The sequence below is a fragment of the Chenopodium album genome, chromosome 23, assembly GCF_948465745.1.
Source record: "Chenopodium album chromosome 23, dcCheAlbu1.1, whole genome shotgun sequence".
NCBI lineage: Eukaryota > Viridiplantae > Streptophyta > Magnoliopsida > Caryophyllales > Amaranthaceae > Chenopodium > Chenopodium album.
Window position 1 is genome coordinate 38,299,393 of NC_137856.1, and position 67,746 is coordinate 38,367,138.

General features: G+C 34.7%; 6 protein-coding genes and 1 long non-coding RNA gene across 7 annotated transcripts; 1 reads left to right on the forward strand and 6 right to left on the reverse strand.

Moving 5' to 3' along the window:
* Window positions 1–2,079: 2,079 nt before the first annotated feature.
* Window positions 2,080–7,579, reverse strand: LOC145608045 (disease resistance protein RGA2-like). Its single transcript, XM_081663648.1, has 4 exons — window positions 3,574–7,579; window positions 3,257–3,381; window positions 2,660–2,814; window positions 2,080–2,515 (listed from the first exon to the last, which is right to left on the reverse strand). The coding sequence occupies exons 1-3, from the start codon at window positions 6,722–6,724 to the stop codon at window positions 2,806–2,808; spliced, it is 3,285 nt and encodes a 1,094-aa protein (XP_081519774.1). The 5' UTR covers window positions 6,725–7,579; the 3' UTR covers window positions 2,080–2,515; window positions 2,660–2,805.
* Window positions 7,580–8,797: 1,218 nt separating this feature from the next.
* Window positions 8,798–15,428, reverse strand: LOC145609080 (putative disease resistance protein RGA1). Its single transcript, XM_081664644.1, has 7 exons — window positions 15,268–15,428; window positions 11,026–14,223; window positions 10,153–10,228; window positions 10,028–10,062; window positions 9,531–9,603; window positions 9,297–9,438; window positions 8,798–9,137 (listed from the first exon to the last, which is right to left on the reverse strand). The coding sequence occupies exons 2-3, from the start codon at window positions 14,198–14,200 to the stop codon at window positions 10,215–10,217; spliced, it is 3,189 nt and encodes a 1,062-aa protein (XP_081520770.1). The 5' UTR covers window positions 14,201–14,223; window positions 15,268–15,428; the 3' UTR covers window positions 8,798–9,137; window positions 9,297–9,438; window positions 9,531–9,603; window positions 10,028–10,062; window positions 10,153–10,214.
* Window positions 15,429–46,093: 30,665 nt separating this feature from the next.
* LOC145608788 (uncharacterized) lies at window positions 46,094–48,795 on the reverse strand. Its single transcript, XR_014105895.1, has 3 exons — window positions 47,927–48,795; window positions 46,967–47,080; window positions 46,094–46,512 (listed from the first exon to the last, which is right to left on the reverse strand). It is a non-coding gene; the product is annotated as an uncharacterized LOC145608788 (long non-coding RNA).
* Window positions 48,796–48,826: 31 nt separating this feature from the next.
* On the reverse strand, window positions 48,827–50,717 carry LOC145607587 (disease resistance protein RGA2-like). The gene is made up of 2 exons (XM_081663191.1): window positions 48,931–50,717; window positions 48,827–48,848 (listed from the first exon to the last, which is right to left on the reverse strand). The coding sequence occupies exons 1-2, from the start codon at window positions 50,715–50,717 to the stop codon at window positions 48,827–48,829; spliced, it is 1,809 nt and encodes a 602-aa protein (XP_081519317.1).
* Window positions 50,718–57,106: 6,389 nt separating this feature from the next.
* Window positions 57,107–59,323, reverse strand: LOC145607588 (uncharacterized). Its single transcript, XM_081663192.1, has one exon. The coding sequence runs from the start codon at window positions 59,321–59,323 to the stop codon at window positions 57,107–57,109; it is 2,217 nt and encodes a 738-aa protein (XP_081519318.1).
* Window positions 59,324–60,904: 1,581 nt separating this feature from the next.
* Window positions 60,905–62,752, forward strand: LOC145607589 (uncharacterized). The gene has a single exon (XM_081663193.1). The coding sequence runs from the start codon at window positions 60,905–60,907 to the stop codon at window positions 62,750–62,752; it is 1,848 nt and encodes a 615-aa protein (XP_081519319.1).
* A 499-nt stretch (window positions 62,753–63,251) lies between these two features.
* Window positions 63,252–66,923, reverse strand: LOC145606781 (putative disease resistance protein RGA1). The gene is made up of 3 exons (XM_081662612.1): window positions 64,156–66,923; window positions 63,986–64,050; window positions 63,252–63,715 (listed from the first exon to the last, which is right to left on the reverse strand). Exon 1 carries the CDS (start codon window positions 66,893–66,895, stop codon window positions 64,157–64,159), a length of 2,739 nt encoding a protein of 912 aa, XP_081518738.1. The 5' UTR covers window positions 66,896–66,923; the 3' UTR covers window positions 63,252–63,715; window positions 63,986–64,050; window position 64,156.
* Between the last annotated feature and the right edge of the window lie 823 nt (window positions 66,924–67,746).

The window sequence follows — 67,746 nt, forward strand, 5'->3', positions numbered from 1 at the left end:
CTACAACGATTACTTTGAGGTTAGAGGTATGAGGAATTTTTTAGTATTTATTTTTTTATTCTTTTTTTAAAAAAAAATATAATTTGAAATCTTGATTCTTAAGTTGCAAAATGGAGGGACTATTTGGTGCAAATTAGTCAACATATATGAAAGTTTTAGAAAAAAGTAATGGAAAATAATTACATTAAGGGTATCTCCACTAATTAATTGGAATCTATAAAATGATTAGTGCTCTCTAAAAGTCAAAAAGTATAACAGTGAAGTATCTAGCTATTAGTGCTACATAATATACATAAAAACTTTAGGTTATAAATAATTTTGATAGGTCTAAGCAAGCTAAGGTCACATATATTGAATAGTATACTTTCGGCTACAAAAAACAGTTAGTTCAAGTTTTGCTTTTAGCCGTTTTATTAATTTGAGGTTAGTTAAGTAGATGCTAATTTTTAGTCAAAAAAAAAAAAAAAAAAAAGTAGATGCTAATTTTGTAGGATACGAATATAATTTACTGGTCTTCTTGTTCTAGCTTTGCGAGAAGACTAGTCTTCATGCATGTTTAATAGTTAAAATTGATTAGTAAACATGTGACTGAAATACTAGATATGGGGTTAAGATTCCTTATTCCCTTAGGTTGATGTTATCGTATAGAATAAGAAGATTAGGCCAAATTAGGAAAGATTATTTAATGTCATATCTATTGTTCATGATGATGTCTTTTATTTGAATTTCACTAAAGACTATCTTAATTTCGACGAGTTTAAAAGGTTATGATGTGACATATAATAGAGAAGCATTTAATTTATCTAAATTAGTAAAGGATGAAAATTTTGTTATTCACCTAAACTACTCTTTATACATTATCAGTAAAATAAAGATGATTCAATTATGGATTATTGATTTATGTTCCGTACATCAAGAGCTATACAACTTGTGTGTCACTTGATAAAGCAAAGACACATGCATAAACACTTAACTTACCTCATTAGCGAATTCTGATCCAAAAGCCCATAACAAATAACTCGCTGCTTGCTAGTTTTTGGCCCAAAAGGCCTGATGCAAAGGCCACTTATAAGCTGCTGCATATATTTTCTACCTGTTCCAAAGTAGCATGCCTAATTATTTTCTTGCATTCTAAAGTATAAACCTTGCAGAAAATTTGTCCTGCTTTCTGTAAGTGTGTTTAAATTGCTGAGTATTTAGATTTAATTACCATTCACAGGAGTTAATTACCACTAATCAGATCCATAGATGGCAAAAAATCGAAATCAAGAACAAAGTGCCTTATTATGAAAAATGCTCTCTTATATGGCACTTCTTTAACATTTTGATATGTCATTAGCTGTTCTCGACCTTATGTCGCGTTCTTGGCTAGACAAGGCATACATCAATCTAGCCTATACACTAATGTCCTTATTTCTCAGATTGCTTAACATAATTATTTGCACCCACTGACCCACATTATATATATCTTGAGAGTTTCTTCAAGTTTATATCATATTCACTGCATTCTGCCCTTCTTGTGTGATCAAAACTTTCTAAGCAAAATCCTTTTATTATAATTTTGTGATTTTAAATCACTGTTTATTGTACAGGCAACTGATATGAAAAATCATGTATTGTTCTTATGTTACATTACTTGAGCATTCAATTAAGAGCTCATACAGGTCACGACTCACAAGAGCGAATCTTGTAACTTGCAGTTCACCGGAGATTTGGATGTCAATTTGTCACCTCATTTTGTTATTTTGATGCATCAAATTTGTTATAATTTATTCCATTAGACAGAAATCAATTCAGGTCACCCCAATTCCTGCTCTAATATTCTAATTTCATCAGCATTTACAAAGTCTATCTCCAGATATTTGAAGATACAGAATTTATACTTACTGTGACTTGGCGATAGTAAAAATTGAAAGTAAATATCTCTTGCAGCCACTAATACAGTTTCCCTGCTGTCATGGAATGTTTAAAAGTTTTTCATTGTTTAAGCACTTATATACCAAAAAACCACTAATACAGGAGCATACAACAAAGTAGAAATCGAACTATACAAGACAGACAGAACCATTATATCAGGAATTACATGGAAAATCATAATAAAGAGCATATCTACACAAGTAGGAATTCAGCCACACATAATTTATGCAAGAGTTTGTTGAGAACATCATCTTAAGCTGTTTTTTCTATCAAATCAAAATAAAGAGAAATAAGTAGTTTGCAAGAATCTAAAATTACATTGGCATTTGGTAAGAGAGTCGACATGGTTCCATCATGAGGAAGAGCAGCTCATCGTTAAGTGACTTCTGTCACATGTTATTGCCCATTCACAATTCAGAGTATTGAGCTCTGGACACTTTTCACCAGGGCGATGGCCTGCAGCATGAGCACCATAACTAAAATGCAGTTAGGTCCAGAGTAAGCACTTTTAGCGGTTTTGGAAAAGGTGATGAGTTTTTACATGCACCAAGTTCACAAAACTTTGCCTACTAACTTTTAGTGCAGGAATCTGCCATACCTGAAAATAAAGTTAGGACGAAAATGTTACATTAAGAGCAGAACAGCAGAAATAGCTTTGTTTAAACGGTTATTTGAACAAATGCAGTCAGGTGGATGAGGCAAGTAACCCAAAAACTAGTTCAGACAGTTGTAGCTATCTTGCCTTGAAAATTAGGAGACAGGAGCAGTGGTTATAGGAGTAATGGACTTCACAACAGATGGAAAAAAATCACAAACAACTTGTGCTAGCTCAAAAGTTTGAGGAGCACCATATCAGTCATCAGGTTGAGTAGGCAACCTGCACCAAGTTCAGGAATTCTGCATGATAATGAGCAGACAAATTAATATACGAGTTCAATAGCCTCAAAAAGAAACACGTAAGAGAGGAAAAGTTAAGCAATCACTCATAAATAAATTACAAGACAAAGTGTAGCGAGGTAGATGACACAACATTAAGTCAATATCAAATATAAATGACAATCATCTGCAAACTTGTAAATATAATTTTCTTGATCAACTGTTTTTTTTTTCACAATCTACTCAGGCTCAATAATATTCAATAGCTAACATGAGTAATAGACTAATAATTAAAAGGTCATAATTCTTAATAAGAAAATTGAAAGCATGGAAAAGAAATTGAAATAAATCCTACAGTAGTAAATCAAAGAGCATTTAAAAGTATATATATATATATATATATATATATATATATATATATATATATATATATATATATATATTCAAGGAAAGAAATGTGCACCCCTTCGGGATAGGTAACTCCTGAGGCCTGAGCATCAATGTCTGGACATACAAGGGATGTACTTCTACTTCCTCCGTTTAATAATACAGTGCCTACTTCCATTTTGAAGGTCTTCGAGAGGGTATCTATGACCATCAATATTTAAGTTACGTAAGATTATTAAAACACTGAGACGAAACTACACCATATATCACAAAGGCAATTATTGTGGCATAAAAATTCGGAGGCACTAAATGCATTAATTGTATAAATCAAAGAACAATGAAAACAATTGGAAATTTAGTTAACTGGAAAAATCTGAGGGAAAGAAGACTTACTTCCAACGCAAATAAAGGGGATGTGTTGAACGTAAGACCAATCCTCCCCTGGAGGATCTAATTGAAATCTTCTGTCCAGACTTTCTGAACACCGGAAAACCTCAAGTTGCCTGAGAGAGGTGAGTTTGGGCAACCAATTTGGTATTGCTTTTAGTTGTCCGCAATTAAAGATTTCTAGGATTTTGAGGTCAGTCAAGAATTGCATCCGGTCAGGCAGATTTAACACCTCATTGTCACCATCTATGTTCAGTCTCTCAAGACACTGTAAAGCCTCCATAGGAAGCAAATTTAGCCATCTCACATTGTCTGTTCCTACCTTCCTTAATTTGGGAACTGGAAAAACATTACGATTTGAAGTAGTTGCAGCTGAGGGACACAGAGGAACACAAGTCAGCTCAGGGCAGCCCCTTATTTTTAAAGTCTTCAGTGCAGAAAGACATGGTATAAGTTGTGAGTTACTGCTGCTATCTTCCACCCCTCTCCTCCATCCTTTCAACTTCGGCAGATTGGATAGCCTAAGTTTTTCAAGGGAAGGAAAGAATGATACTTGTTCTTCAGAATAACTTCCCAGCCTAGACAAAGTGGAATCAACACATAAAAGACTTTCTTCTTCTATGTACTCCAAACTTACCATATCAAAAAGACTGAGTGATTTCAAATGAGGCAAATTTCGCAAGCATGGCAAGTATTTTAACCCCTCACAATATTCAACATGAAGCAATTCAAGATTTGTGAGGCGGGAAACCCAACCAGGCAATATCACACCATGGTATCCCCACACATCTAACAGCTTCAGATTTGAATGTGGCTGGAGATCTTCCATTAAATTTAATATTGCCTCTTCATCCATTCTTCTATCAACTTCCGAGTTATCTCTGAAATCTTCCTCCTCCTCCTCCTCCTCCTCATAATCCTCATCAAAGGTGAAAATAAATTCGATGGCAGTAAGATGTTTCATACAACTCAGGTATAATCCTTCCCTTCTACTGTCATCTTTAACAACTTCCACAGCATTTTCAGGCCACCTGATGCATATTCGTAGAAAATATTTGAGATTTCTGAGAGACTTTAGGTCCTCAAGCCCATAAAACCATTGCTTCCAACTTAAACAACTGCCTTTACCGCCCACTACAAAATCACTAAGCCTCTGAAGACCAGTCAATTTACTCATGCCCTTAGGCATATATTCTAGCCTGTCGCATTCTTGTATATCCAAGAACCTAAGCTTAACCAGCCTGCTCAAATCTTTTGGCAACTCTTTCAAACTCTTACAACCAGCTAATATCAAGGTTTGTAGATTATAAAGTTTAGTAATAGACTTAGGAAGCTCTACCAAATTTGAGTTAGAAAGATCTAAGTACCTCAAATGCAACAGCTTACCAATGGAGTCGGGCAATCTTTTTATATTTGACCCACTCAGCTCCAATGCCCTTAGGCGCCTACAACTTGCTAGAGACTCTTCTAATGCCTTCACAGGATATGGATGAACTTCTTTGAAATAAGACCCAGCAAAAAGAGAACGAATATGAGTCTTACCCCAAGAGTATTTTCCATATTCCCCCACACAGGCAACTGATAGATGACGGACTTTTTTATCTAGATTGCTACTAATGGTATCCGTTACATAGACTTCCTTCCCTGAGACACTTTGAGCGATATCATGCATGAGATCATGTATTTTACATGAGGTGATCTCACCGGATTTATCTTTATTAACGTCTTGGAAGAAACATCTCCTTAACAAAATCGAAAAATATTCCTTGCCAGCATCCTCAATGCTTTGACCTTCATCCAATGGAACAATAAAACCCTGTGCCATCCATAGGCTTATCAAGTCCTCCTTACAAAACACAAAATCCTTCGGAAACAAAGCACAATAGCTGAAGCAGCTCTTTAATGGAGATTCAAGATGATGAAAGCTCAGCTTCAATATGGGGATAATGCCATTTTCACTCTCCCTGATGTTGGCTAATCCAATCTCCTGAACTGATTGCCACTTATTCGCGTCTTGACCATACAAAAGACTTCCTACAATTTTTATTGCAAGAGGAACTTGAGCACATTTATCAACAATCTCTAGCCCAATCTCAACCAAGTTATCAGGGGGGTTGTACTTATCTGGTCCAAAGGCTGTCCTTTCAAACAAGTGCCATGAATTTTCCTTTGACAAGCCTTGTAGCTCATACATTTGACCACCACCTATAACAGTTGCAGTTTTCTGCGAGCGTGTAGTTACCACAATCCAACTTCCCTTTTGACCTCCAATCAAATATTTTACCAGTTCACACCATTGATCACGACTCTCAGTCCATACATCGTCTAAAACAAGCAAGAATCTTTGGCTTGCTAGTTGTTCTCGAAGTTGGCTTTGCACTTGATCCATGGCGGTACCCTCGTGCTTTTGGCCAGTGACTAATGCCAAAATCTTTTGAAGAATCCCAGCAATGTCCAACTGTTTCTGTACTTCATCAGAGACACAAGTCCATAACCTCAATGGAAATGCAGTTATTACCCTTGGATCATTAAACACAAGTTGGGCTAGAGTAGTTTTGCCCAACCCTCCAATTCCCACAATAGAAAGGAAACTAACATCACCCTGAACATCAGAAGCAAAAAGCATACTAACAATTTTCTCCAAGTCATCCTCTCTTCCAATGATTTCAGCCGCATCCACATAAGAACAGGTCTCAAGCCTTCTCTTCCTGATAGGTTCAGGATCATGCTTAAAGTAAAAACGAGTGTTTAAAGCAATAGCATCCAACTTCATCTTGATCTCCTTAACCCCATGAGACATCCTGTAAGCAACTACTAGTGGGTTGGAATCAGAAAAGAAGCGACGAACTTTTTCAGATACTCTACCATCAGCCTCCAGGAGTTGCTTCTGCTGAGCCAGAGTAGCAAATTCATCCAACAGATCATCGGCTTCAAAGACTGCATCCTTGAGCTCCTCAATCTGAACCTTTTCTTGATGGGATAACTCCTGCTTATTCTCTGCATCACAGAGCACAGCAGTGATGGCTTCAATACTGCGTTGAAGCTCATCAACTCCAAGTTGTGATTTGGAGCTTGAGAGAATCTCTTTGAGCTGCGAGCATTGCAGTGCTGCAAACAGTGTTTGAGCAGCAGATAGGGCCGTGCCTACGATATCCATTATTCGATACAACACAATCACAATGGTGTTTGGAATGAATGAATGAATGAATGGTGATTAGCTAATGAAGTACACAAAATTACAATACGATTACGATTACGATTACAATGTAATGCTAGTTAGCAATTACCAACTGTAAAGACAAAGGGTATAAGTCAATTAAAGATGTTTCAAAGTATTCAATACAAAACTTTAAAAAGCAAAAGTACTCATTGCATATTTCATACAACAATCAGTAAAAGTTATATTCCAATTTCCTTGAACTTGCTTGTTTCTTTCTTAGATGTTTCCCTTGTCAATTATTACCACTTTAACAAAATTCGTTTGTTTGAAGACTAATTACAAATTAAAGTTACTGTCTTTGTAATTGTTCGGTGGAATATCTAAACAGTATGCTTTAATCTATACGCAAAACAGGTACTCCATACTTTAATTTATAAAAATAATAATACCCAATTCTTTGTAATAACAATAACAAGAAAAAGAAAATTAAAGGGAAATATGAGATAATTTAGAAAGAAAGAATTAGGAAAATATGAATCTAACCTCCATCAATGTTAATCTGAGGACACAATAAAGGCAAATCATAATCTTTGACGGCATTAGACACTGCTCCTTCATCATAATCTTCATGAGTACATAAGTACATTAAATGAATTGGGGAAAATTAAGGAAATTATTTGCATATTGTTGCAGACTTGAGGCGTTGTGGTCTGTGGGTACACGGCTACACGAACTCTTTTCAATTTCTTGAGTAAATTGAATCCTCTATTTTGTTTATAATTCATATTCATTGTCTAACCCTCTAAAAATTATGTTTGGTTTAAGTTGTTTTGGGTGAAAATACTTTTTTTTTTTTTTAATTGTAATACATTTTTAATAAGTTGTTTTTATAGTAGCAATAATTGCTGAAATGAAATATTCTACAGTGTACACTATTTTATGATACTACTCTATTAGTCGGATATCTCACCTTACATGGTATTAGTCTAACCCAATCACATTCTCTTAATCTTTCTCTTCTCATATCTCTTACTTGTACATAAACTATTTACCCAACATTTTTTTTATTCCGTTTAATTTTATAACTCTCTAACAAACCAAATTTACACAAAATTTTAACAAATTCAATGGTTCGTGCCGGTCAAACTTATATTACAATGCATGAAGTTCACAAAAATTTACCTACTAACTTTCTAATGCAGAAATTTACCTTATCTGAAGTCTGAAACTCAATTTTTAGACAAAAATGACAAACAACTTGTGGTAGCTCAAAAGTTTTAGGAACACCACATATCAATAGGCAACCTGCGCCAAGTTCATGTAATTATTGCAAGTAACTCATGTAATGTAACCAACCTTCCTTGTAAAATGTGATCCACAAACCCATGACTAAAACATAAGCAGCTGCAAGGCCCTCATGGATTATATGATTATATCACATGAGATGAAATTATTTGCTGGCCCATGATTATACAAAGGAGGCCATAAAGGATCGCCTTTTTCAGTCTAATTTAATCTACCACAGAACATCCTGTAGTATCAGCTAAATGCCTAAAGTACATTTGCACCAACTTATACAGAATTTCTAAAAATTAGAACCATCTGAAGAATCCTTTTATCATTATATTTAGCTATTACCTAGATATATTTAGTTAAGAGATCATACATGTCACGACTCATGAAAGTGAATCTAGCAATTTGTAGTTCACCGGAGATTCGGATTTCAATTCGTCACCTTATTCAGTTGTTGTGATGCATCAATTTTGTTATGGCCAATTCCATTTGACAGCAATACAGTCAGGTCAGTCCAATTCTTACTCAAATATTCTAAGTTCATCAGCATTCAGAAAATTTCTCCAGAATTTTGAAGATACACAGAATTTGTACTTGGTCATAATAGAAATGGAAAGTAGGATATAACTTGCATCCTCTAAAATCATTTCAAATTTCTTAATTGTTCATAAATACAATTACTACCAATACAGTTGGTCCTCCAACAGAATGTCTCAAGCAAAAGTTCATATACGAAGTATATATATATATATATATATATATATATATATATATATATATATATATATATATATATACAAAAAAATACTTCAAAGACGAAATTGAAGTATATAAAAAAATATATAAAAAAGAGCATTTTCTACACAAGTAGGAATTCAATTACACATAATTTATGCAAGTGTTTGTCAAGAACAGACCATCCTAAGCTGCTTTTCAAAATCAAAATGAAAAAATAAAAAATAATAAAAAAATAAAAAAAAGTAGTGTTTACATTGGCATTTGGCTAGAGAGGTTCCACGGTTCCACCATAAGGAAGAGTAGCTCATCTTTCTGTCACTCATTGCTGCCCATTCACAGTTCAGTATTGAGTCTGGACACTTTTCAAGAGGACAATGGCCTGCATCCATTATTTCATGAGCACCATGACTAAATGCAGGTAATAATCAGAAGTTCATAGTAAATCATTTGAGTGGATTTAGAAAAGATAATTTAATGAATTTTACATGCATTAAGTTCACAAAACTTAACCTACTAAATTTCTAGTGCAGAAATTTACCTTATTTGAAACTGTAAGACAAAAACGTTGCATTAAGAGCAGAAATCAGCTTTGTTTAAAGGCTTTTTCGATTCAAATGCAGTCAGGCAGGTGCCACCAGGAGCCCAAAACTTCAGAGGATTTAACACTTGTAGCTCCTTGCCTTGAAAATTAGGAGGCAGGAATTCCAGCAGTGCTCATTAGAGTAATGGACTTCACAGTAGACGGCAAAAAATCAAAATCAACTAGTGCTACCTCAAAGGTTTTAAAGAACCATATCAGTTATCAGGTCGAGTAGGCATGCAAAATGCACCAAGTTTCTGGAATTCTGCATGATAATGAGCAAACAAATTAACATACGAGTTCAAGAGCCTCAAATAAACAGAATCCAAAAGACATAAAAGAGGAAGAATAAAGTACTCATAAATTTATTACAAGACAAAATAGCATGCCCATTATATATTGTGTTTAGATGTTTATATTATTGAGAACTTGGATATAATTACCATTAATACAGTAAGTTAATTATCTTGCCTTAACCTACCACACAATATCTTAATTATCTGCTCAAGTACATTTGCACCAGCTGGATACAGAAATTCTAAACACTACATAGAACCATCTGCAGACTGCAGGTCAAGTTCGCTTATCAGTATATCACTACTACTATATTAGTCCCTTAAAATTGCATTTTTATCTCAAGTTCTGTTCCAGATACACATATATTTATACAGCATAGTAGAAGTGCGCACCTGCCTGTTCATCCGAAACTACAAAGCTAGATTTCCTGAATGTACAACAATTAATCAGAAACTTGATTGAAAAACAACAATGACTTAAAATTCATAGCTGACAAGCTTAGTTGAGAGGTGAGAACCTTGATTCCTCCAGCTAAGATAATTTGAAGTATATGCTCCTTTTGGATGTATCCAAGGCAAATTATGGTATTGCAGCTGTCATGCATGAACGTGGTTAAGAATTTTAAGATATGTTCTTGATCGATATACTACCTCCGGTTCAATTTACTCGCAACAAAGGGGTATTATTTGTGAGACATAAAATATTCGTTTGTTGCGAGTAAATTGAACCGGAGGTAGTAAATCAAAAGCAGCTAAAAAGAATCAAATGACAGCAACTTCACTCATTGGATTATCATCAGAGCATTCAATACTACCTTTTTGAACAAGTGTCTATCATCAATCATCCAAAATTCATTACTGAAATTTAATCAGCCTTTAATTTTTGAACAAGAAGAATTACATCAAATCAAAAAAATAAATAGGATTACAGGGAAGAAGGGCACATCTAGATCAAAAAAAAAAAGGGGGGATACAGCAGTACAGTGAAAAAATAATTAAACAAAATCGTTAATTTCTTCATATCAAGTAATATAATACGGGGTTTTAAAAACTCAGTTAAATTTTAATAACTTGAAAACTAAATTTAAATAATGAAGCAAGATTAAAGATTTACAATTTACAATTTCGAAATTGCAATTTAAACCCATAATTTTTGTAAAATAATGAACATTCAGGGTTATATTGCAGTTTCAATGTTGCAATATAATGTTTGAACATCAAAAATAACTAATTAATTCAATGTTTTTTGGGAACTAATTCAATTTTGCAATTTAATGTTTGAACATAGCCCTTGATTAATTAGATAAATCTGGGAAGGAAGGAAAGAAAGCATTATATTCCATGAATTTGATTAATTTAGTAAAATCACAAAGCGGAAGAGATAGACTCACCATGTAATCTAACGTCGGGGATGTGTTGAATGTAGGGCCAGTCCTCTCCAGGTGGATCCTTTTGGCATCTTCTCTTCACGCTTTCTGAACAGCCCCAAAGGCTAAGTAATTTGAGTGAAGTGAGTTTGGGCATCCACTTTGGGATTTCTTTGCAGTCGTTAATAAATAGGGTTTGGAGGGCGGGCAAGAACTGCATCCAATTGGGCATATCCACCTCCTCCTCGACCTTCCATACATTCAAGCTACTAACACGATGAAGATACCCTGACGGCAGCGAATTTGGCCATGCCATGTTGTCTATGTTAAGACTCTGTAATGTGGGATTTACAATCTCATAACCGGATGTAGATGCGGAGGAGGATGCTGGAGCAACTTCATCTCTTTTCTTATTCATTATTTGCAGCCCTTGGTTAAAAATTATTAAATCTAGGAATTGCAAACCGGGACATGACGGAATGCATGTCAGCTCCGGGCATTTGTATATTCTCAATATACGCAATTGGGAAAGACATGGTAGTAATTGCTGTGATTGGAGGTTGTTGCCACTGTTGCTGTCGTCCACTTGGCCTACTACCCCTCTCGTCCATCCTTTCAACTTTGGCAGATTCCATAAGGTAACTTCTTCAAGGGAGGGAAAGAATGATAGTTCCTTGTCACAGCTTGGCATCGTTGTATTGGAATTTGCCCATGAAGAATCATCTACTCCTATGTACTCCAGCTTTTCTAATTCATGAAGTTTGATGGATTTCAAATTACGCAAGTTTCCCAGGCATGGCAGGTACTCTAACTCCCTACAACAAATAACCTGAAGACTAACCATATTTTTAATAAGGGTTAACCAACCTGGCATTTTTACACCATTGTAACCCCACACAGATAAACGCTTTAGATTAGAATGTGGCTGCATATCTTCCATCAAACTTAATTCTTCATCCTTTCCTCCATCATCTCCCTCCTCATGTTTGAAATCAAACCTTATTGCATTCAGATGTTCTTTATTTCTCATGTATAATCCACCATCTTCCTTGACAATATTCTTATCCCTTTTAGGCCACGTGATGCTAATGTCAAGCCTACCGTTGAGCTTATTAAGAGCCTTCAGGTCTTCCAGGCTATCAAACCATTGTTTCCAACTTGGACTACTCCCTCCTCCACCCACCTTAAAATCACTTAGCCAATGAAGGCAACTCAACTTACCTATGCCCTTAGGCATATATGTAAGTTTATTACACCACTCTACATCCAAGAGCCTGAGCTTAACTAGTCTACTAAAATCTTTTGGCAACTCTGTCAAATTCTCACACCTCCTTAACTTTAAGGTCTGCAAATTATAGAGTTTTGTGAATGACTTGGGAAACACTTGCAAACCTTTATTATCTGAGAGATCTAAATACCTCAAATGCAACAATTCACCTATGCTGTCCGGCAAACTTTTGATTCCTAACGAGCTCAAATCCAATGCCCTTAGGAACCTATAATTTGTTACTATTGCATCCACCGGAAACTGGGTATCTTCTTCAAAATAAGTATCAATATGAAGATAAGAACGAATACAAGACTTACCAAACAAAGAGTAATTGCCACGTTCCCTCATAGTCTTAAGTCTCTCAACTAATAGATGGCGAACTTTTTTGTCTAGGTTGCCTCCAATGGTATATGTTGCACATAAAATCTCCTTCCCCGAGACATCTAGAGCAATATCATGCATGAGATCATGTATCTTACATGAGGTGATCTCACCATAATCATTTTTCTTGATATCCTGAAAAAAACATCTTCTCAACAAAATCGAAAAATATTCCTCACAAGCATCTTCTATACTTTGACCTTCATCCAATGGAACAACATAGCCTTGTGCCATCCAAAGGCTTTTCAACATCACTGTGTCCATCTCTAAATCCTTCGGAAACAGTGCGCAATAAGCGAAGCAACTCTTCAATGGAGTTTCAAGATGATGAAAGCTCAACTTCAATATGGGCAGAATGTCATTGTCACTCTGCCTAATGTTGGCTAATCCCGTGTCTTGAACTAACTTCCACTTGCCCCTGTCTTGACCATACAAGAAACTCCCTACCACTTTTATAGCAAGCGGAACTCCAGCACATTTGTCAACAATCTTTCTGCCAATCTTGACCAGCTCGTCAGGAGGATTTGATGTAAAAGCTGATTGTTGAAACAAGCTCCATGAATTTTCCTCGGATAAGCCTTGTAGCTTATGCACTTGACCACCTACAATTTCTGCAGTTTTATGTGAGCGTGTAGTCACCACGATCCAACTTCCCTTTTGACCTCCACTCAAGTATGTTACCAATTCACGCCATTGAATTTGCTTCTCAGTCCATACATCATCTAAAACAAGCAAGTATCTCTCGCCTGCTAGTTTCTCTCGAAGTTGGCTTTGCGCCTGCTCCAAGGTGAAACCTTCGCGTTCAAGAATCTTGCAAAGCACTTGTTTTATATCAAGCACTTTCTGATCTTGATCAGCAACACAAGTCCAATTTCTCCGCGAAAATGCATTTGTAACCCTTGGATCGTTGAACACAAGCTGAGCAAGTGCTGTTTTTCCCAACCCTCCAATACCCACAACAGAAAGGAAAGACACGTCGCCACGTTGAACAATAGAAGGATCAAGCAACACTCCAACGATCTTCTCCAAGTCATCCCCTCTTCCAATGATATCGACTTGATTCACATAAGAGCAAGTATCAGGCCTTCTGTTCCTAATAGGCTGAGGATCATGCTTAAAGCTAAACTGCTTGTTATAAGCAATAGCATCTAACTTTTTCTTGATCTTAATAACCCCTCGATTCATTCTGTAAGCAACGGTAAGTGGGTTGTTGGAAAACGAAAAGAACCTCCGAACTTTTTCGGAGACTCTACCATCAGCCTTCAGTTGTTTCTGGCGAGCGAGAGTGACAAACTCATCCAACAGATCATCAGCTTTAAAGACAGCATCCTTGAGCTCGTCGATAAAATGTTTTTCTTGATGTGAGAGGATCTCCTGCTTGATCTCAGCAGCATCACGGAGCACAGAATCTATGGTTTCGACAGTGCGTTGGAGGTCATCAAGTTGGGATTTGTAGTCGGTCATTGAGCGGATCTCTTTCAGCTCTTGACATTGCAGCGCAGCTAAAATAGATTGAACAGCAGAAAGAGTAGTACCTGAAATCTCCATTTTTTTTGGTTTCTAGTCTGAATCTGTATTGCAATTATGTGTGTTTCAGTAATTGTGTGAGAGTGTACAATGGAGACTGGAGAGTGATAATATAATAGGGTATAAGCAGATCGCATGTAACCTCACGTGCATTGGATTGGGTATCATCAAATTCTAGGAAACCTCACATGCATTGGAAGGGAATCAATACACAACACTTCTAGGATACCCAAAAAATTTTGTCAACAAAGACTACATAAGTTAAAATTAATAATGGTTAGTGGGCATCCAAATATTATAATGGAAATGGGAATATGTAGAGCACACTTCACACTTATTTCTAGCCTTAAATAGTGCAAATTTGTCTGAATACTCCATGATGAAGCCATTTGTAACGCGTTTTCCTAGTCTTTTAGCAAACTGTACTGCATTGTTATTGCTAAAAAAATCACTACAAAGCTTGATTGGTTAGGATTAAAGATAATGGACTAATATAGTATTATAATTCCATAACCTGCAATGGTATCAGGTTCAACTTCTCCAGTATGGAGTGCAACAATAATTTTCAACACAATTTAGCAGAAGAAAATGGGCTAATATCTACAATATTTTGATCATGGTTCTTAACTATGTACCTAGAATGACACCAAAGCTAAACAAAGGTGTTTTAAGAGAAAGTACCAGGTACTCTGGCATAAAATTAAACACCTTTGCTTCTAAATTCCTCAACATGTTGCATCTTACACAACTAGCTCATAAATTGGTTCTTTTACTCAAAAACTGATCTTTACAAGCACATCTCCAAGTAGCTCTTCATTGAGCATTCAATAGCAATTCCCAATTTCAATTTAAGCTTGTTTAAATTACCATGAAACTAGGATTTCACACCAAATTTCTTACTATTCAAGCACAAATTTCAAAAATAATTGTTTCAAGCATGTAAACATACAAGTATTTGTTTATACCACAATTGCAGTTGTAGTGTTTCGCAACTAGATTTATACTTTGTAAAAATTAAAAAATCGAATGCAATTAATGTTTAATAAGTTGTAAATAACAATTAAAATTGTAAAAAAGTAATTATATACCTGAGTTTGGTGAGAGAGAGAGAGATGGTGAAATAAACATTCACAATTACAAATCATGAATAATCTATACCCGGAGCTAATTGCCCAGATTAACGAAACCTGTAGAATAGAAATAATAGTGAATAAAAACCGAAAAAAATTAAAATTTAAAGACAATAGAATTGATTGAATTAAAGAAAATTAAAATGTAAGAAGAGAAGATACCAACAGTGAAAATTAAATTGAAAAGGAGAAAATACCAATTGTCATAATTTTGTTGATTTAATTAGTACAATTCATAATTGAAATCCACTATTGTCAGAACTGAAGTATATTCATCACAATTAGACTATCAAATTAACACAATAATTGAATCCTTGCATAAAAAACCTACGGAATTGTGGGACATGAGGTATTAAGTGGAGAAAAAAGGTGGGAAAATTTGAGTAGAAAAAAAGAAAAATCTCGGAATAAAAGAATTTGGAGATTGAATGAGAATACTCCCTCAGTACATTTCTTGTATGAGTTTGCAGAAGCAGGAGGAGAGAGCACATTGTAGAGAGCTAGAGATCTTGAAAATTGAAAAGAACCCAAAAAAAAAAAAAAAAAAAAAAATTGCAGATAGGTAGCCTAATTGGATGTTTTTCTTAGTGATATCATACAAATTAGTTGATTATGGCGGACATTTTTTTAGTTATGGTAAGACAAGTTAAAATTATTGTAAAAGTTTACCACGTATTTCGTATATTACTTTTTTCCTGTTTTAATAAGTGTTACACTTTGATTTTTTTAAAATTATTTTTACTATTCATATGATTGTTTTGTCTAAATTAATTTACTAATAATATATAAAAAAGCAAATGTTATTGAATAATAAATGGTTGGATTCGTTATAATGTATACTTTCATAATATTAATTTTCCGTACTTCGTAAATAATTGAAATACTTATAGAGCAAATAAATAGACGGATAGTACATAAAAACTGATACTACATATTTTAACATTTCTTTTAAACGGAGTAAAAGATGAGTCCACTTTGACTTTCTATTAACATAATAAGGGATTAATATTACCCCATTTGATCCTAAATGTAGTTCCAATTTGGCTTATTTGGGTCAAACTTTGAAAACCTTGATCATAAATTCCCATCAATTATAAGAGATTATATGTTCATATGGAATGTTATTGGATTTGTTACCTTGTTTGTACATTTTATTAATATCAAGTTATTATAATTTTTATACATATAAAAACAGAGATATAGACGTTTTAAAACATGTCTTGGAGACCGTGAAAAGTCAAGCATGTCGGGGAAACCTAAGCTTCTTGCTCAACTGATATCCTCCGTATTAATTAGGGTTAAATCGGGAATATTTATAATTCATTATTAAATTATGCTAGTGGAATAACTATGCTTAATTGCTTATCAATGACATAAAATTGGGAATGACATTTCCTGCTCTAATAATCAAAGTTCAAGAGCGCTTAGACATTTGAAGATTACCACAGTTAGAAACCTAGAATATTTACTATGACTTGAAATTTGAAAATAAAAGAAAAGGAAAGTAGGAAATCTTTTCACAGTTGCTGCTTACGGAGTACATTTCAACTTACAGAACTGAGCACAAATACAATTCCCTTGCTGTCATGGAGATGGTGCTCCAAAGAATGCCTCGAGCAAAAGTTTAAATATTATTCTTTGCTTAACTACTTAAATACAAAGTAAAACTAATACAAGAGCATACAATTAAGACAAATTGAAGTATACAAGCTGGACGGCTCCATGTCAGAAATTACATAACAAATTACCAAAAAAGAGCATTTTCTACACAAGTAGGAATTCAATGACACAAAACTTATGCACGTGTTTGTCATGAACAAGATCATCCTAAGCTGCTTTACTTTCAAAATCAAAATGAAAAGATCCATATAAGTTGAAGAAATATGTAGTGTTTACATTGGCATTTGGCAAGAGAGTTGACATGGTTCCACCACGAGGAAGAGTAGCTCATCGTTCTGTCACTTATTGCTGCACATTCATAGTTCAGAGTATTGAGTCTAGACACTTCTCATGAGGACAGTGGCCTGCATTCATGAGCACCATTAGGAGAAAGAAATTCCGGCAGTGCTCATTATTAGAGTAATGGCTTCACAATAGATCGATGTCAAAAAATACAAACAACTTGTGCTAGCTCAAAAGTTGGAGGAGCACCATATCAGTCATCAGGTTGAGTAGGCAACCTCTGCCAAGTTCAGGAATAATCTGCATGACAATTAGCAGACAAATTAATATACGAGTTCTGAGTTCAAGAGCCTCAAATAAACAGAATAACAATCACATAATGAGGAAGAATTAAGTAATCACTTGTAAATAAATTACAGGACAAAGAATAGCATGCCCGATATACAAGTATTGTGTTCAGTTGTTTATATTGTTGAGAACTTGGATTAATACAGTAAGTTAATCGCCATTAAACAGATAAATTATCTTAATTATCTTGCCTTAATCTTCCACAGAAGGTCTATCTTAATTATTCTGCTCAAGTACATTTGCACCAACTCATACAGAATTTCTAAACACTAGATAGAACCATCTGCAGGTCAGGTTCGCTTATCATTACTACTGTACTACAGTATTAGTCCCTTTAAATTGCATTTCTGTCTCGAGTTCTGTTCCAACTGCGTATAGATTTATATAGTGTAGTAGAAGTGCTCACCAAAACCTTTTTTTTTATAATTATTATTTGGAAAGTTAAAATCATTGAACAATCAAGTAAGATAATATGAGGTAATAAAAACGCATTCAAATTCAAATAAATGTAAAGCTAAATTTTAAATAATCAAGCAAGATTAAAGATATCTAATTGAGGTTTATAAAAATCACTTGACAATTTCAAAATTGTAATTCAAATTCAAAAAAATTTTAAAATAGGGAAAAATTCAGGGTTACATTACACTTTCAAATGAAGGGATTGAATGAAGATGCATACACGACATACAGACTTGACTAAATTAGATAAATCCAGGGAGGAAGGTAGCAAAGCGTTCACCAAGTTAAAAATGACAAAGGGGAAGAAATATACGCACTTAAAAATTGAATGTCAGGGATGTGTTGAATATAGGGCCAGTCCTCTCCAGGTGGATCCTTTTTGCATCTTCTCTTCAGGCTTTTTGGACAGCCCCAAAGGCAAAGTGTTGTGAGTGAAGTGAGTTTGGGCATCCACTTTGGGATTGATTTCAGTTCTCTGCAATTGCCAATTGTTAGGTTTTGGAGACCGGTCAAGAAGTGCATCCAATTGGGCATATCCACCTCCTCATTGATATTCTTTAGAGTCAGGGTTTTAACACAATGAAAATACTCCGACGGTAGCGAATTTGGCCATGCCATGTTGTCTATCTTAAACCGCTGTAATTTGGGATTTACAATCTCATAACAGGATGTAGATGCGGAGGAGGATGCTGGAGCAACTTCATCTCTTTTCTTATTCATTATTTGCAGCCCTTGGTTGGATTCAAATAAAGACAGCTCTTCCAAACCGGGACATGACGGAAGACTTGTCAACTCCGGGCAATTGTATATTGTCAATTTCTGCAATTTGGAAAAACATGGTAGTAATTGCTGTGATTGGAGGTTGTTATCTTCCACCCGGCCTACTACCCCTCTCTTCCATCCTTTCAACTTTGGCAGATTATATAACCAAACTTCAATAAGGGATGGAAAGAATGATAGTTCCTTGTCACTGCTTCCCAACCCAGACATTGGCGTCGTTGTATTGGAATTTGCCCATGAAGAATCATCTACTCCTATGTACTCCAGCTTTTCTAAAAAAGAAAGGTAAATGGATTTCAGATGACACAAGTTTCCCAGGCATGGCAGGTACTCTAACTCCCTACAACAACTAACATGAAGACTAACCATATTTTTAATAAGGGTTAACCAACCTGGCATTTTTACACCATTGTAACCCTCCACACTTAAACGCTCCAGATTAGAATGTGGGTGCAAATCTTCCATCAAACTTAACTCTTTATCCTTTCCTCCATCATCTCCCTTCTTCTGTATGAATTTAACACTTAATACATTGAGATGTTCTTTATTCCTCATGTATAATCCTTCTCTCTTATCACCATCTTCCTTAACAATATTCCTATCTCTTTTGGGCCTCCTGATCGTAATATCAAGATTACCTTTGAGTTTATTAAGAGTCTTCAGGTCTTCCAGGCTATCAAACAATTGTTTCCAACTTGAACTGCTCCCTCCTCCACCCACCATAAAATCACTTAGCCAATGAAGGCAACTCAACTTACCTATGCCCTTAGGCATATACCTCAAACTGTGACAATCCCTTACATCCAAGAGCCTGATGTTAACTAGTCTACTCAAATCTTTTGGCAACTTTCTCAAACTCTTACAGTCCTTTAACTTTAAGGTTTGCAGATTATATAGTTTTGTGAATGACTTGGGAAGCATTTGCAAACCTCGATTACGTGAGAGATCTAAATACCTCAAATGCAACAATTCACCTATGCTGTCCGGCAAACTTTTGATTCCTAACTTGCTCAAATCCAATGCCCTTAGGAACCTATAATTTGTTACTATTGCATCCACCGGAAACTGGGTATCTTTATTAATATAAGTATCAATATGAAGATAAGAACGAATACAAGACTTACCAAACAAAGAGTAATTGCCACGTTCCCTCATAGTCTTAAGTCTCTCAACTAATAGATGGCGAACTTTTTTGTCTAGGTTGCCTCCAATGGTATCTGTTGCATAGAAAATTTCCTTCCCCGAGACATCTAGAGCAATATCATGCATGAGATCATGTATCTTACATGAGGTGATCTCACCATAATGATTTTTCTTGATATCCTGAAAAAAACATCTTCTCAACAAAATCGAAAAATATTCCTCACAAGCATCTTCTATACTTTGACCTTCATCCAATGGTACAACATAGCCTTGTGCCATCCAAAGGCTTTTCAACATCACTGTGTCCATTTCAAAATCCTTTGGAAACAGTGCGCAATAAGCGAAGCAACTCTTCAACGGAGTTTCAAGATGATGAAAGCTCAACTTCAATATGGGCAGAATGTCATTGTCGCTCTGCCTTATGTTGGCTAATCCCATCTCTTGAACTAAGTTCCACCTGCCCCTGTCTTGACCATACAAGAAACTCCCTACCACTTTTATAGCAAGCGGAACTCCAGCACATTTGTCAACAATCTTTCTGCCAATCTTGACCAGCTCGTCAGGAGGATTTGATGTAAAAGCTGATTGTTGAAACAAGCTCCATGAATTTTCCTTGGATAAGCCTTGTAGCTTATGCACTTGACCACCTACAATTTCTGCAGTTTTATGTGAGCGTGTAGTCACCACGATCCAGCTTCCCTTTTGACCTCCACTCAAGTATGTTACCAATTCACGCCATTGAAATTGCTTCTCAGTCCATACATCATCTAAAACAAGCAAGTATCTCTGGCCTGCTAGTTTCTCTCGAAGTTGGCTTTGCGCCTGCTCCAAGGTGGAACCTTCGCGTTCAAGAATCTTGCAAAGCACTTGTTTTACATCAAACTCTTTCTGATCTTGATCAGCAACACAAGTCCAATTCCTCCATGAAAATGCACTTGTAACCCTTGGATCGTTAAACACAAGCTGAGCAAGAGCGGTTTTTCCCAACCCTCCAAGACCCACAACAGAAAGGAAGGACACGTTGTGACGTTGATCATCAGAAGGTTGAAGCAACATTCCAACGATCTTCTCCAAGTTTTTTTTTCTTCCAACGATATGGACTTGATTCACATAAGAACAGGTATCAGGCCTTCTGTTCCTGATAGGCTGAGAATCATGCTTAAAGCTAAACTGCTTGTTGGTAGCAATAGCATCCAACTTCTTCTTGATCTTCTTAACCTGGTGACTCATTTCCTTAGAAACTAGAAGTGGGTTGCTGGAAAGCGAAAAGAAGCTCCGAATTTTTTCAGAGACACTACCATCATCCTTCAGAAGTTGCTTCTGCTGCGCAACAGTGACAATCTTATCGAACAGATCATCAGCTTCATAGACAGCATCCTTAATCTTTTCGATTTGATCCTTTTCTTGATGGGTGAAGGGCTCCTCCTTGATCTCAGCAGCATCCCGGAGCACAGACTGGAGGGTTTCGACAGTGCCTTGGAGGTCATCAAGTTGGGATTTGTATTCGACGATTGAGCGGATATTACCGAGTTGCGGACATTGCAGGGCTGCTAAAAGAGTTTGAACAGCAGAGAGAGCTAAACCTGCAAACTCCAGCATTGTTTGGTGTTGTAAATTTGTAAGAGATAGAATGAAGAAGAGTGAAAGGAGTAGTAGCAATAGTGTTTGGCAAGTAAAAAAATGAATGAGCAGCAAGCTGGTTTTCTATAAAAAAAAAAGTTGTGTGGTTGATGTTTACTGATCCATACACGACAACACATTCAATAAAATGTACGTAGAGTAGTTAAACGTTATTTTCTTGGAATTTGTTTCTACCTTTCTTGAATCTTGATATTTTTCTCAGCACATGTTAATCATAGCATTTTTATTTTTAACTTTACTTCAATTAAAAAGAGTGGGTTTAGCATTTCATGATATACTTACACTACCATTTAAGTGCTAATCTTATGATTAATTAACAAAGGATTGATATAGTTCGTGCATTAGGATTTGAGGTCTAATTAAGTATTAATAACTTGTTAGAATAGTGGAAGGTAAGTTGTTAGTATCCACGGAAAGAGATATGTATATACAAGTATTAGAAGCTAAGGTAACATAAATATCACAATATCTCGTTTTACGCTTCTAATAATTCAAAAATTTACGTACATAGTACAATAATTTCATTTGTACCGTACCCAAAATTGTGTGGTTGATATATCCAACTTTCTGATGTATAGTACGTAGTACTTGTTAAAACCATTAATAATGCAGGTAGAAAACATGCAAAGAATAGTCAAAAGTTATTTTACTGGAACTTGCTTTTATCTTTCTTGATAATTTCCTCAGCTAGTCAATCATTGCATTGTTTGTTAATTGATCAAAACATTACTTATAAAGTAGAGTAGATCAACTTCCCATGTTTTGTGGGAAGTCACAATTCCCACTTTGCAATTTCCTCATTTTTATTTTTTAGTGTCAACCAAACAACTCACCCATATTCAAATTCCCATGATTTTTGACTTCCACTATTTTCTTTGTGTAACCAAACAACCCCTTAATTACCATAACATTACTTTTCAAAGATTTAAGCACTAATCTTATGATTAACGAGGGAATAATGTAGCACATACATTAAGATTTAAGGACTAATCAACCACCTATTACAATGTTGCTTAATTAATGAAAGACTAGTACCTTCTTGTCCTCCTACTTCCTAGCTAGGCAAATTCGTGTAAATTTTTCATGCTGAGGGTCCATTATTCATAAATCAAAACGCGTTTTTGTAAACTTTTATACTGTACTCCGTACTGTCTTTGAAAAAATATCTCGTGAATTCTTGATTGCTTTTATGTGTTTGTCTTCCAAATTTTTTAATGGATTCTTCATGTGCAGTTTGGGCCAGTCAATTATTGTACTCTATCAAGTATTTTTGGTTTTATCTACTTTACATTGTAACTAAGAGTATGTAACTATTGTAGCTGCCCTGATTCACAAATGTCATTCAACAAGAGTAATTTTTGGTTTTTATCTACTTTACAATTATTTGCACCAAAAATTTTGGTTAGTTGATTATTAAGTAAATTTGCTAGTTAAGTGTTTAAAACCAACAATGAAATAAGATAATACGAAGTACTAGAAAACTCAATTAAATGAACTTAAGTATTCAAGCAAAATGTGTTTTTGTGATTCAAAGACATTCATATTCAGGTTCATATCAATTCACAATTTCGAAATTGCAATTTAAACCCATAATATTCTTATAAAAATTAATCAAATAAGCAAAAAATCAGGGTTCAATTTCCAATATGATGGAATTACTGATGATGAAAGTGAAAATTAAGGCATAAATGAAGAAACATACAAATGACAAATGGAATTTGCTTGTAAGGATCATCTACTCCTGTGTACACCAGCTTTGCTAAATTAAAAAAGATGAATGAATTTCAATTCACGCGAGTTTCCCAGGCATGCCAAGTACTCCAATTCTGAACAACTAATTAGTTTAAGATGTACGATATTTGGGATAAGGGTTAACCAACCAGCCACTTTTTACACCATCCTAACCCCTCAAGAATAAATACTTCAGATTAAAATGTGCCCGCAAATCTTCAATCAAATTTAAGGGTCATTAGGTTGGATCATTTGAAATGGATTTTAATTATGGATTAAAATGGAGTTAGTATCCATTTCATCAAATTTTTTATTTGGTTGAGGTTTTAATAATGAAATCTCGTAGCCAGAGATTATAACTTCCCCTCATACCCACCCCTCTCCCTTACGATTCACAATCCATTCTATTAATGAAAAATAGAATCTACTAATCTAGAGGTGATAAAAAAATCAGGCCGAGCCGGACCTTAACAGAATTTCTCATGTCCAAACCCGCAAAAACTTAGCGGGCTTGTCAATCCAAAACAGGCTTTTTGGGTTTTTTGGGCTAAGCTAGGTTCGGGCTTTAAAGTTTTATGTTTGCCAAACCCGCCCTATTTTCGGGCCGGACTAGCGGGCCAGATCAATGTTGATCACCTCTAATGGAACAAACATCTAAGTAAATTTTATATCCGGGCGAAAAAAGGTAAAAAAAAAATTACAAATTGAAAACTATAATCCACGAGTTTTTTTGGAAATTTTGAGGTTGCATGGCCCCGTGGCGAAAAGCCTTGAAACCCCAATGGATACATCTCAGGGTCATATAATGCCGTTTGAAACCATATATAATCATTATATGTTGTCATAAATGTCCCGCAGTAGTCTTGAGTTTACGAAATCGCTACAACTTGTGAACGGGTAAAATGACCGTTTAAGGCCATATTTAATGGTTCCACCGACCCAATTAGACTCCTGGAGGGTGTTAGGGACCATGGCATACATCTTGGCAATTTTTATTTCCAGGCGAAAAAGGTCAAAAAATTACAAAATTGAAGGCTATAATCCACGCTTTTTGAGTAAATTTTGAGGTTTCGGGCTCCGGTGAAGAAAAGCTTTAAGACCCTTAGGGATACATCTCGGGGTCATATAATGTCGTTTGAAACCATATATAACCATTATATGTTGTCGTATATGTCCGTGGTAGGCTTGAGTTTACGAAATCACTACATATTGTGAACGGGTAAAAGTACCGTTTAATTGCATATTGGGTGGTTCCACCGACCCAATTGGGCTCCTGGATGGTATTAGCCCTATTAGGAACCATGGTTAACATCTCAACAATTTTTATTTTTTGGCGAAAAAAGGTTAAAAAATTACAAAATTGAAGGCTATAGTCCATGCTTTTTGAGTAAATTTTTAAGTTTCAGGGCCTGATGGCGAAAAGTTTTGAGACCCTATGGGATATATTTCGGGGTCATATATTGCTATTTGAAACCATATATGATCATTAAATGTTTTCGTAAACGTATGTGGTAGGATTGAGTTTACGAAATCACTACAAGTTGTGAACGAGTAAAATGGTCTTTTAAGCGCATATTGGATGGTTCCACCAACTCAATTGGACTCATGGAGGGTATTAGGGAACATGATAAACATCTCAGTAATTTTTATTTCCGGGCTAAAAAAGCTCAAAAAATTACAAAATTGAAGGTTATAATCCACGCTTTTTGAGGAAATCTTGAGGTTTCGAGGCCCAATGCCGATAAGTGTTGAGACCCTATGGAATATATCTTGGTGTCATATAATGTTGTTTGAAACAAAATATGATCATTATATTTTGTCATAAACGTACGTGGTATGCTTGAGTTTACGAAATCACTGCAAGTTGTGAACGGGTAAAATGACTGTTTAACGGCATATTGGACGGTTCCACCGACCCAATATGACTCCCGAATGATATTAGGGACTATGGTAAATATTTAGGCAATTTTATTTCTGGGCGAGAAAAGGTCAAAAAATTAAAAAAATGAAGGCTATAATCCACGCTATATTGCTTGATCACGGGAGTGGAAAAAGCCTAGCTAGGAGCCTACGACCATTACTTTGAGATATGAGGAATTTTTTATTTTTTTTATTTTTGAAAAAAATATACTACCTCCGGTCCAAGTTAGTTGCAACTTTGGGATATTATTTGTGAAATATAAAATATTCCAAAGTTGCAACTAACTTGGACGGGAAGTAGTATAATTTGAAATCTTGACTATTAAGTTGCAAAATGGAGGGACTATTTGGTGCAAATTAATCAATATACTGTATATGAAAGTTTTAGAAAAAAGTAATGGAAAATTAATTAAATTAAGGGTATCTCCTCTAATTAATTGGAATCTACAAAATGATTAGTGCTCTCTAAAAGTCAAAAAGTATAACAGTGAAGTATCTAGCTATTAGTGCTACATAAATATTAAACTTTAGGTTATAAATAATTTTGATAGGTCTAAGCAAGCTAAGGTCACATATATTAAATAGTATACTTTCGGCTACAAAAAACAGTTAGTTCAAGTTTTGCTTTTAGCCGTTTTATTAATTCGAGGTTAGTTAAGTAGATGCTAATTTTGTAGGATACGAATATAATTTACTGGTCTTCTTGTTCTAGCTTTGCGAGAAGACTAGTCTTCAAGCATGTTTAATAGTTAAAATTGATTAGTGAACATGTGAGTGAAATACTAGATCACAAACTTTTAAATAAATCGAATGTACAATTAATATTGTACATCCGTTATAAAGTTACCCCTAAAATAAGCAAAAGTTACCCTAATATGGATAAATGTTACCCTAACATAAATAAATTTTACAAAGTATTTATACTTTATTGATAAAAGTTACCCAAAAAATTGTAAAAGTGACCCTAAATTTGGTAAAAAGTGACCCCGATGTACAGTAAATTACTGTACACCGGATGTATACAAAAGTTATTCATACTAGATATATAGGTTGATGTTATTGAATGGAATAAGAAGATTAGGCTGAATTAGGAAAGATTATTTTGTGTCATATCTATCATTCATGACGATGTCTTTAGTTGAATTTCACTAAATGCTATCTTTTTATTGGCGAGTTTAAAAGATTATACTGTGATATACTTTGTATAATAAAGAAGCATTCAATTTGTCCAAAATAGTGAAGGACGGAAGTTTTGTTATTCACCTAAACTACTCTTTATACATTATCAGTAAAATAAAGTCCATTCAATTATGGATTATTAATTTATGTTCCGTACATCATAGACACATGACTAAACACTTAACTTACCTCATTAGCGAATTCTGATCCAAAAGCCCATAATAAATAACTTGCTGCTTGCTTGTTTCTGGCCCAAAAGGCCTGCTGCAAAGCCCACTTATAAGCTTGCTGCATATTTTTCTACCTGGTCCACAGTAGCATGCCTAATTATTTTCTTGCATTCTAAAGTATAAACCTTGCAGAAAACTTGGCTTGCTTACTGTAAGTGTGTTTAAATTGCTGAGTATTTAGATTTAATTACCATTCACAAGAGTTAATTACCACTAAACAGATCCATAGATGGCGAAAAGCCGAAATCAAGAACAAAGTGCCTTATTATGAAAAATGCTCTCTTATATGGCACTTCTTTAACATTTTGATATGTCATTAGCAGTTCTCGAACTTATGTCGCGTTCTTGGATAGACAAGGACATACATTAATCTAGCCTATATACTAATGCTCTTATTTCTCAGATTGCTTAACATAATTCTTTGCACCCACTGACCCACATGGCCACATTATATATATCTTGAGAGTTTCTTCAAGTTTGTATCATTTTCACTGAATTCTGCCCTTCTTGTATGATCAAAACTTTCAAAGCAAAATCCTTTTATTATAATTTTGTAATTTTAAATCACTCTTTATTGTACAGGCAACTGCTATGAAAAATCATGTATTGTTCTTATGTTACATTACTTGAGCATTCAATTAAGAGCTCATACAGGTCACGGCCACAAGAGCGAATCTTGTAACTTACAGTTCACTAGAGATTTGGATTTCACCTCATTTTGTTGTTTTGATGCATCAAATTTGTTATCATTTATTCCAATAAACAGCAATAACTTCAGGTCAGTCCAATTCCTACTCTAATATTCTAAGCACATCAGCATTTACAAAGTCTATCTCCAGATATTTGAAGTCTTGAAGATACAGACTTTATACTTACTGTGACTTGGCGATAGTAAAAATTGGAAGTAAATATCTCTTGCAGCCACTGGAATCATTTCACTTTCATAATTTAGCATCAATACAATCACTACTAATACAGTTTCCCTGCTGTCATGGAAAATTTATTAGTTTTTCATTGTTTAAGCACTTATATACGAAAAACCACTAATACAGGAACATACAACAAAGTAGAAATTGAACTATGGAAAATCATTATATTAGGAATTACATGGAAAATCATAATAAAGAGCATATCTACACAAGTAGGAATTCAACCACACATAATTTATGCAAGTGTTTGTTGAGAACATCATCCTAAGCTGTTTTTCTATCAAATCAAAATAAAGAGAAATAAGTAGTTTACAAGAATCTAATATTACATTGGCATTTGGTAAGAGAGTCGACATGGTTCGATCATGAGGAAGAGCAGCTCATCGATATGTGACTTCTGTCACATGTTATTGCCCATTCACAATTCACAATTCAGAGTATTGAGCTCTTGACACTTTTCACCAGGGCGATGGCCTGCAGCATGAGCACCATAACTAAAATGCAGTTAGGTCCAGAGTAAGCAATTTTAGCGGTTTTGGAAAAGGTGATGAGTATTTACATGCACCAAGTTCACAAAACTTTGCCTGCTAACTTTTAGTGCAGGAATCTGCCATACCTGAAAATAAAAATAAGACGAAAATGTTACATTAAGAGCAGAACTGCAGAAATAGCTTTGTTTAAAGGGTTATTTGATCAAATGCAGTCAGGTGGATGAGGCAAGTAACCCAAAAACTAGTTCAGAAAGTTGTAGCTATCTTGCCTTGAAAATTAGGAGACAGGAATTCCAGCAGTGCTTATAGGAGTAATGGACTTCACAACAGATGGCAAAAAATCACAAACAACTTGTGCTAGCTCATCTGCAAACGTGTAAATATAATTATCTTAATCAACTGTTTTTTTTTTTGTTTTTTTTTTTTTTTTTTCACAATTTACTCAGGCTTATTAATATTCAATTGCTAACATGAGTAATAAAGAGATTAATGATTTAAAGGTCATAATTCTTAAGAAAATTGAAAGCATGGAATACGTATTCAATGACTGCAACTGTCAGTGGATTATCAGGTAATCATCAGAGTATTCAATACTCCAGTCGAACAGGGAAAAATTCAGGGTTATGTTACACTTTCAAGTGTCAATGTGGCAATTTAATGTATGAACAATTGAACATCAACAATAAGTGAGTGGTTAGATTACTGTCAAAAGCGGGCACTCAGCAACACGAGTATTCACTAATAAGTTGTTTCTGTCTGATCCCGACTCCACAGAGAACTCGGACCTGAGATCCTGATACTCCTATCGGCAAGCTGAGAACCTACACAATGAGAAGAAGTTAGCTAACCCCGGGGTGATCCGGGGATAACCACTCCGATGATAAAGTCAGAAAGGTGTTTAAAGAAAGAAAGTAAGAGAGAGAGAGAAAAAGTAGAGAGAGGTTAGAGAGATGGAGAGTGTAATTAATGCCCTCATTAATGAGGTCTTACCTACTATTTATAATGGTTTATTTCGACAGGTGGCTCTCATCCATGCAGAGCCTTTTATGCCAAGTGTCGAACTTCTGTTGCCACGTGTTACATTTCAGCGTGCCGACATGCCTTCAACCTGTAACATATCAGCATTTTCTCCATGATTGCTAAAACCTGATCATACTTTCACAAGATATCGGTCATGTCAGATGGAGAGAGGTTAGAGAGATGGAGAGTGTAATTAATGCCCTCATTAATGAGGTCTTACCTACTATTTATAATGGTTTATTTCGACAGGTGGCTCTCATCCATGCAGAGCCTTTTATGCCAAGTGTCGAACTTCTGTTGCCACGTGTTACATTTCAGCGTGCCGACATGCCTTCAACCTGTAACATATCAGCATTTTCTCCATGATTGCTAAAACCTGATCATACTTTCACAAGATATCGGTCATGTCAGATATCATCCCATACAATTAGCCCCCCAAGTGAGGACGTATGATTACTCATCATCGTACTCAGTTTATACCGATAACAAGCTGATTCCGACAAAACAAACTTTGGGTTCCACATCTCATTCTTTAGAGTTTTTCTTATGTTGTAAATTCTACTGTAACAACGTTTCTTGTACTCTGTCAAGCACCAGTTGTTAGTAAAGTGTTACTACTGATGTTGTTGTCTTGGCCTCGTCACAATTCATCCTACTTGTTTGCTTGATTTATATTCAGACGAATTAGCTTGCACATATGTATTGTAGGTCTATATTTAAGCTCTATGTTCTTTTGCTGAGAAGTTTTATACTCATATAAACTCCATAAGTAATATTCAAATTCCAATATGATAGAAAATATGGATGATGAATAGTTAAAAGAAAGGGGTTTAATGAAGATGCAGACACGACATAGCCCTTGATTAATTAGATAAATCCAAAGAGGAAGGAAGCAAAGCATTCATCAATTTGATTAATTTAATAAAATCACAAAGGGGAAGAAAGACGCACCATAAAAACCCTGTTACCAAATTTGAATGTTGGGGATGTGTTGAATATAGGGCCAGTCCTCTCCAGGCGGATCCTTTTGGCATCTTCTCTGCAGGCTTTCTGAACTGCCCACAAGGAAAAGTGTTCTGAGTGAAGTGAGTTTGGGCATCCATTTTGGGATTGCGTTCAGTCCTCTGCATTCGTTAAGCATTAGCTTTTTGAGGGAGGGCAAGAACTGCACCCAGTTGAGAAGATCCTCCTCCTTATTTCCCATTGTTACACACAGGTAATCGACACAATGAAAAGACCTCGACGGCACTGAATTTGGCCATGCCATGTTGTCTACGTCAAACCGATGTAATGTGGGATTTACAATCTCATAACTGGATGTAGATGCGGAGGATGCGGGAGCAACTTCATCTCTTTTCTTACTTATTACGTGTATATGCAACCCTTCATTGAATTTCTCTAACAATAATTCTTTCAAATCAGGACATGACGGAAGGCATGTCAACTCCGGGCATTTTTCTATTTTCAAAAACTGCAATTTGTAAAAGCTGATGTCACTGCAGCTGATGTCTTCCACCTGGCCTATTACCCCTCTCTTCCATCCTTTCAACTTTGGTAGATCACTTAGGATAACACGTTCAAGGGAGGGAAAGAATGATAGTTCCTTGTCACAGCTTCCCAACGCAGACATTGGCATCGTGGTACTGGATTTTCCCCATAATGAATCATCTACTCCTATGTACTCCAGTTTTGATAATTTATAAAGATGAATGAATTTCAAATGGCGCAAGTTTCCCAGGCACGACAAGTACTCCAATTCCAAACATACAGCAAGTTTAAGATCTACTATATTTGGGAGAAGGGTTAACCAGCTTGGCATTTTTACACCATTGAAATCTATCACACATAAACGCTTCAAATAACGTGGCTGCAAATCTTCCATCAATCTTAACTCTTCATCCTTTCTTCTATCATCGCCCTCCTCATTTATGAAAACAATACTTAGTTCATTGAGATCAATGAGATGTTCTTTATTCCTCATGTATAATCCTTCTCTCGTATTGTCATCTTCCTTAACAATATTCCTATCCTTTCTGGGCCACCTGATCTTAATTTCAAGTCTACCTTTGAGTTTATTAAGAGCCTTCAGATCTTCCACGCTATCTAACCATTGTTTCCAACTTGAACTACTCCCTCCTCCACCTAAATTAAAATCACTTAGCCAACAAAGGCAACTCAACTTACTCATGCCCTTAGGCATATATGTAAGTCTACCACATCCACTCACATCCAACAGCCTTAGGTTAACTAGTCTGCTAAAATCTTTTGGCAACTCTCTCAACCTAAAGCACCCTATTAACTTTAAGGTTTGTAGATTATAGAGTTTTGTAAATGACTTAGGAAGCACTTGCAGACTAATATTATGAGAGAGATCTAAGTACCTCAAATGCAACAGTTCACCTATGCAGCCCATCAAACTATTGATTTTTAAAAAACACAAATCCAATGCCCTTAGGCATCTATAGTTTGCTAAAAATGTTTCCACCGAGTGGGTATCATCTACATTAATATAACTACGAAGACAATGAAGATGAGAACGAATGTGGGACTCACCTAACAAAGAGTAATTGCTATGTTTATTCATGCCTGGAACTAATAGATGGCGAACTTTTTTATCAACGTTGCCTCTAATGGTATCTGTTGCATAGAAAATCTCCTTTCCCGAGACATCTAGAGCAATTTCATGCATGAGATCATGCATCTTACATCCGTAGATCTCACCATAATCATTTTTCTTGATATCCTGGAAAAAGCATCTCTTCAACAAAATCGAAAAGTATTCCTCACAAGCATCTTCTATACTTTGACCTTTATCCAATGGCACAACATAGCCTTGTGCCATCCACAGGCTTTTCAACATCTCTTTGTCCATCACAAAATCTTTTGGAAATAATGCACAATAAGCGAAACAACTCTTTAGTGGAGATTCAAGATGATGGAAGCTCAACTTCAATATGGGCAGAATATGATTTTCGCTCTCCCTAATGTTGGCTAATCCTATCTCTTGAATTGACTGCCACTTGCTCCTTTCTTGACCATACAAGAGACTCCCTGCTACTCTTATAGCAAGTGGAACTCCAGCACATCTGTCAACAATCTTTTTGCCAATATTGACCAACTCATCAGGGGGGGTTGATGATTGATCTGGTGTAAAAGCCGTTCGTTCAAATAGGTGCCATGAATTTTTCTTGGACAAGCCATGCAGGTCATACATTTGACCTCCTACAATTGTCGATGTCTTTTGTGAGCGTGTAGTCACAATGATCCAACTTCCCCTCAGACCTCCAACAAAGTATTTAACCAATTCACACCATTGATAACGAGTTTCAGTCCATACATCATCTAAAACAAGCAAGTACCTCTGGCTTGCTAGTTCTTTTCGAAGTTGGCTTTGCACCTGTTCCATGGTGGAACCTTCACGGCCAAGAATCTTGCAAAGCACTTGTTCTACATCAAGCTCTTTCTGATCTTGATCAGCGACACAAGTCCAGTTTTTCCATGAAAATGCACTTATAACCCTTGGATCGTTGAACACAAGTTGAGCAAGAGCAGTTTTGCCCAAGCCTCCAATTCCCACAATTGAAAGGAAAGAAACACCGTCACTTTGATCATTAGAAGGACCAAGCAACTTTCCGACGATCTCCTTGAATTCATCCTCTCTTCCAATGATATCGACTTCATTCACGTATGAAAAAGTGTCAGGCCTTCTGTTCCTAATAGGCTGAGGATCATGCTCAAAACTAAACTGCTTGTTATAAGCAATAGCATCCAGCTTCTTCTTGATCTTCTTGACCCCGTGGCTCATTCTGTAAGCAACGCTAAGTGGGTTGTTGGAAAACGAAAAGAAGCTCAGAAGTTTTTCAGAGACGCTACCATCAGCCTTCAGGAGTTGTTTCTGGTGAGCGAGAGTGACAAACTCATCCAACAGATCATCAGCTTCAAAAAGAGCATCCTTGAGGTCGTCGATCAAACTTTGTTCTTGTTCGGAGATGAGCTCCTGCTTGATTTCAGCAGCACGACGGAGCATGGAATCGATGGTTTTGACAGTGCATTGAAGGTCATCTAATTGGGACTTGTAGTTAACTATTGAGAGGATCTCTTTCAGCTCCGGACATTGCAGCGCCGTTAACAGAGTTTGAACAGCAGTAAGAGTTGTTCCTGCAATATCCATAATATTGGTCACAGAGATTGGAAAAAAGGCTGGCAAGGAGAGGTGGGTACTGTGTTTGTGTGAGAAAATGTAGGAGAATGTGTTGTATCTTATCAAGAGAGTGATACTTCTTCTTATACTGTGCTAAAAAGATATATACAGTAACACTTTTAAAAAATATTTTTAAAAACAAGCATATTATTAACAAAGACTAATAAAGCTAGATTCTTTTAATTAATGATGGTTAGTGGGCATGCTAATACCAGTATAAAGCTCGTAATGAATGATTGGGATTGGAAATTAGTCTGAATACTCCGTGTTAAAGGTTTTCTTTATAACACGTTTTACTAGCTTTTTGCACAAAGTGCGCTATATCCTATATGTATTCCTATCTTTTCAAAAAGCTACGGAGTAGTAGTTGGTAGCCATTATTCACTGTTGGATATTTATGTATTAATGAAGAATTATGAAGAATAGTGTTGTATGACAAATTGTATGTTTGGATAATTGTAACTCTTCATTGGTAATTGTAAATATGGATAATTGCATTATTTCATTATTTACTATTCATTAGTTATGATGGATAATTGTGTCTTTTCATCTATGTTTCTTTGTCTATAAATAGTCTATAAATAGTTGTTGGTTGTTCTCATTTATGAATACAAAATATTATTTTTATTTATTCTCTCAAGATATACATGCATATAGTTGCGGTTATTCTAATAAAAATTCTACCGTAGTTGTCGACTACGGACGACTATAGACGACTATGGACGATTACAATAAGAGATTAAATCTCAACCGTTTATTTATTAATTGACTAATCTTAGGCGTCCATTTTGACACCTCAAATAAACAGTCATCAAATCTAGTCATCAATTCGTTTTTTTCACAATCTAGTCACTAAATCTTGTTTGGTTAACTCTTTTTTATTCAAATGTTTATTTATTTATTATTTTTTTTTTAAAAAAATGAATAAAAAAACTTCCAAATAATAAATATTCATCTCCAACCTATATCATCTAAAACCTTCAGATTCAACCTACAACATTCATTCTTCTAGTTCAAATTAATTAAATTCTTATATTTAGTTTAACTTCATTTTGAATAATATTTATTTCAATATTAGTCAAAATTATATTGTGCTTCATTTTGATATGATTTCATGATTCATCCGCAATTGTTTTTTTTTTTTTTTTTTTTTTTTTTTTGTTTTTAAATAGCAACCCACCATTGTTAAATATTAAGGTCAAAGATGACTAAAGGTTGAAGATAACAGTAGGTTGAAGATGAATAATATTAGATAATTTTTTTTTTTTAAAAAAAAACCTTTATTAGGTGTGTCTTTTGGGAAACAAATATTATACTGTATTGATTATGGGGTGTTTTTTTAAATAAAGATATTATATTAAATTTAGTTGTTATAATTATATTAATAAACAATAATAAAGTTGATTTATTCTTTTAATTACAAAAAAAAAATATTCATTTTTTTGATAAGATAAAAAAAACTGAAATTAAAAAGAAGTGTTTTTTTTTTTAAAAAAAAAAAACGTAATCTGTTTTTTTTTTTCTTTTTTTTTTTTTTTTGAAATAAAGATATATGTCCCCCCCCCCAAAAAAAAAAAAAAAAAACAGAAAAAAAATAAAGAAACCTATATATTAGGAGGAAGCGTTATTTAAGGGAAGATTAAAAAAAAAAATCTTTTTCAAAATGTAATTAATAACTAAATTTAACCGATTTACATACAAAATTATCTTTCCTTTTTTTTTGAAACCAAAAAATATCTTTTCCACAAAAATATATATTTTCCTAATTTTTTTTTTCAATTAAAGTAATACAAAAAAAATTATTAATTCAGGTTTCAAAAAAAAAAAATTATTAATTCAAATTTAATTACGTTTTTTGTACAGCAAAATTTAATAAAATTTATTCAGCTAAAGTTTTTTTTTTTTTGAAGAAATTATCCAGTTTAATACATTTGTTCAATTTTTTTTTTATCTTTTTTTTTGGGGGGCAGTTTTTTATCTCACCAACTATTTTTTGGGGGCAGTTTTTTATCTCACTAACTTTTTTTTTTAATTTAAAAAAATAAAGTATACGTTGTTTCTTGTTTTCAATTATTTAATTTATTTTAAATCTAAGTAGTTTTTTATTTTAAAAAAATATTAGTTGGGTAGTTAATTTATATTATTTTCTTACTATTTTTTTTTACTAACTCCAAAATTCAATTTGCATATTCACTTAAAAATGGAAACAATTTACATATTTGGTAAAAAAAAAATTGCACTTTATATATTAATCCGTCTCAACCTTCTCATTGAACTGATTTCAACTATATATATATATACTGAGTACATAGATTATCTAATGGTCATCATATGTAAAGGTTATGGTTATTAATTTAGCATGAAATTCAATAAAAATATGTCCAATCTTGTTATAGTGGTTGCATTTGTATAATTATTGTAATTATGAACTTATAAATTATAAATTGGCTTTCAATTCAATTTTAAAATATCAATGAAAATTTATTAAAAATAAATGAATTAATTCAAAAGGCAATATAATTGAAATTAATTCAATGAAAAATAGAAGTTTTTAAAGTTGCAAAATTACATTAGTGGCATAAATATATTGTGGGAAATAAGATTTGAACCAAGATCCTCTGATAAAATCAATAAACAATACACCATTTTTTGTAAAATAAAGATTAATAACAATACACCATCTTAGCTAAAGTTTAATAGTTATAAAATACAAAAAAAAAAAAAAATTAAATTAAATTAACTTTAATAGTGGTACTTTGCATTATGATGCTTTAGGGCCTGTTCACATTTACTGAGTTGAACTAAACTGATTGTAGATGAACTGAATTGAATTGAACTGAATAGAGCTGAAATGAATATATTATGAAAGAAGGAAATTAGGAGCTGAACTAAGGCTCTGATCTCATGGACTGAGCTCAGCTGAACTGAACTGAACTGAATTGAGCTGAACTGAATTGAATTGAGCTAAACTGAACTAAAATGAACTGAACTGAAGAACTGAACTGAACTGAACTGAATATTTTATAAGAGAAGGAAATTAGGAGCTGAACTGAACTGAAATTAACTGAACTGAATTTTAACATAAGAGAACAGGCCCTAAATTGAACTAATTAGGAGCTGAACTGAATTGATTGGAGTTGAACAAAACTGAACTATATTGAAATTAAGCTGAAGTGAACAGGCCCTTAGTGGTATATAGTAGTTATAACATATACAGAATTATAAATACATAAATTTTTAATTTTGACAGTTTACGTACAAATTTTCTGATTTATACTAATATTTAATAACAGAAAATTTAATAGAAATTAGTATAATTATTTTCTTATATAATTGACGTGTACATTGTGTACGTGATTTATTGAATTATAATTGTATAACACTAAACATTTATTCTTAGTTTCTTCTTTAATGTGATGATTATTTGGTTATTACATTAACATGTACTGAGCAAAAATAATGCAAAGTAAAATGTTTAAAAAAATGTTTAAAGTGTTCTATTCACCTACTTTTCATTTACTTGAACTTATCATCTTATCTGAACTTACTTTAATCAACTTATTACTAGAACTTATTAAAACTTATTTCAATTGTAATTTACATTTGGTTAACCTTTATCAGAACTATATTGATGTTTTATATTATACAGTAATAATCAAATTAGTTAGTTCCATTAAGTAATGTTTAGTCTCAATCAATAATATTTGATGTTTATTACACTTTATAAAATTAAGCAGTCTCAATAAAGTATTATAGAGTCCCAATAAAAAATAATTGAATTAATTACAATCGAGCTAGGCAATCCCAATAAAGTATTATAGAGTCCCAATAAAAAATAATTGAATTAATTACAATCGAGCTAGGCAATCCCAATAAAGTATTATAGAGTCCCAATAAAGGATATTTGAAAGTTATTACAATCAAATTAGGAATTCTCAACTGAGTATTGTAGAGTCCTAATATAAATATTTGAAGGTTATCACAATCAAATTAGGCATTCCTAACTAAGTATTATAGAGTCCTAATAAAGAATATTTGAAAATTATTACAATCAAATTAGGTACTCCCTTTGCTCTTTTTTTTTTTAAAAAAAAAAAATTATATTTTATATTAACATTTACTATTTTAAAAAAAAAATTTATATTTTAACATTTACTATTTATATTAACCTTATACTTTGGTATTTTTTAAAATATAATTGAACTACTTTAATTTGTTTTAGGTATGCCCACATATAACTTAGGTAATCCAAAATGGTAAATAGTTTATCCTTCGTTGTGATCTATATATTGCTATACATATATGTTTGAATCAAGTCTTAACTTTTGTCAACCCTTTTGATTGACTAATAAAATCAAGTTTTGGGTACGCCCAAAATAAAATAAGGCATATCTAAAAGCAAAATTTATGTATGTATGCTCAATGGGTAGTGAGTTTTGTTCTACGTAAGATAGATTAATCGGTTGCAAATAATCTTATATATAAAGTCATAGGGTGTTTTGGGAAATTTCAATTTCCCTAATTACCCTTTCAATCTTTTTCTTATAATTTTTTTTAAAAAAAACCCTCTAAACTTTCTTTTTTAACTTTCTTTTTTAATTAGTGAATAAAAATAATCGTCTAACTTCATCAAATAAAATTATTATAAGTTTAAGTTTGTTTTATAACTTTTTTTACAAATATTTTTTTATCAACCGTTTTTAAATTTACACCCACTTAACTACATTTATCATTATTTTTTATTTAAAAAAAGTGAAGTTTTTTTTTTAAACTATTCTTATTAGAGTAAAGTGGAGGTTTCTTATATTGCACACATACGCAATGTGTGTGTTCTTAGCTTGTATTACTATATTGAAATTGCTAGGATTCTGTTGTGTGTGAATATCAATAATAATCCTTCAATTAAAGGTAAATTGATTTTCTTGAGCGTTTTATTTTGGGACTAGCTAATAGTTGTTTAGGACCGCCTAGTTGTTTTCTTTGTTATGTACTATATATGTGCATTCAAGTACCACGTTTATTTTTGTGTATCCCTAAATTATGATAATCGCTATCTAATTAAATCATTAAACATCGTTATATAATATGTAATGTTTTTGGTATCATCAATTTAATTTTTGGTATACCTAAAATTCGAATCTTATTAGTCAATTGGGATGATTGAAAGATAAGACATGGTTAAAACATAAACTTGAATGTACATTGTACGGGACAATTTTGAACACAACTAGGCGATCCCAAACGACTACTAGGTAGTCCCAAAATAAAACGCTAAAAATCATTTTGCCTTTAATCGAAGGATGGTCAATTATCAAAATTCATAGAGACAAAAATCCTAGCAAATTCGATTAGTAGTTCTATTATTGCTCCCGGCAGAGGATTACTCTTGTGTAGAAAAAAACTCTCAACCCCTATAGAGCACACATTCATAAATTCGCTTTTAGATATCCTCAATTTAATTTTGGGCGTACCCAAAATTTGATTTTGACTTGATTAAAGCATAGCTCACAGTGCATATATAACATGTTTTAGGCATACCTAAGTTATATTTGGGCATACCTAAAACAAATTGGTTCAATTATTTTTTTTACAAAATACAAAAGTATAAAGTTATTTTAGATAATTACTTTCGTCTTTAGCACTCTTGAGTTCAAGTCTTGCTTTAAGCATTTATAGTTGTCTAATCTAATACATGTTGTGGAGATAACATGTCAAAAAAAAACAAAACATGTCATCCTAGTGTTTAAAGGTGTGACACGTGGCACATATTGATGACATGTCATGTTTATTGTGCTTAAAAAATTGACACATGACATATATTCTGTTTTAGCTTGGAACGATTTTAAATATATAATAAAGTATAGATTAAAATAAATATATTATATATATAATGTTAAACTCTTTTTTTAAGTCTTTATGCATTCCGTAACTTGGAAACTTAAGTAAGATAATGAAGTATTTATTACCTTTCCACCATAATTAAATAAAGTTGAACTAATTAATACACATTACATAAACATATGAAGTATAATAAAATATTCTTTTTCATCTGTTAAACTTAATTAAAAATATATATAACTTAAACAGCCCGGGGTTACTTACTAAAAGGTTAATTAGGGCCTTTTCACATTAACTAAACAGAGTTGGACTAGACTGGACTGAATCGATTGGAGCTGAACTGAACTGAACTGAATTGAACTAAACTAAGGGCTTGTTTACATTTACTAACCTGAGCTGAATTGAACTGAACTGATTGGAGCTGAACTGAATTAAACTGAATATTTAAATGTTATTACAATAAAATTAGCTTAATTAGGTAGTCTCAATTAAGTATAATAGAATCCCAATAAACAATATTTGAAGTTATTACAATCAAATTAGGCAATTTTAATTAAGAAATTAACCAATTTAATGTTAGTGTAATGGTGATTGGGACTACACTTGGTAAGGATGACAGCGTGTTCGACCCCTTGCAATAACAATCGGGAGGGAAATGGAATCTAACCACCCATAATTGATGCTCAAATCTGGATTAGCTAAACAGTCAACCAGGTGGACAAATAAAACATAAATAGATTAATCATCCCAACTAATTATTACACATTTTTTAATGGACAATAAATATGTAAATCAACACTTGATGTTTCACTTTTACTATTTTTTTGAGATTATTATTTAACAAGCTCAAATAAAGTTTAGGTTTGCCATGTTCTCTTCAACATATTAATACTGAAATGAAATTATTTTTATTGAACCGAAAATAATTTTACTGGTTCTCCATTTTATTTAAAATAACTCCCAACACATGTAATTAGGTCTGGTTCACTTTACCTTAAAAAAAATATTCAGTAAAATTTTTTAATTTTTTTTTTCTTTGTTTGGCCAATAATAAAGCGACACGAGGCTTTATGGGCCCAGCAAACGGATTTCTAAATAGAAACAGTTAAGTGGTGGTAATAAATTTTTCAAATTCGTCTGGTGTTAAAATAAATTTTTTTTATGGGGGTGTTAAAAACAACTTTCGGGTTTTTAATTTGTGAGGCGTTAATTAAAATCTAAAATTTCCTTAAAAATAATATTTGTTTTGTAACTTTAAAGAGGAAATATAATAGGGAGTTAGGGCCTGTTCACATTTACTTAATTCCAGTTCAGTTCAGTTCAGTTCAGCTCCAATCAGTTCAGTTCAGTTCAGCTCAGCTCTTAATTTCCCTCACACATAAAATATTCATCTCCGTTCAATTCAGTTCAGTTCAGCTCCAATCAGTTCAGTTCAGTTCAGCTCCAATCAGTTCAGTTCAGTCCAGCTCTAATCAGTTTAGTTCAGTTCAGTTCAGCTCAGTTCAGTAAATGTGAACAGGCCCTTAGTTCAAATATTTTAGGTTCAGCAAAAATAATTTCAGTTTAATAAAATAAATTTCGGTTCAGTAAAACTCATTTAAGATTAGTGATAGAGAATATCCATAGAATATTCTCATCTTAGGTTTAGGATATATTTTGTATAAGATTATCTTTGATATCTGTACATATCTTATAGTTACCTAATATGATTAGGTTTCTCATTGTAACCCTATAAATATTGATCAATGGAAATCACTCTGATTAAGGAGTTTACAGTATCTAACATGGTATCACAGCTTAGGTGAGATCTTGGGATCATATATAAAAATTCTCACCCTGCCGGTGGGTTGGAAAATTAAACCCACCGGCGGGATATACACAAATTTTTTATGCTTCCGCAAACACACATATAGATTTTTTTTTTTCCTTTTCTCAAAGTTTTTTTTAAAATCTTTATGTAACCTTGCGCCTCCCACCGACAATAGCAACCGCGAAAGTCGCCTCCATCATTGGTGGCAATCGCATACACTACCGCCTCCCACTACTGGCAGTAACCACATCTGCCAACCTTCTCCATGTGCCGCACTCTATTTCCACCTCCTCATGACCAACAATGATTCTTACATTGCCCCATTGGTTTTTCTACACATAATCACATAGATTTTGTTTTGGTGGTCGTATATCAGAATAAGGTCAACTACTTTTGCACATCTCTTTTGCTATCAAGTTGGCTCCTCTTATTGTTGCAGCACTTGGAATCTTTGTGGAGTATTGATTCTTGCTACCTGGGTTTCTCTTTTGAGATTAATTTCAAGCGGTGAAATTTAATCTTTTCTTGCGCTATTTTATTTGTTTTTATTCAACTGTGATTTCACGTAGTAGTGTAGTGTCTTCTTCCCGATGATGGTTTGATCCCTTAGCTTCTTCTTCTCTGGATCTGCAACTTAGCCCAAGTCTGTGTGCGGCTCTTCTCCTTCTCCTCCGGCCTAGCAGTGCTTATCTCTACTCTATGTAGGTCGTGGCTGTTGCTTCTCATCGTCATCACCGGCACATGTCTATTACTTCTCTTTTGATCATGGGTTACCATACTATCCTTACCGCTTGATGCGTGATTCAGATCCAGTCTGAGCATCCGATTTTCTCCCTCTCCGACTGCGGGGGTGTGATAGAGAATATCCATAGAATATTCTCATCTTAGGTTTAGGATATATTTTGTATAAGATTATCTTTGATATCTGTACATATCTTATAGTTACCTAATATGATTAGGTTTCTCATTGTAACCCTATAAATATTGATCAATGGAAATCACTCTGATTAAGGAGTTTATAATTAGCAAAAATAGTTTCAGTTTAGTAAGAATAATTTCAGTTCAACGAATATAAGGTGAAGTGAACGAGGGTCTTATATAGGTATTTGAATATGTAAAAAATTAGTAATTAAAAAAGTATTTGTAATAAACATGTAACATGTATAAGTACATATTTTTTTTATTAATTTTGGTGCCAAAAAAAAAAAAAAAAAAGTTATGATGGGAAATCAACTTTGTGAGTATTTCATTCCAATTTCCTAGTCAAGGAAATATCTACAAAGTTACAACCACAACTTTACGAAAGAAAAATACAAATAATTATAGATTATAGGCTTTATAGCTAGAATATATTCTAGCAATTTAAAATGTTAAATTGTGAGTAATATTTTAACAAATTATTTTTGGTAAAGATAATTAAAGATAAAATAAGTTTAAAAAATATATGTTTTAAGGAAATAACTTCTTTTTTTTTTTTCTTCTTTTGGCACGTTTTAATTATTATGTTTTTGCTTTTTTTTTTTATTTTTTATTTTATTTTTTTTAAAAATAACCGTATTTTGGTTTTTTTTTTTTTTTTTTTATTTTTTTTTATGGCCAAATGATTTTTTCTTATTTGAGATGATTTTTTTTTTACATCAACTTAGGGTCTGTTCATATTTACTTAATTTCAGTTCAGTTCAGTTCAGCTCCAATCAGTTCAGTTCAGTTCCAATCAGTTCAGTTCAGTTCAGCTCTTAATTTCCCTCTCACATAAAATATTCATTTCAGCTCAATTCAGTTCAGTTCAGTTCAGTTCAGTTCCAATCAGTTCAGTTTAGCTCCAATCAGTTCAGTTCAGTAAATATGAACAGGCCCTTAAGATGGTTAAGGATAGATGTTGTTTAAAATATCACCATGATTCAAGGAAATTTCTATGTATGTTTTTTTTTTTTTAAAATTTTTTTTTTCACAAAAAAAAAAAAAAAAAAAAAAAAAAAAAACATCTTATGTTTCAATGAAATTTATATCTTTTTTAACAACTGCAATTAATAATCTCTTAAAATCTTAAATGTATCTAGAAAAAATAATAACAAAACTTATATACAATTCCAAATTATTGAATTAATTATAAAATCATCACTTTTATATGTTTGTAAAAACTGAGGGATCGATGTAAGTTCATGATGATTTCAAGTAAAGCTAATCAAATAAAGATTAAGTTTATGGTGATTTAAAGAACCACGTTGTTAACAAAAGTTGAGTTTTAGTTATTGACTTTTGTCTTGTTCCATTTTTTATTCATACAATATCATTTATTTGATTTTTTTTTTACATAATTACATTAGATTTTATCATTATTTTTTAACGTAATTGAAACAATAAATATAGAAAAATATTTTGTCATATATTCCCTCCCAAAGTAATGCCCACTAAATCAAACAAAATGCAAAATTACATAATAAAAGATGAGGGAATATTTTCCTTGAATATCGGAGTAACAAACACCAATTCAGCCTTTAAACAAGATAAGTTCATGATGTAACAGTAGGCATACTATAAGGAAACTAATTGTTATCCTTTTTTTTTTTTTTTTTTTTTTTTTTTTTTTTTTTTGAATGGACTAATTGTTATTCTTTGACTACAAGACCGTCAAGACATACACAATAAAATTATATTTAAGACGTAAGTCTTTTTTATTATTATTATTATTATTATTATTATTATTATTATTATTATTATTATTATTATTATTATTATTATTATTATTATTGTTGTTGTTGTTATTATCATCATCATCATTATTATTATTATTTCATCATAAACTAACTAACTCCCAAGTTCATCAATGGTATTGTAGCTCCAACATTTAACAATGGCGTATTACTCAAAAATTATATGAATAATAAAATTAAGCACGACATCATACAATAATACATGATTTTCTTAACCAAATTATGTATACATATAATTAAATTAATTTTAATCTCATTAATTAATTTAAGCTGATGCATAAATATGATTATACATTTATAATATTGATCTCATATATACTTCGGTATTTTAAGGATGAGATTTGGACAAAAAAAATGAAGGTTGAAGGTTGAAGATGTGTGGAGTGCACCATTAAAGAAGATTGAAACTATCAATATGAGTACGTAACTACGTATGAAGCTATCAAAATGATTATAAAATAAATCATAAGGGAATTCTTCAATTGATTGTTTAAATTAAGATAAATACTAAAATATAAGTATACATATAAAAAAATTTACTCGTGAAAAAAAAAAAAATTTACCCTTTAAAAGTAATGAACCAAACAACCCTTTGCTGACTAGGCACTGACTGGGCGCTGACTTGTCATGACTTAAATGATGTGTAACTTTGATTTTTTAATTTTTTTTTTAAAAAAATATTTGAAGGCTAAGATTAATCAATATAAAATATCAACGGTTGAGATTTAGTCTGTTATTGTAGTTGACCATAGTCGTCCATAGTCGTCCGTAGTAGACAACTACGCTAGAATCATCCTTATTCTAATCTAGTTTGTTCGCTGATTTCTTATAATTACAATACCATTTTATAAGAAATGAAACCCGTTGTATCCTAGGAGACAATTGCTTAATAACCTTGGGTATCGTAGAGGGAGCAAAATTGTCTTAAGGACACAACGCAATTTGTTGGGCTCGGGTTATAAAAAATTATATTTTGAATCAAGTATAAAGGTATGTATAATATTCATTTAATCTGTTTTATACACTAGATATATATTATTTGATTTTTGATACTAGTTTCGTGTAGTATCATTAACATTCACTAGCCCCCACGATAGGAAAATAAAAATTTAGAAAAATTACCAACATAATATTGCAATGAAATCATGTAGTTTGTGAGTGCATATTTCAGATAGTTGGATTCAACCAGAAGACTCCTCCAGTACATTTCTTGTATGGGTTTGCAGAAGCAGAAAGAGAGAGCACATTGCAGAGAGCCAGAGACCTTCAAAATTGAAAAGAACCCCCCCTCCCCCCCCCCCCCCCCCCCCCCCCAAAAAAAAAAAAAAAAAAAAAAAATTGCACATAGGTAGCGTAATCGGATGTTTTGCTAGTGTTATCGTACAAATTACAGTTCATTATGGTAGACTTTTTTTAAGTTATTGTAAAACGAGTTATAATTGTTGTAAAAATTATACTTCATCCGTTCTCTTTTACTTGCAACACTTCCCTAAAAACGAAATGTTACAATACTTGCAACATACTATAAAAAGAAAGTTACTTTTAAGGAAAAACTATACTGTATTCCTTATTTAAAGCACATGGCCCACTAAATTACACTCTAACAACCACTCATCCTATTTTAAAGTTTATTATATCATGTAAACCCCACCTTTCTTAATTACCGCAGTAAGGGTGTGTTGCATCTAAAAGAAAACTGAGGAAATATAATAAACTTTTAGGTCCTAAGACAGCGACACTTGGTGTTCTAACTTTTCGCCAAGTGTTGCACCACGTTTGATATATTTAAATAGACTTCCTAAGATAAAAAAAAAAGTTAGTATATAATTCTATTTGAATAAAATTGTTAGTTTATAGTTTTTCGATAAAATACCAATGTTTTAGATGTATAAATTGAATTATAATTTTATTCAAAAAAATTACTTCGTATAAGATAATTATTATAAGGTTAAATACTCAACCCGACCAATAATGTTGGTGAAAGGTTGTTCATTATCGAATTTGGTTTTGGGGAAACATTTTTAGGTGTCTACGTACAGTATGAAAATAAAGATATTGCCGTTTTGAAAATTGTCTTGAAGACCGTGGAAAGTAGTCAAGCATGCCGGGGAAATTTGAGCTTGCTCTAACTAGGGTGAAATCGGGAATATTTATAATTAATTATAAAATTATGCTAGTGGAATAATAATGATTAATTGCTTATCATGATTAAAGCTATAAAATTGGGAATATCTATAATTATAAATTTTTTTTTATCATAATTCTGTAGTAGGTGACTCAATTGTTTTTAGGAAAAGTAGGTGATTCATCATTTTAAGTTGTACTAGTAAAAGAATGGTGTGATCTGAGTGTGTATGTGACTTTGATCATGTGAGTGGACCATCATAAAAGTGAAGACAAAGAGTCAATGTTGAATTGAAACATACACTTTTGCAGACATTTTGGACGGCAAACTAATCATGGTCAATTTCATTTTGGAGCAGTTCTTTCAAATTCAACTTCATGAGCATTACAACAAAGAGCAATTTTCTACACAAGTTGGAATTCAATAACACATAATATATGCAAGTGTTTGTTACGAGCAGGATCATCCTAAGCTGCAGGAGAGCAGCTCATCGTTCTGTCACTTATCACTGCTCATTCAAGGTTAAGTGTATTGAGTCTGGACACTTCTCATGAGGATAATGGCCTGCATCCATGAGCACCATCAGGAGAAAGGAATTCCAGCAGTGCTCATTATTAGAGCAATGGCTTCACAATAGATCGATGTCAAAAAATACGAACAACTTGTGCTAGCTCAAAAGTTTGAGGAGCACCATCAGTCATCAGGTTGAGTAGGCAACCTCTGCCAAGTTCAGGAATTCAATCTGCATCACAATTAGCAGACAAATTAATACACGAGTTCTGAGTTCAAGAGCCTCAAATAAACAGAATAACAATCACATAATGAGGAAGAATTAAGTAATCACTCGTAAATAAATTACAGGACAAAGAATAGCATGCCCGATATACAAGTATTGTGTTCAGTTGTTTATATTGTTGAGAACTTGGATTAATACAGTAAGTTAATCGCCATTAAACAGACAAATTATCTTAATTATCTTGCCTTAATCTTCCACAGAAGGTCTATCTTAATTATTCTGCTCAAGTACATTTGCACCAACTCATACAGAATTTCTAAACACTAGATAGAACCATCTGCAGGTCAGGTTCGCTTATCATTACTACTGTACTACAGTATTAGTCCCTTTAAATTGCATTTCTGTCTCGAGTTCTGTTCCAACTGCGTATAGATTTATATAGTGTAGTAGAAGTGCTCACCTGAATAGTATTCTGTTCATCTGAAACTACAAGGCTAGATTCCTGAATGTACAACAATTTGAAGTACTTTGTATGTACAGATGTACTCTTTGATTTATCATTACTCGGAAAGTCCTGCAATAGTCATGCATTACAGATATTGAGAAGTTGAAGAAATGTTCTTGATATACATATCAAAAACAGCTAGAGAATCAAGAGACATTAAACTATATAATTTCAAGATAATTAAAATGACAGAACTCCACTCAGTGGATTATCAGGTAATCATTAGAGCATTGAATACTCCTAGCCAAGTGTTTATCATCGATCATCTGAATTCTTCACTGAAATTTAATCAGCCTTTAATTTTGGAACGAGAAGAATTACATCAAATCAGAGAATATACTTTGTAGGATTACAGGGAAGATGGGGCACATCTAAATAAAAAAAAAGGGTCTAATCATGTATTAAGGGTTTGCACTTCGTTGCAGGAATGGTCATGTGTTTGGTAGTCCCTGAACATATTTTACACATTCAATCGAATATATGGTCATTTATGGGCAACTATTAGAGTTGAAATCATTGGAACAAGCGGATGAAATGTCACAAAACCTTTTTTTTTATAATTATTATTTGGAAAGTTAAAATCATTGAACAATCAAGTAAGATAATATGAGGTAATAAAAACGCATTCAAATTTAAATAAATGTAAAGCTAAATTTTAAATAATCAAGCAAGATTAAAGATATCTAATTGAGGTTTATAAAAATCACTTGACAATTTCAAAATTGTAATTCAAATTCAAAAAAATTTTAAAATAGGGAAAAATTCAGGGTTACATTACACTTTGAAATTAAGGGATTGAAGAAGATGCATACACGACATACATAGACTTGACTAAATTAGATAAATCCAGGGAGGAAGGTAGCAAAGCGTTGACCAAGTTAATTAAAAAAGACAACGGGGAAGAAATAGACGAACCCGTAAGTTGAATGTCAGGGATGTGTTGAATATAGGGCCAGTCCTCTCCAGGTGGATCCTTTTTGCATCTTCTCTTCAGGCTTTTTGGACAGCCCCAAAGGCAAAGTGTTGTGAGTGAAGTGAGTTTGGGCATCCACTTTGGGATTGATTTCAGTTCTCTGCAATTGCCAATTGTTAGGTTTTGGAGACCGGTCAAGAAGTGCATCCAATTGGGCATATCCACCTCCTCATTGATATTCTTTAGAGTCAGGGTTTTAACACAATGAAAATACTCCGACGGTAGCGAATTTGGCCATGCCATGTTGTCTATCTTAAACCGCTGTAATTTGGGATTTACAATCTCATAACAGGATGTAGATGCGGAGGAGGATGCTGGAGCAACTTCATCTCTTTTCTTATTCATTATTTGCAGCCCTTGGTTGGATTCAAATAAAGACAGCTCTTCCAAACCGGGACATGACGGAAGACTTGTCAACTCCGGGCAATTGTATATTGTCAATTTCTGCAATTTGGAAAAACATGGTAGTAATTGCTGTGATTGGAGGTTGTTATCTTCCACCCGGCCTACTACCCCTCTCTTCCATCCTTTCAACTTTGGCAGATTATATAACCAAACTTCAATAAGGGATGGAAAGAATGATAGTTCCTTGTCACTGCTTCCCAACCCAGACATTGGCGTCGTTGTATTGGAATTTGCCCATGAAGAATCATCTACTCCTATGTACTCCTATGTATCCTTTCAACTTGAACTGCTCCCTCCTCCACCCACCTTAAAATAACTTAGCCAATGAAGGCAACTCAACTTACCTATGCCCTTAGGCATATACCTCAAACTGTGACAATCGCTTACATCCAAGAGCCTGATGTTAACTAGTCTACTCAAATCTTTTGGCAACTTTCTCAAACTCTCACAGCCCCATAACTTTAAGGTTTGCAGATTATACAGTTTTGTGAATGACTTGGGAAGCACTTGCAATTCTCCATTATATGAGAGATCTAAATACCTCAAATGCAACAATTCACCTATGCTGTCCGGCAAACTTTTGATTCCTAACGAGCTCAAATCCAATGCCCTTAGGAACCTATAATTTGTTACTATTGCATCCACCGGAAACTGGGTATCTTTATTAATATAAGTATCAATATGAAGATAAGAACGAATACAAGACTTACCAAACAAAGAGTAATTGCCACGTTCCCTCATAGTCTTAAGTCTCTCAACTAATAGATGGCGAACTTTTTTGTCTAGGTTGCCTCCAATGGTATCTGTTGCATAGAAAATTTCCTTCCCCGAGACATCTAGAGCAATATCATGCATGAGATCATGTATCTTACATGAGGTGATCTCACCATAATGATTTTTCTTGATATCCTGAAAAAAACATCTTCTCAACAAAATCGAAAAATATTCCTCACAAGCATCTTCTATACTTTGACCTTCATCCAATGGTACAACATAGCCTTGTGCCATCCAAAGGCTTTTCAACATCACTGTGTCCATTTCAAAATCCTTTGGAAACAGTGCGCAATAAGCGAAGCAACTCTTCAACGGAGTTTCAAGATGATGAAAGCTCAACTTCAATATGGGCAGAATGTCATTGTCGCTCTGCCTTATGTTGGCTAATCCCATCTCTTGAACTAAGTTCCACCTGCCCCTGTCTTGACCATACAAGAAACTCCCTACCACTTTTATAGCAAGCGGAACTCCAGCACATTTGTCAACAATCTTTCTGCCAATCTTGACCAGCTCGTCAGGAGGATTTGATGTAAAAGCTGATTGTTGAAACAAGCTCCATGAATTTTCCTTGGATAAGCCTTGTAGCTTATGCACTTGACCACCTACAATTTCTGCAGTTTTATGTGAGCGTGTAGTCACCACGATCCAGCTTCCCTTTTGACCTCCACTCAAGTATGTTACCAATTCACGCCATTGAAATTGCTTCTCAGTCCATACATCATCTAAAACAAGCAAGTATCTCTGGCCTGCTAGTTTCTCTCGAAGTTGGCTTTGCGCCTGCTCCAAGGTGGAACCTTCGCGTTCAAGAATCTTGCAAAGCACTTGTTTTACATCAAACTCTTTCTGATCTTGATCAGCAACACAAGTCCAATTCCTCCATGAAAATGCACTTGTAACCCTTGGATCGTTAAACACAAGCTGAGCAAGAGCGGTTTTTCCCAACCCTCCAAGACCCACAACAGAAAGGAAGGACACGTTGTGACGTTGATCATCAGAAGGTTGAAGCAACATTCCAACGATCTTCTCCAAGTTTTTTTTTCTTCCAACGATATGGACTTGATTCACATAAGAACAGGTATCAGGCCTTCTGTTCCTGATAGGCTGAGAATCATGCTTAAAGCTAAACTGCTTGTTGGTAGCAATAGCATCCAACTTCTTCTTGATCTTCTTAACCTGGTGACTCATTTCCTTAGAAACTAGAAGTGGGTTGCTGGAAAGCGAAAAGAAGCTCCGAATTTTTTCAGAGACACTACCATCATCCTTCAGAAGTTGCTTCTGCTGCGCAACAGTGACAATCTTATCGAACAGATCATCAGCTTCATAGACAGCATCCTTAATCTTTTCGATTTGATCCTTTTCTTGATGGGTGAAGGGCTCCTCCTTGATCTCAGCAGCATCCCGGAGCACAGACTGGAGGGTTTCGACAGTGCCTTGGAGGTCATCAAGTTGGGATTTGTATTCGACGATTGAGCGGATATTACCGAGTTGCGGACATTGCAGGGCTGCTAAAAGAGTTTGAACAGCAGAGAGAGCTAAACCTGCAAACTCCAGCATTGTTTGGTGTTGTAAATTTGTAAGAGATAGAATGAAGAAGAGTGAAAGGAGTAGTAGCAATAGTGTTTGGCAAGTAAAAAAATGAATGAGCAGCAAGCTGGTTTTCTATAAAAAAAAAAGTTGTGTGGTTGATGTTTACTGATCCATACACGACAACACATTCAATAAAATGTACGTAGAGTAGTTAAACGTTATTTTCTTGGAATTTGTTTCTACCTTTCTTGAATCTTGATATTTTTCTCAGCACATGTTAATCATAGCATTTTTATTTTTAACTTTACTTCAATTAAAAAGAGTGGGTTTAGCATTTCATGATATACTTACACTACCATTTAAGTGCTAATCTTATGATTAATTAACAAAGGATTGATATAGTTCGTGCATTAGGATTTGAGGTCTAATTAAGTATTAATAACTTGTTAGAATAGTGGAAGGTAAGTTGTTAGTATCCACGGAAAGAGATATGTATATACAAGTATTAGAAGCTAAGGTAACATAAATATCACAATATCTCGTTTTACGCTTCTAATAATTCAAAAATTTACGTACATAGTACAATAATTTCATTTGTACCGTACCCAAAATTGTGTGGTTGATATATCCAACTTTCTGATGTATAGTACGTAGTACTTGTTAAAACCATTAATAATGCAGGTAGAAAACATGCAAAGAATAGTCAAAAGTTATTTTACTGGAACTTGCTTTTATCTTTCTTGATAATTTCCTCAGCTAGTCAATCATTGCATTGTTTGTTAATTGATCAAAACATTACTTATAAAGTAGAGTAGATCAACTTCCCATGTTTTGTGGGAAGTCACAATTCCCACTTTGCAATTTCCTCATTTTTATTTTTTAGTGTCAACCAAACAACTCACCCATATTCAAATTCCCATGATTTTTGACTTCCACTATTTTCTTTGTGTAACCAAACAACCCCTTAATTACCATAACATTACTTTTCAAAGATTTAAGCACTAATCTTATGATTAACGAGGGAATAATGTAGCACATACATTAAGATTTAAGGACTAATCAACCACCTATTACAATGTTGCTTAATTAATGAAAGACTAGTACCTTCTTGTCCTCCTACTTCCTAGCTAGGCAAATTCGTGTAAATTTTTCATGCTGAGGGTCCATTATTCATAAATCATAACGCGTTTTTGTAGACTTTTAAACTGTACTGTCTTAAAAAAAAAATATCTCGTGAATTTTTGATAGCTATTATGTGTTTGTCTTCCAGCTTTGCTAATGGATTCTTCATGTGCAGTTTGGGCCAGTCAATTATTGTACTCTATCAAGTATTTTTGGTTTTATCTACTTTACATTGTAACTAAGAGTATGTAACTATTGTAGCTGCCCTGATTCACAAATGTCATTCAACAAGAGTATTTTTTGGTTTTTATCTACTTTACAATTATTTGCACCAAAAATTTTGGTTAGTTGATTATTAAGTAAATTTGCTAGTTAAGTGTTTAAAACCAACAATGAAATAAGATAATACGAAGTACTAGAAAACTCAATTAAATGAACTTAAGTATTCAAGCAAAATGTGTTTTTGTGATTCAAAGACATTCATATTCAGGTTTAATTATATCATTTCACAATTTCTAAATTGCAATTTAAACGCATAATATTCTTATAAAAATTAATCAAATAAGCCAAAAATTAGGGTTCAATCTCCAATATGATGGAATTACTGATGATGAATAGTGAAAATTAAGGCATAAATGAAGAAACATACAAATGACAAATGGAATTTGCCCGTGAAGGATCATCTACTCCTGTGTACACCAGCTTTGCTAAATTAAAAAGATGAATGAATTTCAATTCACGCAAGTTTCCCAGACATGCCAAGTACTCCTATTCCGAACAACTAATTAGTTTAAGATGTACGATATTTGGGAGAAGGGTTAACCAACCAGCCACTTTTTACACCATCCTAACCCCCATTTATACTCCCGGAGGGTATTAGGGACCATAGTAAACATCCCGGTAAATTTTATTTCCGGCCGAAAAGAGGTAAAAAAAACATTACAAAATTGAAGGCTATAATCCATGCGTTTTGAGGAAATTTTGAGGTATCGGGGCCCGTTGTGAAAGACTTGAAACCCCAATGGATACATCTCGGGGTCATATAATGTCGTTCGAAACCATATATAATCATTACATATTGTCATAAACGTCTGTGGTAGTCTTAAGTTTACGAAATCGCTACATCTTGTGAACGGGTAAAATGACCGTTTAAGGCCATATTGGATGGTTCCACCGACCCAGTTGGACTCCTGGAGGGTGTTAAGAACCATGGTAAACATCTCGGCAATTTTTATTTCCGGGCATAAAAAGGTCAAAAAATTACAAAATTGAAGGCACTAAATCCACGCTTTTTGAGTAAATTTTCAGGTTTCGGGTTCCGGTGACGAAAAGCTTTGAGACCCTAAGGATACATCTCGGGGGTCATATAATGCCGTTTGAAACCATATATGATCATTATATGTTGTCATAAATGTCCGATGTAGGCATAAATTTACGAAATCACTACATGTTGTGAACGGGTAAAATTATCGTTTAATTGCATATTGGGTGGTTCCACCGACCCAATTAGACTCCTGGAGGGTATTAGGGACCATGATAAACATCTTGGCAATTTTTATTTTCGGGCAAAAAAGGTCCAAAATTACAAAATTGAAGGCTATAATCCATGCTTCTTGAGAAAATTTTGAGGTTTCGGGGCCCGGTGGCAAAAAGCCTTGAGACCCCAATGGATACATATTAGGCTCATATAATGCCGTTTGAAACCATATATAATCATTATATATTTTCATAAATGTCTGTGGTAGTTTTGAGTTTACGAAATCGCTACAACTTGTGAACGGGTAAAATGACCGTTTAAGGCCATATTGGATGGTTCCACCGACCCAATTGGACTCCTGGAGGGTGTTAAGAACCATGGTAAACATCTCGGCAATTTTTATTTCCGGGCATAAAAAGGTCAAAATATTACAAAATTGAAGGCTATAATCTGCGTTTTTTGAGTAAATTTTGAGGTTTCGGGCTCCGGTGACGAAAAGCTTTGAGACCCTAAGAGATACATCTCGGGGTCATATGATGCCGTTTGAAACCATATATGACCATTATATGTAGTCATAAATGTCCGTGGTAAGCTTGAGTTTAAGAAATCACTCTATGTTGTGAAAGGGTAAATTACCGTTTAATTGCATATTGGGTGGTTCCACCGACCCAATTGGACTCCTAGAGGGTGTTAGGGACCATAGTAAACATCTCGGTTATTTATATTTCCGGGGCGAAAAAAAAGTAAAAAAAATAACAAAATTGAAGGCTATAATCCATGTTTTTTGAGTAAATTTTAAGGTTTCGGGCCACGGAGACAAAAAGTTTTGAGACCCTAAGGGATACATCTTTAGGTGATTTAATGTCATTTAAAACCTTATATCATCATTATATGTTGTCATAAATGTCCTTGGTAGGCTTGAGTTCACGAAATCACTACATGTTGTGAACGGGTAAAATTACCGTTTAATTGCATACCGGGTGGTTCCACCGACCCAATTGGACTCCTGGAAAATATTTGGGACCATGGTAAACATTTCGGCAATTTTTATTTTCGAGTGAAAAAAGGTCCAAAATTACAAAATTGAAGGTTATAATCCACGCTTCTTGAGAAAATTTTGAGGTTTCAGGGCCCCGTGGCGAAAAGTTTTGAGACCCCAATGGATACATCTCGAGGTCATATAATGCCGTTTGATACCATAAATAATCATTATATGTTGTCATAAACGTCTGTGCTAGTCTTGAGTTAATGAAATCGCTACATCTTGTGAACGGGTAAAATGATAGTTTAAGGCCATATTGGATGGTTCCACTGACCCAATTAGACTCCTGGAGGGTGTAAGGGACTATAATAAACATATCGGCAATTTTTGTTTCCGGGCGAAAAAAGGTCAAAAAATTACAAAATTGAAGGCTATAATCCACGGTTTTTGAGTAAATTTTGAGGTTTCGGGCCCCGGTGACGAAAATCTTTGAGACCCTAAGGGATACATCTCGGGGTCATTTAATGTCGTTTGAAACTATATATGATCATTATATGTTGTCATAAATGTCTGTGGTAGGCTTGAGTTGCGTTTACAAAATAACTACATGTTGTGAATGGGTAAAATTACCGTTTAATTGCATATTGGGTGGTTCCACCAACCCAATTGGACTCCTTGAGGGTATTAGGGACCATGGTAAACATCTCGGCAATTTTTATTTTCGAGCGAAAAAAGGTTTAAAATTACACAATTGAAGGTTATATCCACGCTAGCTTTTTGAGAAAATTTTGAGGTTTTGGGGCCCCGTGGCGAAAAGCCTTGAGAACCCAATGGATACATCTCGGGGTCATATAATGCCGTTTGAAACCATATATAATCATTATATATATTGTCATAAACGTCCGTGGTATTCTTGAGTTTACGAAATCGATCGCTACAACTTGTGAACGGGTAAAATGACCGTTTAAGGCCATATTGGATGGTTCCACTAACCCAATTGGACTCCTAGTGGGTGTTAGGGACCATGGTAAACATCTCGACAATTTTTATTTCCAGGCGAAAAAAGGTCAAAAAATTACAAAATTGAAAGCTAATCCACGCTTTTTGAGTAAATTTTAAGGTTTCGGGCTCCGATGACGACAAGCTTTGAGAACCTAAGGGATACATCTCAGGATCATATAATGTCGTTTGAAATCATATATGATCATTATATGTTGTCATAAATGTCCGTGGTATTAGGCTTGAGTTTACGAAATCGCTACAACTTTTGAACGGGTAAAATGACCGTTTAAGGCGATATTGGATGATTCCACTGATCTAATTGGACTCCTGGAGGGTGTTAGGGACCATGGTAAATATCTCGGCAATTTTTATTTTGGGCGAAAAAAAGTAAAAAAATTATAAAATTGAAGGCTATAATCCACGCTTTTTGAGTAAATTTTGAGGTTTCGGGCTCCGGTGACGAAAAGATTTGAGACTCTAAGGGATATATCTCGGGTTCATATAATGTCGTTTGAAACCATATATAATCATTATATATTGTCATAAACGTCTGTGGTAGTCTTGAGTTTACGAAATCGCTACAACTTGTGAACGGGTAAAATGACCGTTTAAGGCCATATTGGATGGTTCCACTGAACCAATTGAACTCCGGGAGGGTGTTAGGAACCATGATAAACATCTCGTTAATTTTCATTTCCGGGCGAAAAAAAGGTCAAAAAATTACAAAATTGAAGGCTATAATCCACGCTTTTTGAGAAAATTTTGAGATTTCGGGGTCGGTGGCGAAAAGCCTTGAGACCCTAATGGATACATCTCTGGGTCATATAATTTCGTTTGAAACCATATATGACCATTATATGTTGTACTGTCATAAATGTCCGTGGTAGGCTTGAATTTACGAAATCACTAATTACCCTTAATTGCATATTGAATTGGGTGGTTCCACCGACCCAATTGGACTCCTGGAAGGTATTAGGCACCATGGTAAACATCTCGGCAATTTTATTTTCGAGCGAAAAAGGGTCCAAAATTACAAAATTGAAGGTTATAATCCACGCTTTTTGAGAAAATTTTGAGGTTTTGGGCCCCGTGGTGAAAAGCCTTGAGAACCCAATGGATACATCTCAAGGTCATATAATGCCGTTTGAAACCATATATAATCATTATATATTATCATAAATGTCCGTGGTAGTCTTTAGCTTACGAAATCGCTACAACTTGTGAACGGGTAAAATGACCGTTTAAGGCCATGTTGGATGGTTCCACGGTAATTGTGCACAGTTTAGTAGTGAAACATCGAGTAGCAAAGAGACTGAAATTAAGATTTGTGTGAACTTTCCATGCTGAAGGTCCATTTATAACGCGTTTTGTAGAATTAATGAAAATGAAATTTATCCTAAATTCATGTCCTTGTGGGATTGAAGCTCACTATTTCAATTTTGAACCTTTAGGAACTTTTAACTAAATGAAGGATGATTGAGTTCTAAGATGTTAGTTTTATCAGCAGGTTCATTCCATTTATCATAGAAAAACATAATCAGTAGTCATACTAAAAGTATTTAGGACAATAGAAAAGGTTTCATTATTTTATACTCATAAGAGCATGTAACCTTGAGAATACTGAATACAAAGCATATACAATGAGTTATAACTGAGTCATAGTATTCTCAACAGTCGAATACTCAAAGTAATTTCAACAGATGCCATAGTATACTGGCTGGTGAGTGTTTAAGTAGCATAGAATAAACTAAAATTAACAAATAAAATGACATTTGAAGCTCTGCATTTCATTCTTGCATAAACAGATCACACAACACAATTAAGCAAACAGGATCATTTGTGAATAATAAGTTTAGTCCATCCGAACCCCTGATTTTGCAGGAAGCGCTCCCCTAAGCCAAGATGAGTCATTAACAGCCACACTAACGTTATGAGCTCTCCACCTTTGCATAGTCGTGCAATATGCGATCTTGGTGAGCAGCGAACAGCAGCATAACACAGCAGTTCCACCCAAACCTTACTAGTTATATCCCACTGCTTTTCTCCAAACAATTCCAATTGCTTGGCAAGACGACATGCATCAAAGAGTACTGATTTACTTTTATCACCCTTTGCTTTTAACGGCTGAACATCTGCCCTTACTTCAAGCACCTTCTTACTGAACTCCTTGAAGAATTCAGCTTCTGCTTGTTCTGAAGGACTCTTGGTTTGGCTTGACACGAACATGAACCTCTTAACCTTCCACCAGGGATCTGCAAGCCAACTGATGCTGATGCACTTATTATTCATGAACTTCTTAACCTCTGCACAAGTATCTTCAAACCGAGTCTCTGACATACCAACTTGCGCAGACACCATCTTCTGCTGCCTGAGTAAAACATATACCATGTAATCTGCCAGTGTCTTGCTGAATATACGATCTTTTGATTCTGAATCAGCACCATTACCATCACTTGTAGTAGTCCAGTAGCAGATATCAGTAGCGAGGTGCCAAATCAACAGACTTTCATCATAATCAACCTCTACGGTCCAAGGGCTTAAGCACTCTGAAGCGAGGTAATAATCATTCTGCAGAACCAAATTCCCTCTAGCAGAACATACCTCCTTTGCTACCGCCATCTCATTTGCTTGGCTAGCTTTGGACTTCAGCCCTTCGATTACAGACTTGATGTACTGCTCCTCAAACTTCTCCCCTTCGACATAGAGGAACCCAACTAAAACATCCCTGATTTCCTTTATTTTAAACAAGTACAGTAGGTTGAAAAATGCAGGGGGTTTTCTGAAGCAACGTTTTAGTAAATTGTATTTTGAGATGGAACTAGACCATCTTTTATGATTGCGTGGTCTAGCCCATTTTGACCATCTAAGGATCATCAACATGAACGATTGTAGGCAGTTTTTGCTCGCATAATCTTTATAGCATAAAATGACCCACCAATCTGACAACACGAAGATAAGAGCAGTCGATAGATCCAAGGCAATAGCACCACCAAGCAATATGAAAGTTACTACTACATCAACCTTATTATGGTATTTGCTTCTGTCTTCAAAATAGAAAATTAAGAAGGATACAAGAGCCAAACAAAAGCAGAAAACTCGAGCAAATGCTCTTTTATTTTGAAACAGGCACAACTTAGTATAGAAGATATCATAGATAAGGTTGAGCTCAATCTGTATGATCCTAAATACATCCTCATAAGGCTTATGCCGCTTATCTAAGAAAAAATTGCGACTTTCATCGCGATCTTTTAAGCTCAAAAAGCCATCTGTTAAGAGGGGTTTAGACATCTCATAAAACCGGTGAGCTTCTTTGACCATATTATCAGTTTCCTTCACCTCATCACCTCCTGTTACTGTATTACCATCCATTGTAGAAGAAGATTGCAAATCTTGACCATCTTTTCGTACCTCTAATAGCTTTGATACCCCTTCTATGTCTTTACCTTCGAACTCAGTGGGAATATGAGCACTCTTAGCAGAAAAATACTCTTCCATAAGCCTAGCATAGTTAGGCCCGGGTTCAGGTTTAGACACAAGGGAGTCTCTAAAACTATCAGAGCTAGCGAAAAATAGAGCACAAGTACGCTCAAAGTACTTGATAAATCCATTAGTGAACATAAGCAACGTTGGTACTAACAGATCATTACGACGAAATGACTGAACAAACACATATACTGTGATGATTACCTGAGTGACCAGCTGAAGAGCATGTCGATGCCAGAGCTCGTTGTCCTCAAGAGCTAAGGCGGTGATTGTGTCCGGACCACCAAGATGTAAAAGAAGAAAAGGAGCCCAAAACGCGAGTAGCTCAGGATTATGGGGACCATTGTTGTTGGATATCAACCCAATGATGAGTACAGCAATAGCATCAGCGGATAAATAGAGGATCCAAATAAGAAACATGAGAAAACTGCTCGAACTACGCTTTCGAACAGGTGCTAATGATGTAAGTAAAATTTGGATAATGAGACTAATGAGTATCAAGGCACGGATATCCCATGTCTTCCATAAATCTTTCACAATATTAGCTAATTGTGAGCTTTTTTTCATTGAAATTATGTATTATTTCTTTCCAATCAAAGGAATAAAGCTAATTTAATCAGGTTAGTTTAATTTTAAGAGTGGATTGTTTTATATGAGTATAATATCACGTTTTAACTTGTTTATTGAACAGAATATTCAATCAAGGGATTATATGCTGCAAGGTTCAACAACAATGCAAGGATAAAAACTTTATACTATTAATGATTAATCATTAGTTAATTAGTGCCGACAATATTATGGAGTATAATAAACAAATTAAAAGAGAGTTTGATTTGTGCAAACAGAACCATGCAACTTCATGCTGTGTATGGTAAGACTGAGGCAAATTACATAAACCTTTAAGCTAGTACTCCCTTCGTTTTTTTAAAGTTCCCATTTTGACTACACTATTCGATCATATTTAACTCTTTGACTAATGTTTATTTTATAAATAAGATTATTAAACATATTTATGTGAGTATTTGTTAGAATCATTTCGATACATAGTTTTAAAAAATAATTTAATAATGCAATGTTGTGTGAGTGAGATTGTATGTCGGTTAAAATGAAAAACTTAATACCGTCAAATTTGACACATATGTCAATGAACTAGTTTGACTTTAAATATATATAGTTAAAATAAAAAATATAAAAAGTCGATATTAAGAACTTTACTAGAACCTTCATAAGATCGAAAAAATGTATTATGATAAATTTATTTTAATACGATAATTATAATATTTGTGGTTAAAGTTAATACTTGTATATAAAGAGTGAAATAAAGTGTTTTGGACAGAGGGAGTATTTTGCATTACTCAATTTTAGGGGAAAAAAAAAAAGTCCCAAAGTAACTCGCTAAAAAAAGAGACTCAATGTTTATTTTTGCTTTAATTATTATTTCTTCACTTTAACATGTCTAAATAATCTCCTTTTTTTTTTTTTTTTTGTCTTTTATTTTTTCGCTTTGATTGATTTTTACCTTTTCTGCTTTTTACAGTAGATAAAAGTGAAAATGTTGGTATGAGAATAAAATAAAGTAGTGGTTTCAAGACTACGAGTGGGACAAGAGAAGGTGTAAGGAAGAATTTACCAAAAGAGAGAAATAAAGAAAAAACTGAGAATAAACAGTTAAAAGATCCAACTTGTTAACCAGAATGTAAGATTAAGAGGTAATTCTTGTGTAAATTACTCTCATAACATTTATAAGACCACTTTTATGGTCCAATAAGCATATAACTACATAAGTAATACTTATAAGGTGGTCATGGTAGGGACGGTCTTATTTAAAAATTATCTACTACCTTTTCTTTCTCTTTAGCCAAATACCCGTATAAGGTGGTCATGGTAGGGACGGTCTTATTTAAAAATTTATAATTTCGGTCAAGCGAGTACACTTTGTTGTGTCAAAAAAAAATATACTCCGAAAAAGAGTACACTTTGTTGTGTCAAAAAAAAAAAAAAAAAAAACCCCGATAAAGAGTACACTTTGTTTGCTTGATTCTATAGTAGTATTCATTTAGCAGGATTAACTAGTACTGAGTGTAGAATACCAGTTAACCTGAATTAACAGCATTTGCAACAACAAACCACCATACTACTTTTTCCTCCATGACTTCTCTAATTAATTCCCTCATCAATCATGGTAAAAGTTTAGCTATCCTGCTTGATGAGGCTAAAAACCGATCCAACAAAGAAAACATTCATAAAAATGTAAGGAAAGAGGTTGAAGAATTACTTAAAAAGCTCGAGAATCCTCAACTTCCACCCTCTTTCCCTGAAACTATCATACCCAAAATTATCGAAAAAATCCAAGTTACAGTCCAAAATTTCATCAAGCTTGACAGTGACAATGCCACAGAATACGAAGACCTCACTAAGAAAATCAATGAATGGAAATTTAAGAAGCAATCTTCTTCAGAAACTAGTCTGCCCGAGCAACCTCGCGAGTCGCCAACTGGTGACTCAACTCAACTTGTAGCTTCCACTTTTGATGATGATCAGTTTGAGAAGCTCACTAAGGAAAAGATGATATGTCTAACCTGTTGGTGTTTGTTTCGTGCTGGGATGGAATTAAAGAAAAGAGAGCTGATTTTCTGGTGGATTGCTCTGGGTTTGATTGATGATCCACACGAGGCCAATGAAATACTGGCCGAGTTTGTGGAGAAAGAATTCATCGAGCGCACCATTATTGGAAACAAAAAGCTCTGTAACAGCTACAAGATGAATGATAATGTTCACTCTAAAGTCCGTCAAAAGATTAGCAGCTTTGGGAAAATTGAAACATATGGGTGTAGCGTTTGGTCTGCAATGAACCTGCAACAGCAACAGCAACAGCAACAGCAACCAGCAAAGCTCAAGCGAGTACTAACAAGATCGATATCATTGTCTAAGCAGACAAAACTCGATGACACATTGGTGATCAACAAAGAGGAGAACAGCCTCAGTGCTGAGACATTGGAATGGGTAAATAAAAAGAAAAATGTTAAAGTACTACACTTAGGTAGTTGGGATTATAATCCTAAAAGATATATCCTAGTTGAAGATATTGAAGTTCTAAAGGGTTTGAGAAACATGGGGCATTTAACTTGTTTAAGCTTACAAGGGATATCAGGAATCGTAGAGCTACCGGAATCAGTATACAAGCTCGACAGTCTGAAGATTTTGGATCTGCGAGCATGTCCCAACTTGGAGTCCCTCTCAGAAGGGATCGAGTCACTGAGTGAGCTTACGCACTTGGACTTGTCCGAGTGCTACTTACTTGATCACATCCCTCGGGGAATTGCTTCATTGACTAAGCTTCGAGTGCTCAAGGGCTTTGTAATCAATCCAGAAGATCTAAATCAAGTGGGAGTTGATGGAAATGAGAAGAAAAAGAAGAAAAACGCGCCTAGAATGGCATTGTTTAGTGACTTATCAAAGCTTAAGGAGCTAATGAAGCTGACTATCCGTACTAGAAGAATGAATTTTCCTACTATCCAAGACTTTGAAACTCTGTTGGCAATGGAGAAGCTCACAGCTCTACGAATCCTTTGGGTGCGGAGTTCTGCTGCTGTTCCATTTGCAACTGCTGCAACAAGATTTCCAAAGAGTCTCAAGAAATTGCAGCTTCATGCTGCCCCAAAGAATACATTGCCATTTCTTCTATGGAGTATTAGTAAAGATACAGAGAGTTCCTTGGAGAAACTCTACATCAGAGGAGGCCAACGTTCGGACCTGGACCTGGATCCGGAGCAGCATTATTTTCGCAATGTACATACCGTACGTCTCAGATACTTACCGGAGCTAACCATCCACTGGGATGAATTTAGGAAGTTTTTTCCTAAACTAACTCGATTAGAAATATTGAGTTGTCCTAATCTCATATTTTTCCCGTGTGACGAGAATGGTGTGTGGGTAAAGACAGACACAAACACAGGCACAGACACAGACCCTACAGTGTATGTTGAATTACATTAAACTAGTATGTTTTTGTTTAGCTTGTTGAACCTCTATTATATTTGTGTTGTTTTTTAATTATGAAGGATTGATAATATATCAATTGGAGTGTTGTAACTTTAGTTTTAATTTTTTTTTTTTTTAAAGAAGTATTGTAAATCAGGATTTGAATTATTTTCCTGTTTCTCCAGATGAGCATATAAATGAAGCATCCATAATTTCATAACAGTTCACAGGCACTTAAGAAACCCATAACCAATCTTTAAGCTCCAAAAGTCCAAACATTGCAAATTGCTCTATACAAGACATTATCGGTTTATCGTATTCTCTGTATTATAGATCACTTGCTAATTTAATTAACTACCTCTAATAGCAGCATACTAGTATGTATGTCATTAGAGGATTGCAATAGTGACTCCTGAGAGATATTGCGGCGAGCCATAATAGTTATATCAAGTAAGACTGTTACACGGCCAACGTTTAATATCATCCTAAACCTTTCAATCAGAAACAAGAGAAATACGCAAAGGCTCAAATTTTTATTTAGCATCCTGCTATAAATATTGAAGTGGGAGGAAACTGAGTAGATAACAGATAAATCACAATTACAGGAAATGTTTGCAATAAGTAAATGAAATAGACAAGCTCTTGCTACTAAAGTGCAGCAGTTTTCTAATTTCTCACAACAGTTAGACCTCACCAGGAGGACCTGGGTATTCATCGGGCTAAAGCCACAAAGACAACTGGACAGTACACTTAAAAATAGTTTAATACCTGGTACAACAAAGGGGGCTCATTCTGACATATTGGTGCTATGCTCTACTCGCCTTCTCTCTTGCTAAGGCACCGACTTTAGCATTGGAGGAGGCTTCCTTGATCAACCACCAGCCCACAGGATTGGGTAACATGTTTTCTACAGCTCTTGACAAAGGGACTCACTGATATCTCCATTAGCTTTCACCTTGGAGCAACATCCATATCGAACTGTTCAATCACAAATTATAAATGAATCAAAACAAAATTCTAATTCTAATGTAATGAACGATATTAATATAACATAAAATTATCGATAAATTAACATTGTAATTCATAATTAGGTTAACACGGAACTTAAACTAGTTACAAATTATAAATAAATCAAAACAAAATTCTAATTCTAATGTAATGACTGATGAACAGGCAACAACAAATAAATACTTGCAGGTGAATACAATAGTAGATGTAAGTGCACATTAAAAAACAGAGAATGCTTACATAAAAGCAAGGAGAGACACATCTGGAGTATCCAGGGTAAATGAATACAGGGAGAGCAGCAAAATCTGCACATTCATCAGTTATGCGTTATTATATAATTAAGGGAGAATGTTGAAGAACTGGAGTGTGACATTAGGAAAGGAGATAAATCTATTTTTACAGCTGCATACCCTAGTAAAAACAATCTTGAAATTTAATGTTCGGGATGTGTTTAATGTAAGGCCGGTCCTGCCGGGGATCTTGGCATCTTCTCTCCAGGCTTTTTGAGCACCCGGACACTGTAAGATAAGTGAGAGATTGGAGATTGGGCATCCAAATCGGCATTGACTTGAGTCGATTGCAAAATGAAATTTCAAGAGATTGAAGGGCGGGCAGGAACTGCATCCAGTTGGGTAGATTCGCCAGCTGTGGGAGACCATGCAATGTCAATGTGTGGAGGGAATGATGGTTGGAAGGCAAAGGCAGGATGTCATTTATGGCGATGCCAATACACTTCACACCCTCCTCTTGGTGTTCTTCTGATATCCTGAGGTTATCACAATTCCTTATCTCTAGCTTCTTTAAGGCAGTGAGATGCTCCAATCCTCCAGGCACAATACTCTGCAGAGTACAGCAATTGCTAATTATCAAGGATCTCAGGGAAGACGAGCAGCCACGGAAAACATTTTCAGCTTCTCCCAGGCTCCCCAGTTCCTTGTCACCCCATACTTCTAGGCTTTCAACAAACTGAAAAGCCTCTACAGGAACTGAATTAAGCCATGACACATTAGATATAGTCACCTTCTCAAGTGCAGTTGAATTTTCAGGGTGAGGTGACCACGACGAAGAAGATGCAAAGGGAATGACCACTTCTAAGTTCACATCCCTTTCACAGCTTATAATCATTTGCATTCTGCTATTAAAATTAAGTAATGTCAGGTCTTCCATCTTGGGACAAGACGGAAAGCATGTCAGCTCTGGACAGTTCCATATGAACAAAGATTTCAGGTCAGAAAAACATGGTGGTAATTGCAATTCTGCCTTATTGCTGCTGCTGTGGTCGCTACCATCCTTGAGGAACTGATGATCATCTTCCACTCCTCTCCTCCATCCTTTCAATTTCGGCAGATTGCTCATCTCAAGTGTTTCAAGTGGTGGTAGATATGATAATTTTGCAATTGATGATTGCGGCATAAATGTGGAACTGGAATCAACCGATGTATTCATCCCAATACACTCCAAATTAGCCAACATTATAAGTCTGAGAACTTTCAAACAACTTAAATTTCCAAGGCAAGGAAGGTATGTAAGCTCCCTACAATCTGTAAGATGAAGCTCTACAAGCTTCGAAAGAAGAGTTACCCAACCGGGCATTCTCAGACCATGATATTTCTTCACCTCTAAATACTTCAAATTATGATGGGGTTGTAGCTTTTCTATCAATCTTTTTCCTTCCTCAGTACCCAGGCTTCCATCAGCCTCGTCATGGATGAAATCAAACAAAATAGCATTGAGATGCTCCGTATTCTCCAAGCATAATCCATCCCGTTCACTGTCTTTTTCAACAACATATTTGACATTTTTGGGCCACCTGATGTGGATGTTAAGACAGCCTCTAAGGTTGTGAAGAGGCTTCAGGTCATCCAACCCATCAAACAACTGATTCCAATGTTGACCGCCCACTATGTAATCACTTAGATTGTGAAGGTAAGTCAGCACACCCATGCCCCTAGGCATGCAAGTCAAACTGAAGCAATACCTGATATCCAACAACCTCAGATTATTCAACTTGCTCAGTTCTGCTGGCAACTCTATCAGTGTGTGGCACCGCCTTAGGATCAAGGTTTGTAGATTATGTAGTTCGGTAATTGACTTTGGGAGAGATTTCATCTCTGTATTCCCAGAGATATTTAAATACCGTAACTCTATCAATTTACAAACAGAGTCTGGCAAGGTTTCAAAAATTAAACCACTCAGGTCTAATGCCTTCAGGTTCAGGCAATTTGCTACCAAGGACTCCAGGTATGACTTGTTCACCTTGCAAACTTGAATACCATCATAATCTAAATGAAGATATGAATGAATATGTGTTTTACCCAAAGTGTATTCATCAAAATTCTCCTTGATAACTGATAGATGGCGCACATCTTTATCAAGCCTGCCAGAAATGGTATTTCTTACACACATTTCGTTCCCTGCGACATGTTGAGAAATATCATACATGATTTCATCTATCTTACATGACACGATCTGACCATATCTATCATATTTTATGTCTTGGAAAATATATCTGTTCAATAACATCGAAAAATATTCCTCACATGCATCTTCTATACTTTGATCTTCATGCAGTGGAACTATATAGCCTTGTGCCATCCAAAGGCTTTTCAACTTCTCTTTCTCTATCTCAAAATCCTTGGGAAACAAGTAACAGTAACTGAAGCAACTCTTTAATGGAGATTCAAGATGACGATAATGGTCCACGGCCATGATGACATCCATGCTCTCCGTGATAGCGGCTGATCCAATTTCCTCTACTGATTGCGGCTTACTCTTGCCTTGATCTCCCAATTGACTTGCAACTACGCTTATTGCAAGGGGGAGTCCAGCGCAGTTATTAACAATCTTTTGTCGAACCCCAACCAAATTATCGGGAGTGTTGATCTCACTTCCAAAGGCTAACGTTTTTAACAAACGCCATGAATCTTCTTCTGACAACCTTTGCAGCATATGCGTATGAACAGCCTCTATAATTTCTGCAGTTTGTTTTGAACGTGTAGTCACCAAGACACAACTTCCCCTTTGACCTCCACCCAAGTGTTTTACCAAATCACACCATTGATCACGATTCTCAATCCATACGTAATCTAAAACAAGCAAGTACCTGTGGCGGGCTAGTTGTCCTCGAAGTTGGCTTTTCACCTGATCCATGGTGGAACCCTCATGATTTTGGCGAGTGGCAACCTCGTGATTTTGACGAGTGGCAACCTCGTGATTTTGACGAGTGGCTGATGCCAGAATCTTTTGCAGAATCCCATCAATGTTTAACTGTTTCTGATCTTGAGTAGTGAAACAAATCCACATCTTCAATGAAAATACATCGGTGACCCTAGGATTGTTGTACACAAGCCGGGCAAGAATAGTTTTGCCCAAGCCTCCAATACCCACAATAGAAACGAAAGACACATCACGCTGATCATTGGAAGGATCAAGCAGCATACCAACGACTTTCTCCACATCTTCCTCTCTTCCAATGTGATAGGAGTCCTCACACGTGTATAAACACATCTGAGGCTCTCTTATCGGCTTATTAGGAGCAATACCACAAGTATTAGTGAGTATACGATCAAACTTGTACCTGAGTTTCTGAACCTCTCGAGAAATGGAGTAAGCATTGAGACGGGAACAGAGGAGACGCACCTTTTTTGAGAGACTGCCTCCAACCATCCCAGGTTGAATCCTATCAGCACGGCTGACAACATTATCGAGCAGCCTATTTGCATCAGAGACAGCATCCTCGAGCTTCTTGATGCATGAACGTTGTGATTCAGAGAGCTCCTGTGATGCATCAGCAACTCGGAGGAACACATCTCTCACATTGGAAACAGCATCTAAGAGTCTATCAATCTGGGATTTGCATTCATGCAAGGATAGAAACTCTTTGCCCAGTAGATGATTCAGTTTTGCACTCAGAGAATCAACACTAGATACAGCTGTTCCTATCTCCATTTTCTGAAATATTGATTACTTGATTTTAGAGAAAATTTTTATTAACCAAGTTG

Excerpts from the sequence above, each read along its gene's own strand:
- LOC145608045 (XM_081663648.1), bottom strand. The coding sequence starts at position 6,724 with ATGGATATCGTAGGCACGGCCCTATCTGCTGCTCAAACACTGTTTGCA. Across the intron at positions 3,382-3,573 it reads CCCCTTTATTTGCGTTGGAA|ATACCCTCTCGAAGACCTTC; the intron begins GTAAGTCTTCTT and ends TGATGGTCATAG.
- LOC145609080 (XM_081664644.1), bottom strand. The coding sequence starts at position 14,200 with ATGGAGATTTCAGGTACTACTCTTTCTGCTGTTCAATCTATTTTAGCT.
- LOC145606781 (XM_081662612.1), bottom strand. The coding sequence starts at position 66,895 with ATGGATCAGGTGAAAAGCCAACTTCGAGGACAACTAGCCCGCCACAGG.
- LOC145607587 (XM_081663191.1), bottom strand. The coding sequence starts at position 50,717 with ATGCTGGAGTTTGCAGGTTTAGCTCTCTCTGCTGTTCAAACTCTTTTA. Across the intron at positions 48,849-48,930 it reads GGTGAATTGTTGCATTTGAG|TTATGGGGCTGTGAGAGTTT; the intron begins GTATTTAGATCT and ends CAAACCTTAAAG.
- LOC145607589 (XM_081663193.1), top strand. The coding sequence starts at position 60,905 with ATGACTTCTCTAATTAATTCCCTCATCAATCATGGTAAAAGTTTAGCT.
- LOC145607588 (XM_081663192.1), bottom strand. The coding sequence starts at position 59,323 with ATGAAAAAAAGCTCACAATTAGCTAATATTGTGAAAGATTTATGGAAG.